Below are 72,089 nucleotides of genomic sequence, written 5' to 3'. Positions count from 1 at the left end.
AAATATGCTGTTTTCACATTCTACACATCAGGATAGATACGAAAGGCACAAATTAGCAGAGAAATTAAAAAATGATGAAGGTAGTAAGATATATCCTACATGACCGACTTTAATCTTTACCTTTTCGATGAGATCACGTGACGCACACCTTCTGTCAAAAATTGATTCCAATTACCACTGAGTTATTCACTTTTCTTATAATTTTCTTATTTCACGTAAAACTATTGGTTGGCAACCTTCTGACAATATATCATATGTCAATAGTTACATATTGAATTGTTACGAATTGTTGTGTATTATAATCTGTTTTGGTATCTATCTTCATAACTATTTAACATATTTTCACGAAATAAAGCTCAAACTGCAGAGCAGGCACATCTTTCATAGAGATCCCAAACCGGCATCCCTAAGGTTGATATCAAGTACCTTATTTTTTACAATTTTTGGTACTACTTTTGTGTTTTTTTTCAAAATAACGCATATTTCACTGCAAACCCCTTCCCTGACACACCACTATGTTGCTTGCATATGACACCCGAAGTTCAAATATGTGTATTTTTACGTAACACAAAGAGAAAATACCCTAATTATAGAAAACGTTTATATTTTCCTGAAAACGAAATATTATCTTGTCTTCTGCAACGGTAAATTTTGCTGCACCCTGTATATATATTTCGATGTCAGAACAAAATATGCTGTTTTCATATTCAACACATCAGGATAGATACGAAAGGCACAAATTAGCAGAAAAATTATAAAATGATGAAGTAAGCAAGATATATAATACATGAAGGACTTTAACCCTTACCTTTTCAATGAGATCACATGACGCGCACCTTCTTTCAAAAATTGATTCGAATTACCACTGAGTTATTCACTTTTCTTATATATTTTTTTTTATTTCACGTAAAACTGTGGGTTAGCAACCTTCTGACAATATATCATATGTCAATATGTACATATTGAATTGTTACGAATTGTTGTGTATTATAATCTGTTTTGATCTATATCTTCCGAACTATTTAACATATTTTCACGAAATAAAGCTCAAACTGCAGTGCAGGCACATCTTTCATAGAGATCTCAAACCGGAATCCCTATGATTGATACCAAGTACCTTATTCTTTACCATTTTTGGTACTACTTTTGTGTTTTTTTTTTCAAAATAACGCATATTTCACTGCACACCCCTTCCCTGACACACCACTATGTTGCTTGCATATGACACCCGAAGTTAAAATATGTGCATTTTTACGTAACACAAAGAGAAAATACCCTAATTATAGAAAACGTTTATATTTTCCTGAAAACGAAATATTATCTTGTCTTCAGCAACGGTTAATTTTGCTGCACCCTGTATATATATTTCGATGTCAGAACAAAATATGCTGTTTTCACATTCTACACATCAGGATAGACACGAAAGGCACAAATTAGCAGAAAAATTAAAAAAATGATGAAGATAGTAAGATATATTCTACATGAACGACTTTAACCCTTACGTTTTCGATGAGATCACGTGACGCACACCTTCTGTCAAAAATTGATTCGAATTACCACTGAGTTATTCACTTTTCTTATAATTTTCTTATTTCACGTAAAACTGTTGGTTGGCAACCTTCTGACAATATATCGTATGTCAATATGTACATATTGAATTGTTACTAATTGTTGCGTATTATAATCTGTTTTGGTCTATATCTTCCGAACTATTTAACATATTTTCACGAAATAAAGCTCAAATTGCAGTGCAGGCACATCTTTCATAGAGATCCCAAACTGGGATCCCTATGGTTGATATCAAGTACCTTATTCTCTACCATTTTTGGTACTACTTTTGTGTTTTTTTCAAAATAACGCATATTTCACTGCACACCCCTTCCCTGACACACCACTATGTTGCTTGCATATGACACCCGAAGTTCAAATATGTGTATTTTTACGTAACACAAAGAGAAAATACGCTAATTATAGAAAACGTTTATATTTTCCTGAAAACGAAATATTATCTTGTCTTCTGCAACGGTTAATTTTGCTGCACCCTGTATATATATTTCGATGTCAGAACGAAATATGCTGTTTTCACATTCTACACATCAGGATAGATACGAAAGGCACAAATTAGCAGAAAAATTATAAAATGATGAAGGTAGTAAGATATATCCTACATGACCGACTTTAATCTTTACCTTTTCGATGAGATCACGTGACGCACACCTTCTGTCAAAAATTGATTCCAATTACCACTGAGTTATTCACTTTTCTTATAATTTTCTTATTTCACGTAAAACTGTTGGTTGGCAACCTTCTGACAATATATCGTATGTCAATATGTACATATTGAATTGTTACTAATTGTTGCGTATTATAATCTGTTTTGGTCTATATCTTCCGAACTATTTAACATATTTTCACGAAATAAAGCTCAAATTGCAGTGCAGGCACATCTTTCATAGACGTCCCAAACTGGGATCCCTATGGTTGATATCAAGTACCTTATTCTCTACCATTTTTGGTACTACTTTTGTGTTTTTTTCAAAATAACGCATATTTCACTGCACACCCCTTCCCTGACACACCACTATGTTGCTTGCATATGACACCCGAATTTCAAATATGTGTATTTTTACGTAACACAAAGAGAAAATACGCTAATTATAGAAAACGTTTATATTTTCCTGAAAACGAAATATTATCTTGTCTTCTGCAACGGTTAATTTTGCTGCACCCTGTATATATATTTCAATGTCAGAACAAAATATGCTGTTTTCACATTCTACACATCAGGATAGATACGAAAGGCACAAATTAGCAGAAAAATTATAAAATGATGAAGGAGGTAAGATATATCCCACATGAACGACTTTAACCCTTACGTTTTCGATGAGAACACGTGACGCACACCTTCTGTCAAAAATTAATTCCAATTACCACTCAGTTATTCACTTTTCTTACAATTTTCTTATTTCACGTAAAACTGTTGGTTGGCAACCTTCTGACAATATATCATATGTCAATATGTACATATTGAATTGTTACTAATTGTTGCGTATTATAATCTGTTTTGGTCTATATCTTCCGAACTATTTAACATATTTTTACGAAATAAAGCTCAAACTGCAGTGCAGGCACATCTTTCATAGAGATCCCAAACCGGGATCCCTATGGTTGATATCAAGTACCTTATTCTTTACCATTTTTGGTACTACTTTTGTGTTTTTTTCAAAATAAAACTGCAAATCCCTTTCCTGACACACCACTATGTTGCTTGCATATGACACCCGAAGTTCAAATATGTGTATTTTTAGGTAACACAAAGAGAAAATACCCTAATTATAGAAAACGTTTACATTTTCCTGAAAACGAAATATTATCTTGTCTTCTGCAACGGTTAATTTTGCTCCACCCTGTATATATATTTCAATGTCAGAACAAAATATGCTGTTTTCACGTTCTACACATCAGGATAGACACGAAAGGCACAAATTAGCAGAAAAATTATAAAATGATCAAGGTAGTAAGATATATTCTACATGAACGACTTTAACCCTTACCTTTTCGATGAGATCACGTGACGCACACCTTCTGTCAAAAATTGATTCGAATTACCACTGAGTTATTCACTTTTCTTATAATTTTCTTATTTCACGTAAAACTGTTGGTTAGCAACCTTCTGACAATATATCATATGTCGATACTTACATATTGAATTGTTACGAATTGTTGTGTATTACAATCTGTTTTGATCTTTATCTTCCGAACTGTTTAACATATTTTCACGAAATAAAGCTCAAACTGCAGTGCAGGCACATCTTTCATAGTGATCCCAAACCGGGATCCCTATGGTTGATATCAAGTACCTTATTCTTTACCATTTTTGGTACTACTTTTGTGTTTTTTTCAAAATAAAACTGCAAATCCCTTTCCTTACACACCACTAGGTTACTTGCATATGACACCCGAAGTGCAAATATGTGTATTTTTACGTAACACAAAGAGAAAATACCCTAATTATAGAAAAAGTTTATATTTTCCTGAAAACGAAATATTATCTTGTCTTCTGCAACGGTTAATTTTGCTGCACCCTGTATATATATTTCGATGTCAGAACAAAATATGCTGTTTTCATATTCAACACATCAGGATAGATACGAAAGGCACAAATTAGCAGAAAAATTATAAAATGATGAAGTAAGCAAGATATATAATACATGAAGGACTTTAACCCTTACCTTTTCAATGAGATCACATGACGCACACCTTCTTTCAAAAATTGATTAAAATTACCGCTGAGTTATTCACTTTTCTTATATATTTTTTTATTTCACGTAAAACTGTCGGTTAGCAACCTTCTGACAATATATCATATGTCAATATGTACATATTGAATTGTTACGAATTGTTGTGTATTATAATCTGTTTTGATCTATATCTTCCGAACTATTTAACATATTTTCACGAAATAAAGCTCAAACTGCAGTGCAGGCACATCTTTCATAGAGATCCCAAACCGGGATCCCTATGGTTGATATCAAGTACCTTATTCTTTACCATTTTTGGTACTACTTTTGTGTTTTTATCAAAATAACGCATATTTCACTGCACACCCCTTCCCTGAAACACCACTATGTTGCTTGCATATGACATCCGAAGTTCAAATATGTGTATTTTTACGTAACACAAAGAGAAAATACCCTAATTATAGAAAACGTTTATATTTTCCTGAAAACGAAATATTATCTTGTCTTCTGCAACGGTTAATTTTGCTGCACCCTGTATATATATTTCGATGTCAGAACGAAATATGCTGTTTTCACATTCTACACATCAGGATAGATACGAAAGGCACAAATTAGCAGAGAAATTAAAAAATGATGAAGGTAGTAAGATATATCCTACATGACCGACTTTAATCTTTACCTTTTCGATGAGATCACGTGACGCACACCTTCTGTCAAAAATTGATTCCAATTACCACTGAGTTATTCACTTTTCTTATAATTTTCTTATTTCACGTAAAACTATTGGTTGGCAACCTTCTGACAATATATCATATGTCAATAGTTACATATTGAATTGTTACGAATTGTTGTGTATTATAATCTGTTTTGGTATCTATCTTCATAACTATTTAACATATTTTCACGAAATAAAGCTCAAACTGCAGAGCAGGCACATCTTTCATAGAGATCCCAAACCGGCATCCCTAAGGTTGATATCAAGTACCTTATTTTTTACAATTTTTGGTACTACTTTTGTGTTTTTTTTTCAAAATAACGCATATTTCACTGCAAACCCCTTCCCTGACACACCACTATGTTGCTTGCATATGACACCCGAAGTTCAAATATGTGTATTTTTACGTAACACAAAGAGAAAATACCCTAATTATAGAAAACGTTTATATTTTCCTGAAAACGAAATATTATCTTGTCTTCTGCAACGGTAAATTTTGCTGCACCCTGTATATATATTTCGATGTCAGAACAAAATATGCTGTTTTCATATTCAACACATCAGGATAGATACGAAAGGCACAAATTAGCAGAAAAATTATAAAATGATGAAGTAAGCAAGATATATAATACATGAAGGACTTTAACCCTTACCTTTTCAATGAGATCACATGACGCGCACCTTCTTTCAAAAATTGATTCGAATTACCACTGAGTTATTCACTTTTCTTATATATTTTTTTTTATTTCACGTAAAACTGTGGGTTAGCAACCTTCTGACAATATATCATATGTCAATATGTACATATTGAATTGTTACGAATTGTTGTGTATTATAATCTGTTTTGATCTATATCTTCCGAACTATTTAACATATTTTCACGAAATAAAGCTCAAACTGCAGTGCAGGCATATCTTTCATAGACACCCCAAACCGGAATCCCTATGATTGATATCAAGTACCTTATTCTTTACCATTTTTGGTACTACTTTTGTGTTTTTTTTTCAAAATAACGCATATTTCACTGCACACCCCTTCCCTGACACACCACTATGTTGCTTGCATATGACACCCGAAGTTAAAATATGTGCATTTTTACGTAACACAAAGAGAAAATACCCTAATTATAGAAAACGTTTATATTTTCCTGAAAACGAAATATTATCTTGTCTTCAGCAACGGTTAATTTTGCTGCACCCTGTATATATATTTCGATGTCAGAACGAAATATGCTGTTTTCACATTCTACACATCAGGATAGATACGAAAGGCACAAATTAGCAGAAAAATTATAAAATGATGAAGGTAGTAAGATATATCCTACATGACCGACTTTAATCTTTACCTTTTCGATGAGATCACGTGACGCACACCTTCTGTCAAAAATTGATTCCAATTACCACTGAGTTATTCACTTTTCTTATAATTTTCTTATTTCACGTAAAACTGTTGGTTGGCAACCTTCTGACAATATATCGTATGTCAATATGTACATATTGAATTGTTACTAATTGTTGCGTATTATAATCTGTTTTGGTCTATATCTTCCGAACTATTTAACATATTTTCACGAAATAAAGCTCAAATTGCAGTGCAGGCACATCTTTCATAGACGTCCCAAACTGGGATCCCTATGGTTGATATCAAGTACCTTATTCTCTACCATTTTTGGTACTACTTTTGTGTTTTTTTCAAAATAACGCATATTTCACTGCACACCCCTTCCCTGACACACCACTATGTTGCTTGCATATGACACCCGAATTTCAAATATGTGTATTTTTACGTAACACAAAGAGAAAATACGCTAATTATAGAAAACGTTTATATTTTCCTGAAAACGAAATATTATCTTGTCTTCTGCAACGGTTAATTTTGCTGCACCCTGTATATATATTTCAATGTCAGAACAAAATATGCTGTTTTCACATTCTACACATCAGGATAGATACGAAAGGCACAAATTAGCAGAAAAATTATAAAATGATGAAGGAGGTAAGATATATCCCACATGAACGACTTTAACCCTTACGTTTTCGATGAGAACACGTGACGCACACCTTCTGTCAAAAATTAATTCCAATTACCACTCAGTTATTCACTTTTCTTACAATTTTCTTATTTCACGTAAAACTGTTGGTTGGCAACCTTCTGACAATATATCATATGTCAATATGTACATATTGAATTGTTACTAATTGTTGCGTATTATAATCTGTTTTGGTCTATATCTTCCGAACTATTTAACATATTTTTACGAAATAAAGCTCAAACTGCAGTGCAGGCACATCTTTCATAGAGATCCCAAACCGGGATCCCTATGGTTGATATCAAGTACCTTATTCTTTACCATTTTTGGTACTACTTTTGTGTTTTTTTCAAAATAAAACTGCAAATCCCTTTCCTGACACACCACTATGTTGCTTGCATATGACACCCGAAGTTCAAATATGTGTATTTTTAGGTAACACAAAGAGAAAATACCCTAATTATAGAAAACGTTTACATTTTCCTGAAAACGAAATATTATCTTGTCTTCTGCAACGGTTAATTTTGCTCCACCCTGTATATATATCTCGATGTCAGAACAAAATATGCTGTTTTCACGTTCTACACATCAGGATAGACACGAAAGGCACAAATTAGCAGAAAAATTATAAAATGATCAAGGTAGTAAGATATATTCTACATGAACGACTTTAACCCTTACCTTTTCGATGAGATCACGTGACGCACACCTTCTGTCAAAAATTGATTCGAATTACCACTGAGTTATTCACTTTTCTTATAATTTTCTTATTTCACGTAAAACTGTTGGTTAGCAACCTTCTGACAATATATCATATGTCGATACTTACATATTGAATTGTTACGAATTGTTGTGTATTACAATCTGTTTTGATCTTTATCTTCCGAACTGTTTAACATATTTTCACGAAATAAAGCTCAAACTGCAGTGTAGGCACATCTTTCATAGTGATCCCAAACCGGGATCCCTATGGTTGATATCAAGTACCTTATTCTTTACCATTTTTGGTACTACTTTTGTGTTTTTTTCAAAATAAAACTGCAAATCCCTTTCCTTACACACCACTAGGTTACTTGCATATGACACCCGAAGTGCAAATATGTGTATTTTTACGTAACACAAAGAGAAAATACCCTAATTATAGAAAAAGTTTATATTTTCCTGAAAACGAAATATTATCTTGTCTTCTGCAACGGTTAATTTTGCTGCACCCTGTATATATATTTCGATGTCAGAACAAAATATGCTGTTTTCATATTCAACACATCAGGATAGATACGAAAGGCACAAATTAGCAGAAAAATTATAAAATGATGAAGTAAGCAAGATATATAATACATGAAGGACTTTAACCCTTACCTTTTCAATGAGATCACATGACGCACACCTTCTTTCAAAAATTGATTAAAATTACCGCTGAGTTATTCACTTTTCTTATATATTTTTTTATTTCACGTAAAACTGTCGGTTAGCAACCTTCTGACAATATATCATATGTCAATATGTACATATTGAATTGTTACGAATTGTTGTGTATTATAATCTGTTTTGATCTATATCTTCCGAACTATTTAACATATTTTCACGAAATAAAGCTCAAACTGCAGTGCAGGCACATCTTTCATAGAGATCCCAAACCGGGATCCCTATGGTTGATATCAAGTACCTTATTCTTTACCATTTTTGGTACTACTTTTGTGTTTTTATCAAAATAACGCATATTTCACTGCACACCCCTTCCCTGAAACACCACTATGTTGCTTGCATATGACATCCGAAGTTCAAATATGTGTATTTTTACGTAACACAAAGAGAAAATACCCTAATTATAGAAAACGTTTATATTTTCCTGAAAACGAAATATTATCTTGTCTTCTGCAACGGTTAATTTTGCTGCACCCTGTATATATATTTCGATGTCAGAACGAAATATGCTGTTTTCACATTCTACACATCAGGATAGATACGAAAGGCACAAATTAGCAGAGAAATTAAAAAATGATGAAGGTAGTAAGATATATCCTACATGACCGACTTTAATCTTTACCTTTTCGATGAGATCACGTGACGCACACCTTCTGTCAAAAATTGATTCCAATTACCACTGAGTTATTCACTTTTCTTATAATTTTCTTATTTCACGTAAAACTATTGGTTGGCAACCTTCTGACAATATATCATATGTCAATAGTTACATATTGAATTGTTACGAATTGTTGTGTATTATAATCTGTTTTGGTATCTATCTTCATAACTATTTAACATATTTTCACGAAATAAAGCTCAAACTGCAGAGCAGGCACATCTTTCATAGAGATCCCAAACCGGCATCCCTAAGGTTGATATCAAGTACCTTATTTTTTACAATTTTTGGTACTACTTTTGTGTTTTTTTTTTCAAAATAACGCATATTTCACTGCAAACCCCTTCCCTGACACACCACTATGTTGCTTGCATATGACACCCGAAGTTCAAATATGTGTATTTTTACGTAACACAAAGAGAAAATACCCTAATTATAGAAAACGTTTATATTTTCCTGAAAACGAAATATTATCTTGTCTTCTGCAACGGTAAATTTTGCTGCACCCTGTATATATATTTCGATGTCAGAACAAAATATGCTGTTTTCATATTCAACACATCAGGATAGATACGAAAGGCACAAATTAGCAGAAAAATTATAAAATGATGAAGTAAGCAAGATATATAATACATGAAGGACTTTAACCCTTACCTTTTCAATGAGATCACATGACGCGCACCTTCTTTCAAAAATTGATTCGAATTACCACTGAGTTATTCACTTTTCTTATATATTTTTTTTTATTTCACGTAAAACTGTGGGTTAGCAACCTTCTGACAATATATCATATGTCAATATGTACATATTGAATTGTTACGAATTGTTGTGTATTATAATCTGTTTTGATCTATATCTTCCGAACTATTTAACATATTTTCACGAAATAAAGCTCAAACTGCAGTGCAGGCATATCTTTCATAGACACCCCAAACCGGAATCCCTATGATTGATATCAAGTACCTTATTCTTTACCATTTTTGGTACTACTTTTGTGTTTTTTTTTTCAAAATAACGCATATTTCACTGCACACCCCTTCCCTGACACACCACTATGTTGCTTGCATATGACACCCGAAGTTAAAATATGTGCATTTTTACGTAACACAAAGAGAAAATACCCTAATTATAGAAAACGTTTATATTTTCCTGAAAACGAAATATTATCTTGTCTTCAGCAACGGTTAATTTTGCTGCACCCTGTATATATATTTCGATGTCAGAACAAAATATGCTGTTTTCACATTCTACACATCAGGATAGACACGAAAGGCACAAATTAGCAGAAAAATTAAAAAAATGATGAAGATAGTAAGATATATTCTACATGAACGACTTTAACCCTTACGTTTTCGATGAGATCACGTGACGCACACCTTCTGTCAAAAATTGATTCGAATTACCACTGAGTTATTCACTTTTCTTATAATTTTCTTATTTCACGTAAAACTGTTGGTTGGCAACCTTCTGACAATATATCGTATGTCAATATGTACATATTGAATTGTTACTAATTGTTGCGCATTATAATCTGTTTTGGTCTATATCTTCCGAACTATTTAACATATTTTCACGAAATAAAGCTCAAATTGCAGTGCAGGCACATCTTTCATAGAGATCCCAAACTGGGATCCCTATGGTTGATATCAAGTACCTTATTCTCTGCCATTTTTGGTACTACTTTTGTGTTTTTTTCAAAATAACGCATATTTCACTGCACACCCCTTCCCTGACACACCACTATGTTGCTTGCATATGACACCCGAAGTTCAAATATGTGTATTTTTACGTAACACAAAGAGAAAATACCCTAATTATAGAAAACGTTTATATTTTCCTGAAAACGAAATATAATCTTGTCTTCTGCAACGGTTAATTTTGCTGCACCCTGTATATATATTTCAATGTCAGAACAAAATATGCTGTTTTCACATTCTACACATCAGGATAGATACGAAAGGCACAAATTAGCAGAAAAATTATAAAATGATGAAGGAGGTAAGATATATCCCACATGAACGACTTTAACCCTTACGTTTTCGATGAGAACACGTGACGCACACCTTCTGTCAAAAATTAATTCCAATTACCACTCAGTTATTCACTTTTCTTACAATTTTCTTATTTCACGTAAAACTGTTGGTTGGCAACCTTCTGACAATATATCATATGTCAATATGTACATATTGAATTGTTACTAATTGTTGCGTATTATAATCTGTTTTGGTCTATATCTTCCGAACTATTTAACATATTTTTACGAAATAAAGCTCAAACTGCAGTGCAGGCACATCTTTCATAGAGATCCCAAACCGGGATCCCTATGGTTGATATCAAGTACCTTATTCTTTACCATTTTTGGTACTACTTTTGTGTTTTTTTCAAAATAAAACTTCAAATCCCTTTCCTGACACACCACTATGTTACTTGCATATGACACCCGAAGTTCAAATATGTGTATTTTTAGGTAACACAAAGAGAAAATACCCTAATTATAGAAAACGTTTACATTTTCCTGAAAACGAAATATTATCTTGTCTTCTGCAATGGTTAATTTTGCTCCACCCTGTATATATATCTCGATGTCAGAACAAAATATGCTGTTTTCACGTTCTACGCATCAGGATAGACACGAAAGGCACAAATTAGCAGAAAAATTATAAAATGATCAAGGTAGTAAGATATATTCTACATGAACGACTTTAACCCTTACCTTTTCGATGAGATCACGTGACGCACACCTTCTGTCAAAAATTGATTCGAATTACCACTGAGTTATTCACTTTTCTTATAATTTTCTTATTTCACGTAAAACTGTTGGTTAGCAACCTTCTGACAATATATCATATGTCGATACTTACATATTGAATTGTTACGAATTGTTGTGTATTACAATCTGTTTTGATCTTTATCTTCCGAACTGTTTAACATATTTTCACGAAATAAAGCTCAAACTGCAGTGCAGGCACATCTTTCATAGTGATCCCAAACCGGGATCCCTATGGTTGATATCAAGTACCTTATTCTTTACCATTTTTGGTACTACTTTTGTGTTTTTTTCAAAATAAAACTGCAAATCCCTTTCCTTACACACCACTATGTTACTTGCATATGACACCCGAAGTTCAATTATGTGTATTTTTACGTAACACAAAGAGAAAAAACCCTAATTATAGAAAAAGTTTATATTTTCCTGAAAACGAAATATTATCTTGTCTTCTGCAACGGTTAATTTTGCTGCACCCTGTATATATATTTCGATGTCAGAACAAAATATGCTGTTTTCATATTCAACACATCAGGATAGATACGAAAGGCACAAATTAGCAGAAAAATTATAAAATGATGAAGTAAGCAAGATATATAATACATGAAGGACTTTAACCCTTACCTTTTCAATGAGATCACATGACGCACACCTTCTTTCAAAAATTGATTCCAAATACCGCTGAGTTATTCACTTTTCTTATATATTTTTTTATTTCACGTAAAACTGTCGGTTAGCAACCTTCTGACAATATATCATATGTCAATATGTACATATTGAATTGTTACGAATTGTTGTGTATTATAATCTGTTTTGATCTATATCTTCCGAACTATTTAACATATTTTCACGAAATAAAGCTCAAACTGCAGTGCAGGCACATCTTTCATAGAGATCCCAAACCGGGATCCCTATGGTTGATATCAAGTACCTTATTCTTTACCATTTTTGGTACTACTTTTGTGTTTTTATCAAAATAAAGCATATTTCACTGCACACCCCTTCCCTGAAACACCACTATGTTGCTTGCATATGACATCCGAAGTTCAAATATGTGTATTTTTACGTAACACAAAGAGAAAATACCCTAATTATAGAAAACGTTTATATTTTCCTGAAAACGAAATATTATCTTGTCTTCTGCAACGGTTAATTTTGCTGCACCCTGTATATATATTTCGATGTCAGAACGAAATATGCTGTTTTCACATTCTTTACATCAGGATAGATACGAAAGGCACAAATTAGCAGAAAAATTATAAAATGATGAAGGTAGTAAGATATATCCTACATGACCGACTTTAATCTTTACCTTTTCGATGAGATCACGTGACGCACACCTTCTGTCAAAAATTGATTCCAATTACCACTGAGTTATTCACTTTTCTTATAATTTTCTTATTTCACGTAAAACTATTGGTTGGCAACCTTCTGACAATATATCATATGTCAATAGTTACATATTGAATTGTTACGAATTGTTGTGTATTATAATCTGTTTTGGTATCTATCTTCATAACTATTTAACATATTTTCACGAAATAAAGCTCAAACTGCAGAGCAGGCACATCTTTCATAGAGATCCCAAACCGCGATCCCTATGGTTGATATCAAGTACCTTATTCTTTACCATTTTTGGTACTACTTTTGTGTTTTTTTCAAAATAAAACTGCAAATCCCTTTCCTGACACACCACTATGTTGCTTGCATATGACACCCGAAGTTCAAATATGTGTATTTTTAGGTAACACAAAGAGAAAATACCCTAATTATAGAAAACGTTTACATTTTCCTGAAAACGAAATATTATCTTGTCTTCTGCAACGGTTAATTTTGCTCCACCCTGTATATATATCTCGATGTCAGAACAAAATATGCTGTTTTCACGTTCTACACATCAGGATAGACACGAAAGGCACAAATTAGCAGAAAAGTTATAAAATGATCAAGGTAGTAAGATATATTCTACATGAACGACTTTAACCCTTACCTTTTCGATGAGATCACGTGACGCACACCTTCTGTCAAAAATTGATTCGAATTACCACTGAGTTATTCACTTTTCTTATAATTTTCTTATTTCACGTAAAACTGTTGGTTAGCAACCTTCTGACAATATATCATATGTCGATACTTACATATTGAATTGTTACGAATTGTTGTGTATTACAATCTGTTTTGATCTTTATCTTCCGAACTGTTTAACATATTTTCACGAAATAAAGCTCAAACTGCAGTGCAGGCACATCTTTCATAGTGATCCCAAACCGGGATCCCTATGGTTGATATCAAGTACCTTATTCTTTACCATTTTTGGTACTACTTTTGTGTTTTTTTCAAAATAAAACTGCAAATCCCTTTCCTTACACACCACTATGTTACTTGCATATGACACCCGAAGTTCAAATATGTGTATTTTTACGTAACACAAAGAGAAAATACCCTAATTATAGAAAAAGTTTATATTTTCCTTAAAACGAAATATTATCTTGTCTTCTGCAACGGTTAATTTTGCTGCACCCTGTATATATATTTCGATGTCAGAACAAAATATGCTGTTTTCATATTCAACACATCAGGATAGATACGAAAGGCACAAATTAGCAGAAAAATTATAAAATGATGAAGTAAGCAAGATATATAATACATGAAGGACTTTAACCCTTACCTTTTCAATGAGATCACATGACGCACACCTTCTTTCAAAAATTGATTCCAATTACCGCTGAGTTATTCACTTTTCTTATATATTTTTTATTTCACGTAAAACTGTCGGTTAGCAACCTTCTGACAATATATCATATGTCAATATGTACATATTGAATTGTTACGAATTGTTGTGTATTATAATCTGTTTTGATCTATATCTTCCGAACTGTTTAACATATTTTCACGAAATAAAGCTCAAACTGCAGTGCAGGCACATCTTTCATAGAGATCCCAAACCGGGATCCCTATGGTTGATATCAAGTACCTTATTCTTTACCATTTTTGGTACTACTTTTGTGTTTTTATCAAAATAAAGCATATTTCACTGCACACCCCTTCCCTGAAACACCACTATGTTGCTTGCATATGACATCCGAAGTTCAAATATGTGTATTTTTACGTAACACAAAGAGAAAATACCCTAATTATAGAAAACGTTTATATTTTCCTGAAAACGAAATATTATCTTGTCTTCTGCAACGGTTAATTTTGCTGCACCCTGTATATATATTTCGATGTCAGAACGAAATATGCTGTTTTCACATTCTACACATCAGGATAGATACGAAAGGCACAAATTAGCAGAAAAATTATAAAATGATGAAGGTAGTAAGATATATCCTACATGACCGACTTTAATCTTTACCTTTTCGATGAGGTCACGTGACGCACACCTTCTGTCAAAAATTGATTCCAATTACCACTGAGTTATTCACTTTTCTTATAATTTTCTTATTTCACGTAAAACTATTGGTTGGCAACCTTCTGACAATATATCATATGTCAATAGTTACATATTGAATTGTTACGAATTGTTGTGTATTATAATCTGTTTTGGTATCTATCTTCATAACTATTTAACATATTTTCACGAAATAAAGCTCAAACTGCAGAGCAGGCACATCTTTCATAGAGATCCCAAACCGGCATCCCTAAGGTTGATATCAAGTACCTTATTTTTTACAATTTTTGGTACTACTTTTGTGTTTTTTTCAAAATAACGCATATTTCACTGCACACCCCTTCCCTGACACACCACTATGTTGCTTGCATATGACACCCGAAGTTCAAATATGTGTATTTTTACGTAACACAAAGAGAAAATACGCTAATTATAGAAAACGTTTATATTTTCCTGAAAACGAAATATTATCTTGTCTTCTGCAACGGTTAATTTTGCTGCACCCTGTATATATATTTCAATGTCAGAACAAAATATGCTGTTTTCACATTCTACACATCAGGATAGATACGAAAGGCACAAATTAGCAGAAAAATTATAAAATGATGAAGGAGGTAAGATATATCCCACATGAACGACTTTAACCCTTACGTTTTCGATGAGAACACGTGACGCACACCTTCTGTCAAAAATTAATTCCAATTACCACTCAGTTATTCACTTTTCTTACAATTTTCTTATTTCACGTAAAACTGTTGGTTGGCAACCTTCTGACAATATATCATATGTCAATATGTACATATTGAATTGTTACCAATTGTTGTGTATTATAATCTGTTTTGGTCTATATCTTCCGAACTATTTAACATATTTTTACGAAATAAAGCTCAAACTGCAGTGCAGGCACATCTTTCATAGAGATCCCAAACCGGGATCCCTATGGTTGATATCAAGTACCTTATTCTTTACCATTTTTGGTACTACTTTTGTGTTTTTTTCAAAATAAAACTGCAAATCCCTTTCCTGACACACCACTATGTTGCTTGCATATGACACCCGAAGTTCAAATATGTGTATTTTTAGGTAACACAAAGAGAAAATACCCTAATTATAGAAAACGTTTACATTTTCCTGAAAACGAAATATTATCTTGTCTTCTGCAACGGTTAATTTTGCTCCACCCTGTATATATATCTCGATGTCAGAACAAAATATGCTGTTTTCACGTTCTACACATCAGGATAGACACGAAAGGCACAAATTAGCAGAAAAGTTATAAAATGATCAAGGTAGTAAGATATATTCTACATGAACGACTTTAACCCTTACCTTTTCGATGAGATCACGTGACGCACACCTTCTGTCAAAAATTGATTCGAATTACCACTGAGTTATTCACTTTTCTTATAATTTTCTTATTTCACGTAAAACTGTTGGTTAGCAACCTTCTGACAATATATCATATGTCGATACTTACATATTGAATTGTTACGAATTGTTGTGTATTACAATCTGTTTTGATCTTTATCTTCCGAACTGTTTAACATATTTTCACGAAATAAAGCTCAAACTGCAGTGCAGGCACATCTTTCATAGTGATCCCAAACCGGGATCCCTATGGTTGATATCAAGTACCTTATTCTTTACCATTTTTGGTACTACTTTTGTGTTTTTTTCAAAATAAACCTGCAAATCCCTTTCCTTACACACCACTATGTTACTTGCATATGACACCCGAAGTTCAAATATGTGTATTTTTACGTAACACAAAGAGAAAATACCCTAATTATAGAAAAAGTTTATATTTTCCTGAAAACGAAATATTATCTTGTCTTCTGCAACGGTTAATTTTGCTGCACCCTGTATATATATTTCGATGTCAGAACAAAATATGCTGTTTTCATATTCAACACATCACGATAGATACGAAAGGCACAAATTAGCAGAAAAATTATAAAATGATGAAGTAAGCAAGATATATAATACATGAAGGACTTTAACCCTTACCTTTTCAATGAGATCACATGACGCACACCTTCTTTCAAAAATTGATTCCAATTACCGCTGAGTTATTCACTTTTCTTATATATTTTTTTATTTCACGTAAAACTGTCGGTTAGCAACCTTCTGACAATATATCATATGTCAATATGTACATATTGAATTGTTACGAATTGTTGTGTATTATAATCTGTTTTGATCTATATCTTCCGAACTATTTAACATATTTTCACGAAATAAAGCACAAACTGCAGTGCAGGCACATCTTTCATAGAGATCCCAAACCGGGATCCCTATGGTTGATATCAAGTACCTTATTCTTTACCATTTTTGGTACTACTTTTGTGTTTTTATCAAAATAACGCATATTTCACTGCACACCCCTTCCCTGAAACACCACTATGTTGCTTGCATATGACATCCGAAGTTCAAATATGTGTATTTTTACGTAACACAAAGAGAAAATACCCTAATTATAGAAAACGTTTATATTTTCCTGAAAACGAAATATTATCTTGTCTTCTGCAACGGTTAATTTTGCTGCACCCTGTATATATATTTCGATGTCAGAACGAAATATTCTGTTTTCACATTCTACACATCAGGATAGATACGAAAGGCACAAATTAGCAGAAAAATTATAAAATGATGAAGGTAGTAAGATATATCCTACATGACCGACTTTAATCTTTACCTTTTCGATGAGATCACGTGACGCACACCTTCTGTCAAAAATTGATTCCAATTACCACTGAGTTATTCACTTTTCTTATAATTTTCTTATTTCACGTAAAACTATTGGTTGGCAACCTTCTGACAATATATCATATGTCAATAGTTACATATTGAATTGTTACGAATTGTTGTGTATTATAATCTGTTTTGGTATCTATCTTCATAACTATTTAACATATTTTCACGAAATAAAGCTCAAACTGCAGAGCAGGCACATCTTTCATAGAGATCCCAAACCGCGATCCCTATGGTTGATATCAAGTACCTTATTCTTTACCATTTTTGGTACTACTTTTGTGTTTTTTTCAAAATAAAACTGCAAATCCCTTTCCTGACACACCACTATGTTGCTTGCATATGACACCCGAAGTTCAAATATGTGTATTTTTAGGTAACACAAAGAGAAAATAACCCTAATTATAGAAAACGTTTACATTTTCCTGAAAACGAAATATTATCTTGTCTTCTGCAACGGTTAATTTTGCTCCACCCTGTATATATATCTCGATGTCAGAACAAAATATGCTGTTTTCACGTTCTACACATCAGGATAGACACGAAAGGCACAAATTAGCAGAAAAGTTATAAAATGATCAAGGTAGTAAGATATATTCTACATGAACGACTTTAACCCTTACCTTTTCGATGAGATCACGTGACGCACACCTTCTGTCAAAAATTGATTCGAATTACCACTGAGTTATTCACTTTTCTTATAATTTTCTTATTTCACGTAAAACTGTTGGTTAGCAACCTTCTGACAATATATCATATGTCGATACTTACATATTGAATTGTTACGAATTGTTGTGTATTACAATCTGTTTTGATCTTTATCTTCCGAACTGTTTAACATATTTTCACGAAATAAAGCTCAAACTGCAGTGCAGGCACATCTTTCATAGTGATCCCAAACCGGGATCCCTATGGTTGATATCAAGTACCTTATTCTTTACCATTTTTGGTACTACTTTTGTGTTTTTTTCAAAATAAAACTGCAAATCCCTTTCCTTACACACCACTATGTTACTTGCATATGACACCCGAAGTTCAAATATGTGTATTTTTACGTAACACAAAGAGAAAATACCCTAATTATAGAAAAAGTTTATATTTTCCTTAAAACGAAATATTATCTTGTCTTCTGCAACGGTTAATTTTGCTGCACCCTGTATATATATTTTCGATGTCAGAACAAAATATGCTGTTTTCATATTCAACACATCAGGATAGATACGAAAGGCACAAATTAGCAGAAAAATTATAAAATGATGAAGTAAGCAAGATATATAATACATGAAGGACTTTAACCCTTACCTTTTCAATGAGATCACATGACGCACACCTTCTTTCAAAAATTGATTCCAATTACCGCTGAGTTATTCACTTTTCTTATATATTTTTTTATTTCACGTAAAACTGTCGGTTAGCAACCTTCTGACAATATATCATATGTCAATATGTACATATTGAATTGTTACGAATTGTTGTGTATTATAATCTGTTTTGATCTATATCTTCCGAACTGTTTAACATATTTTCACGAAATAAAGCTCAAACTGCAGTGCAGGCACATCTTTCATAGAGATCCCAAACCGGGATCCCTATGGTTGATATCAAGTACCTTATTCTTTACCATTTTTGGTACTACTTTTGTGTTTTTATCAAAATAAAGCATATTTCACTGCACACCCCTTCCCTGAAACACCACTATGTTGCTTGCATATGACATCCGAAGTTCAAATATGTGTATTTTTACGTAACACAAAGAGAAAATACCCTAATTATAGAAAACGTTTATATTTTCCTGAAAACGAAATATTATCTTGTCTTCTGCAACGGTTAATTTTGCTGCACCCTGTATATATATTTCGATGTCAGAACGAAATATGCTGTTTTCACATTCTACACATCAGGATAGATACGAAAGGCACAAATTAGCAGAAAAATTATAAAATGATGAAGGTAGTAAGATATATCCTACATGACCGACTTTAATCTTTACCTTTTCGATGAGATCACGTGACGCACACCTTCTGTCAAAAATTGATTCCAATTACCACTGAGTTATTCACTTTTCTTATAATTTTCTTATTTCACGTAAAACTATTGGTTGGCAACCTTCTGACAATATATCATATGTCAATAGTTACATATTGAATTGTTACGAATTGTTGTGTATTATAATCTGTTTTGGTATCTATCTTCATAACTATTTAACATATTTTCACGAAATAAAGCTCAAACTGCAGAGCAGGCACATCTTTCATAGAGATCCCAAACCGGCATCCCTAAGGTTGATATCAAGTACCTTATTTTTTACAATTTTTGGTACTACTTTTGTGTTTTTTTCAAAATAACGCATATTTCACTGCACACCCCTTCCCTGACACACCACTATGTTGCTTGCATATGACACCCGAAGTTCAAATATGTGTATTTTTACGTAACACAAAGAGAAAATACGCTAATTATAGAAAACGTTTATATTTTCCTGAAAACGAAATATTATCTTGTCTTCTGCAACGGTTAATTTTGCTGCACCCTGTATATATATTTCAATGTCAGAACAAAATATGCTGTTTTCACATTCTACACATCAGGATAGATACGAAAGGCACAAATTAGCAGAAAAATTATAAAATGATGAAGGAGGTAAGATATATCCCACATGAACGACTTTAACCCTTACGTTTTCGATGAGAACACGTGACGCACACCTTCTGTCAAAAATTAATTCCAATTACCACTCAGTTATTCACTTTTCTTACAATTTTCTTATTTCACGTAAAACTGTTGGTTGGCAACCTTCTGACAATATATCATATGTCAATATGTACATATTGAATTGTTACCAATTGTTGTGTATTATAATCTGTTTTGGTCTATATCTTCCGAACTATTTAACATATTTTTACGAAATAAAGCTCAAACTGCAGTGCAGGCACATCTTTCATAGAGATCCCAAACCGGGATCCCTATGGTTGATATCAAGTACCTTATTCTTTACCATTTTTGGTACTACTTTTGTGTTTTTTTCAAAATAAAACTGCAAATCCCTTTCCTGACACACCACTATGTTGCTTGCATATGACACCCGAAGTTCAAATATGTGTATTTTTAGGTAACACAAAGAGAAAATACCCTAATTATAGAAAACGTTTACATTTTCCTGAAAACGAAATATTATCTTGTCTTCTGCAACGGTTAATTTTGCTCCACCCTGTATATATATCTCGATGTCAGAACAAAATATGCTGTTTTCACGTTCTACACATCAGGATAGACACGAAAGGCACAAATTAGCAGAAAAGTTATAAAATGATCAAGGTAGTAAGATATATTCTACATGAACGACTTTAACCCTTACCTTTTCGATGAGATCACGTGACGCACACCTTCTGTCAAAAATTGATTCGAATTACCACTGAGTTATTCACTTTTCTTATAATTTTCTTATTTCACGTAAAACTGTTGGTTAGCAACCTTCTGACAATATATCATATGTCGATACTTACATATTGAATTGTTACGAATTGTTGTGTATTACAATCTGTTTTGATCTTTATCTTCCGAACTGTTTAACATATTTTCACGAAATAAAGCTCAAACTGCAGTGCAGGCACATCTTTCATAGTGATCCCAAACCGGGATCCCTATGGTTGATATCAAGTACCTTATTCTTTACCATTTTTGGTACTACTTTTGTGTTTTTTTCAAAATAAACCTGCAAATCCCTTTCCTTACACACCACTATGTTACTTGCATATGACACCCGAAGTTCAAATATGTGTATTTTTACGTAACACAAAGAGAAAATACCCTAATTATAGAAAAAGTTTATATTTTCCTGAAAACGAAATATTATCTTGTCTTCTGCAACGGTTAATTTTGCTGCACCCTGTATATATATTTCGATGTCAGAACAAAATATGCTGTTTTCATATTCAACACATCACGATAGATACGAAAGGCACAAATTAGCAGAAAAATTATAAAATGATGAAGTAAGCAAGATATATAATACATGAAGGACTTTAACCCTTACCTTTTCAATGAGATCACATGACGCACACCTTCTTTCAAAAATTGATTCCAATTACCGCTGAGTTATTCACTTTTCTTATATATTTTTTTATTTCACGTAAAACTGTCGGTTAGCAACCTTCTGACAATATATCATATGTCAATATGTACATATTGAATTGTTACGAATTGTTGTGTATTATAATCTGTTTTGATCTATATCTTCCGAACTATTTAACATATTTTCACGAAATAAAGCACAAACTGCAGTGCAGGCACATCTTTCATAGAGATCCCAAACCGGGATCCCTATGGTTGATATCAAGTACCTTATTCTTTACCATTTTTGGTACTACTTTTGTGTTTTTATCAAAATAACGCATATTTCACTGCACACCCCTTCCCTGAAACACCACTATGTTGCTTGCATATGACATCCGAAGTTCAAATATGTGTATTTTTACGTAACACAAAGAGAAAATACCCTAATTATAGAAAACGTTTATATTTTCCTGAAAACGAAATATTATCTTGTCTTCTGCAACGGTTAATTTTGCTGCACCCTGTATATATATTTCGATGTCAGAACGAAATATTCTGTTTTCACATTCTACACATCAGGATAGATACGAAAGGCACAAATTAGCAGAAAAATTATAAAATGATGAAGGTAGTAAGATATATCCTACATGACCGACTTTAATCTTTACCTTTTCGATGAGATCACGTGACGCACACCTTCTGTCAAAAATTGATTCCAATTACCACTGAGTTATTCACTTTTCTTATAATTTTCTTATTTCACGTAAAACTATTGGTTGGCAACCTTCTGACAATATATCATATGTCAATAGTTACATATTGAATTGTTACGAATTGTTGTGTATTATAATCTGTTTTGGTATCTATCTTCATAACTATTTAACATATTTTCACGAAATAAAGCTCAAACTGCAGAGCAGGCACATCTTTCATAGAGATCCTAAACCGGCATCCCTAAGGTTGATATCAAGTACCTTATTTTTTACAATTTTTGGTACTACTTTTGTGTTTTTTTCAAAATAACGCATATTTCACTGCACACCCCTTCCCTGACACACCACTATGTTGCTTGCATATGACACCCGAAGTTCAAATATGTGTATTTTTACGTAACACAAAGAGAAAATACGCTAATTATAGAAAACGTTTATATTTTCCTGAAAACGAAATATTATCTTGTCTTCTGCAACGGTTAATTTTGCTGCACCCTGTATATATATTTCAATGTCAGAACAAAATATGCTGTTTTCACATTCTACACATCAGGATAGATACGAAAGGCACAAATTAGCAGAAAAATTATAAAATGATGAAGGAGGTAAGATATATCCCACATGAACGACTTTAACCCTTACGTTTTCGATGAGAACACGTGACGCACACCTTCTGTCAAAAATTAATTCCAATTACCACTCAGTTATTCACTTTTCTTACAATTTTCTTATTTCACGTAAAACTGTTGGTTGGCAACCTTCTGACAATATATCATATGTCAATATGTACATATTGAATTGTTACTAATTGTTGCGTATTATAATCTGTTTTGGTCTATATCTTCCGAACTATTTAACATATTTTTACGAAATAAAGCTCAAACTGCAGTGCAGGCACATCTTTCATAGAGATCCCAAACCGGGATCCCTATGGTTGATATCAAGTACCTTATTCTTTACCATTTTTGGTACTACTTTTGTGTTTTTTTCAAAATAAAACTGCAAATCCCTTTCCTGACACACCACTATGTTGCTTGCATATGACACCCGAAGTTCAAATATGTGTATTTTTAGGTAACACAAAGAGAAAATACCCTAATTATAGAAATGTTTACATTTTCCTGAAAACGAAATATTATCTTGTCTTCTGCAACGGTTAATTTTGCTCCACCCTGTATATATATCTCGATGTCAGAACAAAATATGCTGTTTTCACGTTCTACACATCAGGATAGACACGAAAGGCACAAATTAGCAGAAAAATTATAAAATGATCAAGGTAGTAAGATATATTCTACATGAACGACTTTAACCCTTACCTTTTCGATGAGATCACGTGACGCACACCTTCTGTCAAAAATTGATTCGAATTACCACTGAGTTATTCACTTTTCTTATAATTTTCTTATTTCACGTAAAACTGTTGGTTAGCAACCTTCTGACAATATATCATATGTCGATACTTACATATTGAATTGTTACGAATTGTTGTGTATTACAATCTGTTTTGATCTTTATCTTCCGAACTGTTTAACATATTTTCACGAAATAAAGCTCAAACTGCAGTGCAGGCACATCTTTCATAGTGATCCCAAACCGTGATCCCTATGGTTGATATCAAGTACCTTATTCTTTACCATTTTTGGTACTACTTTTGTGTTTTTTTCAAAATAAAACTGCAAATCCCTTTCCTTACACACCACTATGTTACTTGCATATTACACCCGAAGTTCAAATATGTGTATTTTTACGTAACACAAAGAGAAAATACCCTAATTATAGAAAAAGTTTATATTTTCCTGAAAACGAAATATTATCTTTTCTTCTGCAACGGTTAATTTTGCTGCACCCTGTATATATATTTCGATGTCAGAACAAAATATGCTGTTTTTATATTCAACACATCAGGATAGATACGAAAGGCACAAATTAGCAGAAAAATTATAAAATGATGAAGTAAGCAAGATATATAATACATGAAGGACTTTAACCCTTACCTTTTCAATGAGATCACATGACGCACACCTTCTTTCAAAAATTGATTCCAATTACCGCTGAGTTATTCACTTTTCTTATATATTTTTTTATTTCACGTAAAACTGTCGGTTAGCAACCTTCTGACAATATATCATATGTCAATATGTACATATTGAATTGTTACGAATTGTTGTGTATTATAATCTGTTTTGATCTATATCTTCCGAACTATTTAACATATTTTCACGAAATAAAGCTCAAACTGCAGTGCAGGCACATCTTTCATAGAGATCCCAAACCAGGATCCCTATGGTTGATATCAAGTACCTTATTCTTTACCATTTTTGGTACTACTTTTGTGTTTTTATCAAAATAACGCATATTTCACTGCACACCCCTTCCCTGAAACACCACTATGTTGCTTGCATATGACATCCGAAGTTCAAATATGTGTATTTTTACGTAACACAAAGAGAAAATACCCTAATTATAGAAAACGTTTATATTTTCCTGAAAACGAAATATTATCTTGTCTTCTGCAACGGTTAATTTTGCTGCACCCTGTATATATATTTCGATGTCAGAACGAAATATGCTGTTTTCACATTCTACACATCAGGATAGATACGAAAGGCACAAATTAGCAGAAAAATTATAAAATGATGAAGGTAGTAAGATATATCCTACATGACCGACTTTAATCTTTACCTTTTCGATGAGATCACGTGACGCACACCTTCTGTCAAAAATTGATTCCAATTACCACTGAGTTATTCACTTTTCTTATAATTTTCTTATTTCACGTAAAACTATTGGTTGGCAACCTTCTGACAATATATCATATGTCAATAGTTACATATTGAATTGTTACGAATTGTTGTGTATTATAATCTGTTTTGGTATCTATCTTCATAACTATTTAACATATTTTCACGAAATAAAGCTCAAACTGCAGAGCAGGCACATCTTTCATAGAGATCCTAAACCGGCATCCCTAAGGTTGATATCAAGTACCTTATTTTTTACAATTTTTGGTACTACTTTTGTGTTTTTTTCAAAATAACGCATATTTCACTGCACACCCCTTCCCTGACACACCACTATGTTGCTTGCATATGACACCCGAAGTTCAAATATGTGTATTTTTACGTAACACAAAGAGAAAATACGCTAATTATAGAAAACGTTTATATTTTCCTGAAAACGAAATATTATCTTGTCTTCTGCAACGGTTAATTTTGCTGCACCCTGTATATATATTTCAATGTCAGAACAAAATATGCTGTTTTCACATTCTACACATCAGGATAGATACGAAAGGCACAAATTAGCAGAAAAATTATAAAATGATGAAGGAGGTAAGATATATCCCACATGAACGACTTTAACCCTTACGTTTTCGATGAGAACACGTGACGCACACCTTCTGTCAAAAATTAATTCCAATTACCACTCAGTTATTCACTTTTCTTACAATTTTCTTATTTCACGTAAAACTGTTGGTTGGCAACCTTCTGACAATATATCATATGTCAATATGTACATATTGAATTGTTACTAATTGTTGCGTATTATAATCTGTTTTGGTCTATATCTTCCGAACTATTTAACATATTTTTACGAAATAAAGCTCAAACTGCAGTGCAGGCACATCTTTCATAGAGATCCCAAACCGGGATCCCTATGGTTGATATCAAGTACCTTATTCTTTACCATTTTTGGTACTACTTTTGTGTTTTTTTCAAAATAAAACTGCAAATCCCTTTCCTGACACACCACTATGTTGCTTGCATATGACACCCGAAGTTCAAATATGTGTATTTTTAGGTAACACAAAGAGAAAATACCCTAATTATAGAAATGTTTACATTTTCCTGAAAACGAAATATTATCTTGTCTTCTGCAACGGTTAATTTTGCTCCACCCTGTATATATATCTCGATGTCAGAACAAAATATGCTGTTTTCACGTTCTACACATCAGGATAGACACGAAAGGCACAAATTAGCAGAAAAATTATAAAATGATCAAGGTAGTAAGATATATTCTACATGAGCGACTTTAACCCTTACCTTTTCGATGAGATCACGTGACGCACACCTTCTGTCAAAAATTGATTCGAATTACCACTGAGTTATTCACTTTTCTTATAATTTTCTTATTTCACGTAAAACTGTTGGTTAGCAACCTTCTGACAATATATCATATGTCGATACTTACATATTGAATTGTTACGAATTGTTGTGTATTACAATCTGTTTTGATCTTTATCTTCCGAACTGTTTAACATATTTTCACGAAATAAAGCTCAAACTGCAGTGCAGGCACATCTTTCATAGTGATCCCAAACCGGGATCCCTATGGTTGATATCAAGTACCTTATTCTTTACCATTTTTGGTACTACTTTTGTGTTTTTTTCAAAATAAAACTGCAAATCCCTTTCCTTACACACCACTATGTTACTTGCATATGACACCCGAAGTTCAAATATGTGTATTTTTACGTAACACAAAGAGAAAATACCCTAATTATAGAAAAAGTTTATATTTTCCTGAAAACGAAATATTATCTTGTCTTCTGCAACGGTTAATTTTGCTGCACCCTGTATATATATTTCGATGTCAGAACAAAATATGCTGTTTTTATATTCAACACATCAGGATAGATACGAAAGGCACAAATTAGCAGAAAAATTATAAAATGATGAAGTAAGCAAGATATATAATACATGAAGGACTTTAACCCTTACCTTTTCAATGAGATCACATGACGCACACCTTCTTTCAAAAATTGATTCCAATTACCGCTGAGTTATTCACTTTTCTTATATATTTTTTTATTTCACGTAAAACTGTCGGTTAGCAACCTTCTGACAATATATCATATGTCAATATGTACATATTGATTTGTTACGAATTGTTGTGTATTATAATCTGTTTTGATCTATATCTTCCGAACTATTTAACATATTTTCACGAAATAAAGCTCAAACTGCAGTGCAGGCACATCTTTCATAGAGATCCCAAACCAGGATCCCTATGGTTGATATCAAGTACCTTATTCTTTACCATTTTTGGTACTACTTTTGTGTTTTTATCAAAATAACGCATATTTCACTGCACACCCCTTCCCTGAAACACCACTATGTTGCTTGCATATGACATCCGAAGTTCAAATATGTGTATTTTTACGTAACACAAAGAGAAAATACCCTAATTATAGAAAACGTTTATATTTTCCTGAAAACGAAATATTATCTTGTCTTCTGCAACGGTTAATTTTGCTGCACCCTGTATATATATTTCGATGTCAGAACGAAATATGCTGTTTTCACATTCTACACATCAGGATAGATACGAAAGGCACAAATTAGCAGAAAAATTATAAAATGATGAAGGTAGTAAGATATATCCTACATGACCGACTTTAATCTTTACCTTTTCGATGAGATCACGTGACGCACACCTTCTGTCAAAAATTGATTCCAATTACCACTGAGTTATTCACTTTTCTTATAATTTTCTTATTTCACGTAAAACTATTGGTTGGCAACCTTCTGACAATATATCATATGTCAATAGTTACATATTGAATTGTTACGAATTGTTGTGTATTATAATCTGTTTTGGTATCTATCTTCATAACTATTTAACATATTTTCACGAAATAAAGCTCAAACTGCAGAGCAGGCACATCTTTCATAGAGATCCCAAACCGGCATCCCTAATTTTGATATCAAGTACCTTATTTTTTACAATTTTTGGTACTACTTTTGTGTTTTTTTCAAAATAACGCATATTTCACTGCAAACCCCTTCCCTGACACACCACTATGTTGCTTGCATATGACACCCGAAGTTCAAATATGTGTATTTTTACGTAACACAAAGAGAAAATATCCTAATTATAGAAAACGTTTATATTTTCCTGAAACCGAAATATTATCTTGTCTTCTGCAACGGTAAATTTTGCTGCACCCTGTATATATATTTCGATGTCAGAACAAAATATGCTGTTTTCATATTCAACACATCAGGATAGATACGAAAGGCACAAATTAGCAGAAAAATTATAAAATGATGAAGTAAGCAAGATATATAATACATGAAGGACTTTAACCCTTACCTTTTCAATGAGATCACATGACGCGCACCTTCTTTCAAAAATTGATTCGAATTACCACTGAGTTATTCACTTTTCTTATATATTTTTTTTATTTCACGTAAAACTGTGGGTTAGCAAAATTCTGACAATATATCATATGTCAATATGTACATATTGAATTGTTACGAATTGTTGTGTATTATAATCTGTTTTGATCTATATCTTCCGAACTATTTAACATATTTTCACGAAATAAAGCTCAAACTGCAGTGCAGGCATATCTTTCATAGACACCCCAAACCGGAATCCCTATGATTGATATCAAGTACCTTATTCTTTACCATTTTTGGTACTACTTTTGTGTTTTTTTTTCAAAATAACGCATATTTCACTGCACACCCCTTCCCTGACACACCACTATGTTGCTTGCATATGACACCCGAAGTTAAAATATGTGCATTTTTACGTAACACAAAGAGAAAATACCCTAATTATAGAAAACGTTTATATTTTCCTGAAAACGAAATATTATCTTGTCTTCAGCAACGGTTAATTTTGCTGCACCCTGTATATATATTTCGATGTCAGAACAAAATATGCTGTTTTCACATTCTACACATCAGGATAGACACGAAAGGCACAAATTAGCAGAAAAATTAAAAAAATGATGAAGATAGTAAGATATATTCTACATGAACGACTTTAACCCTTACGTTTTCGATGAGATCACGTGACGCACACCTTCTGTCAAAAATTGATTCGAATTACCACTGAGTTATTCACTTTTCTTATAATTTTCTTATTTCACGTAAAACTGTTGGTTGGCAACCTTCTGACAATATATCGTATGTCAATATGTACATATTGAATTGTTACTAATTGTTGCGTATTATAATCTGTTTTGGTCTATATCTTCCGAACTATTTAACATATTTTCACGAAATAAAGCTCAAATTGCAGTGCAGGCACATCTTTCATAGAGATCCCAAACTGGGATCCCTATGGTTGATATCAAGTACCTTATTTTTTACAATTTTTGGTACTACTTTTGTGTTTTTTTCAAAATAACGCATATTTCACTGCACACCCCTTCCCTGACACACCACTATGTTGCTTGCATATGACACCCGAAGTTCAAATATGTGTATTTTTACGTAACACAAAGAGAAAATACGCTAATTATAGAAAACGTTTATATTTTCCTGAAAACGAAATATTATCTTGTCTTCTGCAACGGTTAATTTTGCTGCACCCTGTATATATATTTCAATGTCAGAACAAAATATGCTGTTTTCACATTCTACACATCAGGATAGATACGAAAGGCACAAATTAGCAGAAAAATTATAAAATGATGAAGGAGGTAAGATATATCCCACATGAACGACTTTAACCCTTACGTTTTCGATGAGAACACGTGACGCACACCTTCTGTCAAAAATTAATTCCAATTACCACTCAGTTATTCACTTTTCTTACAATTTTCTTATTTCACGTAAAACTGTTGGTTGGCAACCTTCTGACAATATATCATATGTCAATATGTACATATTGAATTGTTACTAATTGTTGCGTATTATAATCTGTTTTGGTCTATATCTTCCGAACTATTTAACATATTTTTACGAAATAAAGCTCAAACTGCAGTGCAGGCACATCTTTCATAGAGATCCCAAACCGGGATCCCTATGGTTGATATCAAGTACCTTATTCTTTACCATTTTTGGTACTACTTTTGTGTTTTTTTCAAAATAAAACTGCAAATCCCTTTCCTGACACACCACTATGTTGCTTGCATATGACACCTGAAGTTCAAATATGTGTATTTTTAGGTAACACAAAGAGAAAATACCCTAATTATAGAAAACGTTTACATTTTCCTGAAAACGAAATATTATCTTGTCTTCTGCAACGGTTAATTTTGCTCCACCCTGTATATATATCTCGATGTCAGAACAAAATATGCTGTTTTCACGTTCTACACATCAGGATAGACACGAAAGGCACAAATTAGCAGAAAAATTATAAAATGATCAAGGTAGTAAGATATATATTCTACATGAACGACTTTAACCCTTACCTTTTCGATGAGATCACGTGACGCACACCTTCTGTCAAAAATTGATTCGAATTACCACTGAGTTATTCACTTTTCTTATAATTTTCTTATTTCACGTAAAACTGTTGGTTAGCAACCTTCTGACAATATATCATATGTCGATACTTACATATTGAATTGTTACGAATTGTTGTGTATTACAATCTGTTTTGATCTTTATCTTCCGAACTGTTTAACATATTTTCACGAAATAAAGCTCAAACTGCAGTGCAGGCACATCTTTCATAGTGATCCCAAACCGGGATCCCTATGGTTGATATCAAGTACCTTATTCTTTACCATTTTTGGTACTACTATTGTGTTTTTTTCAAAATAAAACTGCAAATCCCTTTCCTTACACACCACTATGTTACTTGCATATGACACCCGAAGTTCAAATATGTGTATTTTTACGTAACACAAAGAGAAAATACCCTAATTATAGAAAAAGTTTATATTTTCCTGAAAACGAAATATTATCTTGTCTTCTGCAACGGTTAATTTTGCTGCACCCTGTATATATATTTCGATGTCAGAACAAAATATGCTGTTTTCATATTCAACACATCAGGATAGATACGAAAGGCACAAATTAGCAGAAAAATTATAAAATGATGAAGTAAGCAAGATATATAATACATGAAGGACTTTAACCCTTACCTTTTCAATGAGATCACATGACGCACACCTTCTTTCAAAAATTGATTCCAATTACCGCTGAGTTATTCACTTTTCTTATATATTTTTTTATTTCACGTAAAACTGTCGGTTAGCAACCTTCTGACAATATATCATATGTCAATATGTACATATTGAATTGTTACGAATTGTTGAGTATTATAATCTGTTTTGATCTATATCTTCCGAACTATTTAACATATTTTCACGAAATAAAGCTCAAACTGCAGTGCAGGCACATCTTTCATAGAGATCCCAAACCAGGATCCCTATGGTTGATATCAAGTACCTTATTCTTTACCATTTTTGGTACTACTTTTGTGTTTTTATCAAAATACCGCATATTTCACTGCACACCCCTTCCCTGAAACACCACTATGTTGCTTGCATATGACATCCGAAGTTCAAATATGTGTATTTTTACGTAACACAAAGAGAAAATACCCTAATTATAGAAAACGTTTATATTTTCCTGAAAACGAAATATTATCTTGTCTTCTGCAACGGTTAATTTTGCTGCACCCTGTATATATATTTCGATGTCAGAACGAAATATGCTGTTTTCACATTCTACACATCAGGATAGATACGAAAGGCACAAATTAGCAGAAAAATTATAAAATGATGAAGGTAGTAAGATATATCCTACATGACCGACTTTAATCTTTACCTTTTCGATGAGATCACGTGACGCACACCTTCTGTCAAAAATTGATTCCAATTACCACTGAGTTATTCACTTTTCTTATAATTTTCTTATTTCACGTAAAACTATTGGTTGGCAACCTTCTGACAATATATCATATGTCAATAGTTACATATTGAATTGTTACGAATTGTTGTGTATTATAATCTGTTTTGGTATCTATCTTCATAACTATTTAACATATTTTCACGAAATAAAGCTCAAACTGCAGAGCAGGCACATCTTTCATAGAGATCCCAAACCGGCATCCCTAAGGTTGATATCAAGTACCTTATTTTTTACAATTTTTGGTACTACTTTTGTGTTTTTTTCAAAATAACGCATATTTCACTGCAAACCCCTTCCCTGACACACCACTATGTTGCTTGCATATGACACCCGAAGTTCAAATATGTGTATTTTTACGTAACACAAAGAGAAAATATCCTAATTATAGAAAACGTTTATATTTTCCTGAAAACGAAATATTATCTTGTCTTCTGCAACGGTAAATTTTGCTGCACCCTGTATATATATTTCGATGTCAGAACAAAATATGCTGTTTTCATATTCAACACATCAGGATAGATACGAAAGGCACAAATTAGCAGAAAAATTATAAAATGATGAAGTAAGCAAGATATATAATACATGAAGGACTTTAACCCTTACCTTTTCAATGAGATCACATGACGCGCACCTTCTTTCAAAAATTGATTCGAATTACCACTGAGTTATTCACTTTTCTTATATATTTTTTTTTATTTCACGTAAAACTGTGGGTTAGCAAAATTCTGACAATATATCATATGTCAATATGTACATATTGAATTGTTACGAATTGTTGTGTATTATAATCTGTTTTGATCTATGTCTTCCGAACTATTTAACATATTTTCACGAAATAAAGCTCAAACTGCAGTGCAGGCATATCTTTCATAGACACCCCAAACCGGAATCCCTATGATTGATATCAAGTACCTTATTCTTTACCATTTTTGGTACTACTTTTGTGTTTTTTTTTTCAAAATAACGCATATTTCACTGCACACCCCTTCCCTGACACACCACTATGTTGCTTGCATATGACACCCGAAGTTAAAATATGTGCATTTTTACGTAACACAAAGAGAAAATACCCTAATTATAGAAAACGTTTATATTTTCCTGAAAACGAAATATTATCTTGTCTTCAGCAACGGTTAATTTTGCTGCACCCTGTATATATATTTCGATGTCAGAACAAAATATGCTGTTTTCACATTCTACACATCAGGATAGACACGAAAGGCACAAATTAGCAGAAAAATTAAAAAAATGATGAAGATATTAAGATATATTCTACATGAACGACTTTAACCCTTACGTTTTCGATGAGATCACGTGACGCACACCTTCTGTCAAAAATTGATTCGAATTACCACTGAGTTATTCACTTTTCTTATAATTTTCTTATTTCACGTAAAACTGTTGGTTGGCAACCTTCTGACAATATATCGTATGTCAATATGTACATATTGAATTGTTACTAATTGTTGCGTATTATAATCTGTTTTGGTCTATATCTTCCGAACTATTTAACATATTTTCACGAAATAAAGCTCAAATTGCAGTGCAGGCACATCTTTCATAGAGATCCCAAACTGGGATCCCTATGGTTGATATCAAGTACCTTATTCTCTACCATTTTTGGTACTACTTTTGTGTTTTTTTCAAAATAACGCATATTTCACTGCACACCCCTTCCCTGACACACCACTATGTTGCTTGCATATGACACCCGAAGTTCAAATATGTGTATTTTTACGTAACACAAAGAGAAAATACGCTAATTATAGAAAACGTTTATATTTTCCTGAAAACGAAATATTATCTTGTCTTCTGCAACGGTTAATTTTGCTGCACCCTGTATATATATTTCAATGTCAGAACAAAATATGCTGTTTTCACATTCTACACATCAGGATAGATACGAAAGGCACAAATTAGCAGAAAAATTATAAAATGATGAAGGAGGTAAGATATATCCCACATGAACGACTTTAACCCTTACGTTTTCGATGAGAACACGTGACGCACACCTTCTGTCAAAAATTAATTCCAATTACCACTCAGTTATTCACTTTTCTTACAATTTTCTTATTTCACGTAAAACTGTTGGTTGGCAACCTTCTGACAATATATCATATGTCAATATGTACATATTGAATTGTTACTAATTGTTGCGTATTATAATCTGTTTTGGTCTATATCTTCCGAACTATTTAACATATTTTTACGAAATAAAGCTCAAACTGCAGTGCAGGCACATCTTTCATAGAGATCCCAAACCGGGATCCCTATGGTTGATATCAAGTACCTTATTCTTTACCATTTTTGGTACTACTTTTGTGTTTTTTTCAAAATAAAACTGCAAATCCCTTTCCTGACACACCACTATGTTGCTTGCATATGACACCCGAAGTTCAAATATGTGTATTTTTAGGTAACACAAAGAGAAAATACCCTAATTATAGAAAACGTTTACATTTTCCTGAAAACGAAATATTATCTTGTCTTCTGCAACGGTTAATTTTGCTCCACCCTGTATATATATCTCGATGTCAGAACAAAATATGCTGTTTTCACGTTCTACACATCAGGATAGACACGAAAGGCACAAATTAGCAGAAAAATTATAAAATGATCAAGGTAGTAAGATATATTCTACATGAACGACTTTAACCCTTACCTTTTCGATGAGATCACGTGACGCACACCTTCTGTCAAAAATTGATTCGAATTACCACTGAGTTATTCACTTTTCTTATAATTTTCTTATTTCACGTAAAACTGTTGGTTAGCAACCTTCTGACAATATATCATATGTCGATACTTACATATTGAATTGTTACGAATTGTTGTGTATTACAATCTGTTTTGATCTTTATCTTCCGAACTGTTTAACATATTTTCACGAAATAAAGCTCAAACTGCAGTGCAGGCACATCTTTCATAGTGATCCCAAACCGGGATCCCTATGGTTGATATCAAGTACCTTATTCTTTACCATTTTTGGTACTACTTTTGTGTTTTTTTCAAAATAAAACTTCAAATCCCTTTCCTTACACACCACTATGTTACTTGCATATGACACCCGAAGTTCAAATATGTGTATTTTTACGTAACACAAAGAGAAAATACCCTAATTATAGAAAAAGTTTATATTTTCCTGAAAACGAAATATTAACTTGTCTTCTGCAACGGTTAATTTTGCTGCACCCTGTATATATATTTCGATGTCAGAACAAAATATGCTGTTTTCATATTCAACACATCAGGATAGATACGAAAGGCACAAATTAGCAGAAAAATTATAAAATGATGAAGTAAGCAAGATATATAATACATGAAGGACTTTAACCCTTACCTTTTCAATGAGATCACATGACGCACACCTTCTTTCAAAAATTGATTCCAATTACCGCTGAGTTATTCACTTTTCTTATATATTGTTTTATTTCACGTAAAACTGTCGGTTAGCAACCTTCTGACAATATATCATATGTCAATATGTACATATTGAATTGTTACGAATTGTTGTGTATTATAATCTGTTTTGATCTATATCTTCCGAACTATTTAACATATTTTCACGAAATAAAGCTCAAACTGCAGTGCAGGCACATCTTTCATAGAGATCCCAAACCAGGATCCCTATGGTTGATATCAAGTACCTTATTCTTTACCATTTTTGGTACTACTTTTGTGTTTTTATCAAAATAACGCATATTTCACTGCACACCCCTTCCCTGAAACACCACTATGTTGCTTGCATATGACATCCGAAGTTCAAATATGTGTATTTTTACGTAACACAAAGAGAAAATACCCTAATTATAGAAAACCTTTATATTTTCCTGAAAACGAAATATTATCTTGTCTTCTGCAACGGTTAATTTTGCTGCACCTTGTATATATATTTCGATGTCAGAACGAAATATGCTGTTTTCACATTCTACACATCAGGATAGATACGAAAGGCACAAATTAGCAGAAAAATTATAAAATGATGAAGATAGTAAGATATATCCTACATGACCGACTTTAATCTTTACCTTTTCGATGAGATCACGTGACGCACACCTTCTGTCAAAAATTGATTCCAATTACCACTGAGTTATTCACTTTTCTTATAATTTTCTTATTTCACGTAAAACTATTGGTTGGCAACCTTCTGACAATATATCATATGTCAATAGTTACATATTGAATTGTTACGAATTGTTGTGTATTATAATCTGTTTTGGTATCTATCTTCATAACTATTTAACATATTTTCACGAAATAAAGCTCAAACTGCAGAGCAGGCACATCTTTCATAGAGATCCCAAACCGGCATCCCTAGGGTTGATATCAAGTACCTTATTTTTTACAATTTTTGGTACTACTTTTGTGTTTTTTTCAAAATAACGCATATTTCACTGCAAACCCCTTCCCTGACACACCACTATGTTGCTTGCATATGACACCCGAAGTTCAAATATGTGTATTTTTACGTAACACAAAGAGAAAATATCCTAATTATAGAAAACGTTTATATTTTCCTGAAAACGAAATATTATCTTGTCTTCTGCAACGGTAAATTTTGCTGCACCCTGTATATATATTTCGATGTCAGAACAAAATATGCTGTTTTCATATTCAACACATCAGGATAGATACGAAAGGCACAAATTAGCAGAAAAATTATAAAATGATGAAGTAAGCAAGATATATAATACATGAAGGACTTTAACCCTTACCTTTTCAATGAGATCACATGACGCGCACCTTCTTTCAAAAATTGATTCGAATTACCACTGAGTTATTCACTTTTCTTATATATTTTTTTTATTTCACGTAAAACTGTGGGTTAGCAAAATTCTGACAATATATCATATGTCAATATGTACATATTGAATTGTTACGAATTGTTGTGTATTATAATCTGTTTTGATCTATATCTTCCGAACTATTTAACATATTTTCACGAAATAAAGCTCAAACTGCAGTGCAGGCATATCTTTCATAGACACCCCAAACCGGAATCCCTATGATTGATATCAAGTACCTTATTCTTTACCATTTTTGGTACTACTTTTGTGTTTTTTTTTCAAAATAACGCATATTTCACTGCACACCCCTTCCCTGACACACCACTATGTTGCTTGCATATGACACCCGAAGTTAAAATATGTGCATTTTTACGTAACACAAAGAGAAAATACCCTAATTATAGAAAACGTTTATATTTTCCTGAAAACGAAATATTATCTTGTCTTCAGCAACGGTTAATTTTGCTGCAGCCTGTATATATATTTCGATGTCAGAACAAAATATGCTGTTTTCACATTCTACACATCAGGATAGACACGAAAGGCACAAATTAGCAGAAAAATTAAAAAAATGATGAAGATAGTAAGATATATTCTACATGAACGACTTTAACCCTTACGTTTTCGATGAGATCACGTGACGCACACCTTCTGTCAAAAATTGATTCGAATTACCACTGAGTTATTCACTTTTCTTATAATTTTCTTATTTCACGTAAAACTGTTGGTTGGCAACCTTCTGACAATATATCGTATGTCAATATGTACATATTGAATTGTTACTAATTGTTGCGTATTATAATCTGTTTTGGTCTATATCTTCCGAACTATTTAACATATTTTCACGAAATAAAGCTCAAATTGCAGTGCAGGCACATCTTTCATAGAGATCCCAAACTGGGATCCCTATGGTTGATATCAAGTACCTTATTCTCTACCATTTTTGGTACTACTTTTGTGTTTTTTTCAAAATAACGCATATTTCACTGCACACCCCTTCCCTGACACACCACTATGTTGCTTGCATATGACACCCGAAGTTCAAATATGTGTATTTTTACGTAACACAAAGAGAAAATACGCTAATTATAGAAAACGTTTATATTTTCCTGAAAACGAAATATTATCTTGTCTTCTGCAACGGTTAATTTTGCTGCACCCTGTATATATATTTCAATGTCAGAACAAAATATGCTGTTTTCACATTCTACACATCAGGATAGATACGAAAGGCACAAATTAGCAGAAAAATTATAAAATGATGAAGGAGGTAAGATATATCCCACATGAACGACTTTAACCCTTACGTTTTCGATGAGAACACGTGACGCACACCTTCTGTCAAAAATTAATTCCAATTACCACTCAGTTATTCACTTTTCTTACAATTTTCTTATTTCACGTAAAACTGTTGGTTGGCAACCTTCTGACAATATATCATATGTCAATATGTACATATTGAATTGTTACTAATTGTTGCGTATTATAATCTGTTTTGGTCTATATCTTCCGAACTATTTAACATATTTTTACGAAATAAAGCTCAAACTGCAGTGCAGGCACATCTTTCATAGAGATCCCAAACCGGGATCCCTATGGTTGATATCAAGTACCTTATTCTTTACCATTTTTGGTACTACTTTTGTGTTTTTTTCAAAATAAAACTGCAAATCCCTTTCCTGACACACCACTATGTTGCTTGCATATGACACCCGAAGTTCAAATATGTGTATTTTTAGGTAACACAAAGAGAAAATACCCTAATTATAGAAAACGTTTACATTTTCCTGAAAACGAAATATTATCTTGTCTTCTGCAACGGTTAATTTTGCTCCACCCTGTATATATATCTCGATGTCAGAACAAAATATGCTGTTTTCACGTTCTACACATCAGGATAGACACGAAAGGCACAAATTAGCAGAAAAATTATAAAATGATGAAGGAGGTAAGATATATCCCACATGAACGACTTTAACCCTTACGTTTTCGATGAGAACACGTGACGCACACCTTCTGTCAAAAATTAATTCCAATTACCACTCAGTTATTCACTTTTCTTACAATTTTCTTATTTCACGTAAAACTGTTGGTTAGCAACCTTCTGACAATATATCATATGTCGATACTTACATATTGAATTGTTACGAATTGTTGTGTATTACAATCTGTTTTGATCTTTATCTTCCGAACTGTTTAACATATTTTCACGAAATAAAGCTCAAACTGCAGTGCAGGCACATCTTTCATAGTGATCCCAAACCGGGATCCCTATGGTTGATATCAAGTACCTTATTCTTTACCATTTTTGGTACTACTTTTGTGTTTTTTTCAAAATAAAACTGCAAATCCCTTTCCTTACACACCACTATGTTACTTGCATATGACACCCGAAGTTCAAATATGTGTATTTTTACGTAACACAAAGAGAAAATACCCTAATTATAGAAAAAGTTTATATTTTCCTGAAAACGAAATATTATCTTGTCTTCTGCAACGGTTAATTTTGCTGCACCCTGTATATATATTTCGATGTCAGAACAAAATATGCTGTTTTCATATTCAACACATCAGGATAGATACGAAAGGCACAAATTAGCAGAAAAATTATAAAATGATGAAGTAAGCAAGATATATAATACATGAAGGACTTTAACCCTTACCTTTTCAATGAGATCACATGACGCACACCTTCTTTCAAAAATTGATTCCAATTACCGCTGAGTTATTCACTTTTCTTATATATTTTTTTATTTCACGTAAAACTGTCGGTTAGCAACCTTCTGACAATATATCATATGTCAATATGTACATATTGAATTGTTACGAATTGTTGTGTATTATAATCTGTTTTGATCTATATCTTCAGAACTATTTAACATATTTTCACGAAATAAAGCACAAACTGCAGTGCAGGCACATCTTTCATAGAGATCCCAAACCGGGATCCCTATGGTTGATATCAAGTACCTTATTCTTTACCATTTTTGGTACTACTTTTGTGTTTTTATCAAAATAACGCATATTTCACTGCACACCCCTTCCCTGAAACACCACTATGTTGCTTGCATATGACATCCGAAGTTCAAATATGTGTATTTTTACGTAACACAAAGAGAAAATACCCTAATTATAGAAAACGTTTATATTTTCCTGAAAACGAAATATTATCTTGTCTTCTGCAACGGTTAATTTTGCTGCACCCTGTATATATATTTCGATGTCAGAACGAAATATGCTGTTTTCACATTCTACACATCAGGATAGATACGAAAGGCACAAATTAGCAGAAAAATTATAAAATGATGAAGGTAGTAAGATATATCCTACATGACCGACTTTAATCTTTACCTTTTCGATGAGATCACGTGACGCACACCTTCTGTCAAAAATTGATTCCAATTACCACTGAGTTATTCACTTTTCTTATAATTTTCTTATTTCACGTAAAACTATTGGTTGGCAACCTTCTGACAATATATCATATGTCAATAGTTACATATTGAATTGTTACGAATTGTTGTGTATTATAATCTGTTTTGGTATCTATCTTCATAACTATTTAACATATTTTCACGAAATAAAGCTCAAACTGCAGAGCAGGCACATCTTTCATAGAGATCCCAAACCGGCATCCCTAAGGTTGATATCAAGTACCTTATTTTTTACAATTTTTGGTACTACTTTTGTGTTTTTTTCAAAATAACGCATATTTCACTGCACACACCTTCCCTGACACACCACTATGTTGCTTGCATATGACACCCGAAGTTCAAATATGTGTATTTTTACGTAACACAAAGAGAAAATACGCTAATTATAGAAAACGTTTATATTTTCCTGAAAACGAAATATTATCTTGTCTTCTGCAACGGTTAATTTTGCTGCACCCTGTATATATATTTCAATGTCAGAACAAAATATGCTGTTTTCACATTCTACACATCAGGATAGATACGAAAGGCACAAATTAGCAGAAAAATTATAAAATGATGAAGGAGGTAAGATATATCCCACATGAACGACTTTAACCCTTACGTTTTCGATGAGAACACGTGACGCACACCTTCTGTCAAAAATTAATTCCAATTACCACTCAGTTATTCACTTTTCTTACAATTTTCTTATTTCACGTAAAACTGTTGGTTGGCAACCTTCTGACAATATATCATATGTCAATATGTACATATTGAATTGTTACTAATTGTTGCGTATTATAATCTGTTTTGGTCTATATCTTCCGAACTATTTAACATATTTTTACGAAATAAAGCTCAAACTGCAGTGCAGGCACATCTTTCATAGAGATCCCAAACCGGGATCCCTATGGTTGATATCAAGTACCTTATTCTTTACCATTTTTGGTACTACTTTTGTGTTTTTTTCAAAATAAAACTGCAAATCCCTTTCCTGACACACCACTATGTTGCTTGCATATGACACCCGAAGTTCAAATATGTGTATTTTTAGGTAACACAAAGAGAAAATACCCTAATTATAGAAATGTTTACATTTTCCTGAAAACGAAATATTATCTTGTCTTCTGCAACGGTTAATTTTGCTCCACCCTGTATATATATCTCGATGTCAGAACAAAATATGCTGTTTTCACGTTCTACACATCAGGATAGACACGAAAGGCACAAATTAGCAGAAAAATTATAAAATGATGAAGTAAGCAAGATATATAATACATGAAGGACTTTAACCCTTACCTTTTCAATGAGATCACATGACGCACACCTTCTTTCAAAAATTGATTCCAATTACCGCTGAGTTATTCACTTTTCTTATATATTTTTTTATTTCACGTAAAACTGTCGGTTAGCAACCTTCTGACAATATATCATATGTCAATATGTACATATTGAATTGTTACGAATTGTTGTGTATTATAATCTGTTTTGATCTATATCTTCCGAACTATTTAACATATTTTCACGAAATAAAGCTCAAACTGCAGTGCAGGCACATCTTTCATAGAGATCCCAAAACCAGGATCCCTATGGTTGATATCAAGTACCTTATTCTTTACCATTTTTGGTACTACTTTTGTGTTTTTATCAAAATAACGCATATTTCACTGCACACCCCTTCCCTGAAACACCACTATGTTGCTTGCATATGACATCCGAAGTTCAAATATGTGTATTTTTACGTAACACAAAGAGAAAATACCCTAATTATAGAAAACGTTTATATTTTCCTGAAAACGAAATATTATCTTGTCTTCTGCAACGGTAAATTTTGCTGCACCCTGTATATATATTTCGATGTCAGAACGAAATATGCTGTTTTCACATTCTACACATCAGGATAGATACGAAAGGCACAAATTAGCAGAAAAATTATAAAATGATGAAGGTAGTAAGATATATGCTACATGACCGACTTTAATCTTTACCTTTTCGATGAGATCACGTGACGCACACCTTCTGTCAAAAATTGATTCCAATTACCACTGAGTTATTCACTTTTCTTATAATTTTCTTATTTCACGTAAAACTATTGGTTGGCAACCTTCTGACAATATATCATATGTCAATAGTTACATATTGAATTGTTACGAATTGTTGTGTATTATAATCTGTTTTGGTATCTATCTTCATAACTATTTAACATATTTTCACGAAATAAAGCTCAAACTGCAGAGCAGGCACATCTTTCATAGAGATCCCAAACCGGCATCCCTAAGGTTGATATCAAGTACCTTATTTTTTACAATTTTTGGTACTACTTTTGTGTTTTTTTCAAAATAACGCATATTTCACTGCAAACCCCTTCCCTGACACACCACTATGTTGCTTGCATATGACACCCGAAGTTCAAATATGTGTATTTTTACGTAACACAAAGAGAAAATATCCTAATTATAGAAAACGTTTATATTTTCCTGAAAACGAAATATTATCTTGTCTTCTGCAACGGTTAATTTTGCTGCACCCTGTATATATATTTCGATGTCAGAACAAAATATGCTGTTTTCATATTCAACACATCAGGATAGATACGAAAGGCACAAATTAGCAGAAAAATTATAAAATGATGAAGTAAGCAAGATATATAATACATGAAGGACTTTAACCCTTACCTTTTCAATGAGATCACATGACGCGCACCTTCTTTCAAAAATTGATTCGAATTACCACTGAGTTATTCACTTTTCTTATATATTTTTTTTATTTCACGTAAAACTGTGGGTTAGCAAAATTCTGACAATATATCATATGTCAATATGTACATATTGAATTGTTACGAATTGTTGTGTATTATAATCTGTTTTGATCTATATCTTCCGAACTATTTAACATATTTTCACGAAATAAAGCTCAAACTGCAGTGCAGGCATATCTTTCATAGACACCCCAAACCGGAATCCCTATGATTGATATCAAGTACCTTATTCTTTACCATTTTTGGTACTACTTTTGTGTTTTTTTTTCAAAATAACGCATATTTCACTGCACACCCCTTCCCTGACACACCACTATGTTGCTTGCATATGACACCCGAAGTTAAAATATGTGCATTTTTACGTAACACAAAGAGAAAATACCCTAATTATAGAAAACGTTTATATTTTCCTGAAAACGAAATATTATCTTGTCTTCAGCAACGGTTAATTTTGCTGCACCCTGTATATATATTTCGATGTCAGAACAAAATATGCTGTTTTCACATTCTACACATCAGGATAGACACGAAAGGCACAAATTAGCAGAAAAATTAAAAAAATGATGAAGATAGTAAGATATATTCTACATGAACGACTTTAACCCTTACGTTTTCGATGAGATCACGTGACGCACACCTTCTGTCAAAAATTGATTCGAATTACCACTGAGTTATTCACTTTTCTTATAATTTTCTTATTTCACGTAAAACTGTTGGTTGGCAACCTTCTGACAATATATCGTATGTCAATATATACATATTGAATTGTTACTAATTGTTGCGTATTATAATCTGTTTTGGTCCATATCTTCCGAACTATTTAACATATTTTCACGAAATAAAGCTCAAATTGCAGTGCAGGCACATCTTTCATAGAGATCCCAAACTGGGATCCCTATGGTTGATATCAAGTACCTTATTCTCTACCATTTTTGGTACTACTTTTGTGTTTTTTTCAAAATAACGCATATTTCACTGCACACCCCTTCCCTGACACACCACTATGTTGCTTGCATATGACACCCGAAGTTCAAATATGTGTATTTTTACGTAACACAAAGAGAAAATACGCTAATTATAGAAAACGTTTATATTTTCCTGAAAACGAAATATTATCTTGTCTTCTGCAACGGTTAATTTTGCTGCACCCTGTATATATATTTCAATGTCAGAACAAAATATGCTGTTTTCACATTCTACACATCAGGATAGATACGAAAGGCACAAATTAGCAGAAAAATTATAAAATGATGAAGGAGGTAAGATATATCCCACATGAACGACTTTAACCCTTACGTTTTCGATGAGAACACGTGACGCACACCTTCTGTCAAAAATTAATTCCAATTACCACTCAGTTATTCACTTTTCTTACAATTTTCTTATTTCACGTAAAACTGTTGGTTGGCAACCTTCTGACAATATATCATATGTCAATATGTACATATTGAATTGTTACTAATTGTTGCGTATTATAATCTGTTTTGGTCTATATCTTCCGAACTATTTAACATATTTTTACGAAATAAAGCTCAAACTGCAGTGCAGGCACATCTTTCATAGAGATCCCAAACCGGGATCCCTATGGTTGATATCAAGTACCTTATTCTTTACCATTTTTGGTACTACTTTTGTGTTTTTTTCAAAATAAAACTGCAAATCCCTTTCCTGACACACCACTATGTTGCTTGCATATGACACCCGAAGTTCAAATATGTGTATTTTTAGGTAACACAAAGAGAAAATAACCTAATTATAGAAAACGTTTACATTTTCCTGAAAACGAAATATTATCTTGTCTTCTGCAACGGTTAATTTTGCTCCACCCTGTATATATATCTCGATGTCAGAACAAAATATGCTGTTTTCACGTTCTACACATGAGGATAGACACGAAAGGCACAAATTAGCAGAAAAATTATAAAATGATGAAGGAGGTAAGATATATCCCACATGAACGACTTTAACCCTTACGTTTTCGATGAGAACACGTGACGCACACCTTCTGTCAAAAATTAATTCCAATTACCACTCAGTTATTCACTTTTCTTACAATTTTCTTATTTCACGTAAAACTGTTGGTTAGCAACCTTCTGACAATATATCATATGTCGATACTTACATATTGAATTGTTACGAATTGTTGTGTATTACAATCTGTTTTGATCTTTATCTTCCGAACTGTTTAACATATTTTCACGAAATAAAGCTCAAACTGCAGTGCAGGCACATCTTTCATAGTGATCCCAAACCGGGATCCCTATGGTTGATATCAAGTACCTTATTCTTTACCATTTTTGGTACTACTTTTGTGTTTTTTTCAAAATAAAACTGCAAATCCCTTTCCTTACACACCACCATGTTACTTGCATATGACACCCGAAGTTCAAATATGTGTATTTTTACGTAACACAAAGAGAAAATACCCTAATTATAGAAAAAGTTTATATTTTCCTGAAAACGAAATATTATCTTGTCTTCTGCAACGGTTAATTTTGCTGCACCCTGTATATATATTTCGATGTCAGAACGAAATATGCTGTTTTCACATTCTACACATCAGGATAGATACGAAAGGCACAAATTAGCAGAAAAATTATAAAATGATGAAGTAAGCAAGATATATAATACATGAAGGACTTTAACCCTTACCTTTTCAATGAGATCACATGACGCACACCTTCTTTCAAAAATTGATTCCAATTACCGCTGAGTTATTCACTTTTCTTATATATTTTTTTATTTCACGTAAAACTGTCGGTTAGCAACCTTCTGACAATATATCATATGTCAATATGTACATATTGAATTGTTACGAATTGTTGTGTATTATAATCTGTTTTGATCTATATCTTCCGAACTATTTAACATATTTTCACGAAATAAAGCTCAAACTGCAGTGCAGGCACATCTTTCATAGAGATCCCAAACCAGGATCCCTATGGTTGATATCAAGTACCTTATTCTTTACCATTTTTGGTACTACTTTTGTGTTTTTATCAAAATAACGCATATTTCACTGCACACCCCTTCCCTGAAACACCACTATGTTGCTTGCATATGACATCCGAAGTTCAAATATGTGTATTTTTACGTAACACAAAGAGAAAATACCCTAATTATAGAAAACGTTTATATTTTCCTGAAAACGAAATATTATCTTGTCTTCTGCAACGGTTAATTTTGCTGCACCCTGTATATATATTTCGATGTCAGAACGAAATATGCTGTTTTCACATTCTACACATCAGGATAGATACGAAAGGCACAAATTAGCAGAAAAATTATAAAATGATGAAGGTAGTAAGATATATCCTACATGACCGACTTTAATCTTTACCTTTTCGATGAGATCACGTGACGCACACCTTCTGTCAAAAATTGATTCCAATTACCACTGAGTTATTCACTTTTCTTATAATTTTCTTATTTCACGTAAAACTATTGGTTGGCAACCTTCTGACAATATATCATATGTCAATAGTTACATATTGAATTGTTACGAATTGTTGTGTATTATAATCTGTTTTGGTATCTATCTTCATAACTATTTAACATATTTTCACGAAATAAAGCTCAAACTGCAGAGCAGGCACATCTTTCATAGAGATCCCAAACCGGCATCCCTAAGGTTGATATCAAGTACCTTATTTTTTACAATTTTTGGTACTACTTTTGTGTTTTTTTCAAAATAACGCATATTTCACTGCAAACCCCTTCCCTGACACACCACTATGTTGCTTGCATATGACACCCGAAGTTCAAATATGTGTATTTTTACGTAACACAAAGAGAAAATATCCTAATTATAGAAAACGTTTATATTTTCCTGAAAACGAAATATTATCTTGTCTTCTGCAACGGTAAATTTTGCTGCACCCTGTATATATATTTCGATGTCAGAACAAAATATGCTGTTTTCATATTCAACACATCAGGATAGATACGAAAGGCACAAATTAGCAGAAAAATTATAAAATGATGAAGTAAGCAAGATATATAATACATGAAGGACTTTAACCCTTACCTTTTCAATGAGATCACATGACGCGCACCTTCTTTCAAAAATTGATTCGAATTACCACTGAGTTATTCACTTTTCTTATATATTTTTTTTATTTCACGTAAAACTGTGGGTTAGCAAAATTCTGACAATATATCATATGTCAATATGTACATATTGAATTGTTACGAATTGTTGTGTATTATAATCTGTTTTGATCTATATCTTCCGAACTATTTAACATATTTTCACGAAATAAAGCTCAAACTGCAGTGCAGGCATATCTTTCATAGACACCCCAAACCGGAATCCCTATGATTGATATCAAGTACCTTATTCTTTACCATTTTTGGTACTACTTTTGTGTTTTTTTTTCAAAATAACGCATATTTCACTGCACACCCCTTCCCTGACACACCACTATGTTGCTTGCATATGACACCCGAAGTTAAAATATGTGCATTTTTACGTAACACAAAGAGAAAATACCCTAATTATAGAAAACGTTTATATTTTCCTGAAAACGAAATATTATCTTGTCTTCAGCAACGGTTAATTTTGCTGCACCCTGTATATATATTTCGATGTCAGAACAAAATATGCTGTTTTCACATTCTACACATCAGGATAGACACGAAAGGCACAAATTAGCAGAAAAATTAAAAAAATGATGAAGATAGTAAGATATATTCTACATGAACGACTTTAACCCTTACGTTTTCGATGAGATCACGTGACGCACACCTTCTGTCAAAAATTGATTCGAATTACCACTGAGTTGTTCACTTTTCTTATAATTTTCTTATTTCACGTAAAACTGTTGGTTGGCAACCTTCTGACAATATATCGTATGTCAATATGTACATATTGAATTGTTACTAATTGTTGCGTATTATAATCTGTTTTGGTCTATATCTTCCGAACTATTTAACATATTTTTACGAAATAAAGCTCAAACTGCAGTGCAGGCACATCTTTCATAGAGATCCCAAACCGGGATCCCTATGGTTGATATCAAGTACCTTATTCTTTACCATTTTTGGTACTACTTTTGTGTTTTTTTCAAAATAAAACTGCAAATCCCTTTCCTGACACACCACTATGTTGCTTGCATATGACACCCGAAGTTCAAATATGTGTATTTTTAGGTAACACAAAGAGAAAATAACCTAATTATAGAAAACGTTTACATTTTCCTGAAAACGAAATATTATCTTGTCTTCTGCAACGGTTAATTTTGCTCCACCCTGTATATATATCTCGATGTCAGAACAAAATATGCTGTTTTCACGTTCTACACATCAGGATAGACACGAAAGGCACAAATTAGCAGAAAAATTATAAAATGATGAAGGAGGTAAGATATATCCCACATGAACGACTTTAACCCTTACGTTTTCGATGAGAACACGTGACGCACACCTTCTGTCAAAAATTAATTCCAATTACCACTCAGTTATTCACTTTTCTTACAATTTTCTTATTTCACGTAAAACTGTTGGTTAGCAACCTTCTGACAATATATCATATGTCGATACTTACATATTGAATTGTTACGAATTGTTGTGTATTACAATCTGTTTTGATCTTTATCTTCCGAACTGTTTAACATATTTTCACGAAATAAAGCTCAAACTGCAGTGCAGGCACATCTTTCATAGTGATCCCAAACCGGGATCCCTATGGTTGATATCAAGTACCTTATTCTTTACCATTTTTGGTACTACTTTTGTGTTTTTTTCAAAATAAAACTGCAAATCCCTTTCCTTACACACCACCATGTTACTTGCATATGACACCCGAAGTTCAAATAGGTGTATTTTTACGTAACACAAAGAGAAAATACCCTAATTATAGAAAAAGTTTATATTTTCCTGAAAACGAAATATTATCTTGTCTTCTGCAACGGTTAATTTTGCTGCACCCTGTATATATATTTCGATGTCAGAACGAAATATGCTGTTTTCACATTCTACACATCAGGATAGATACGAAAGGCACAAATTAGCAGAAAAATTATAAAATGATGAAGTAAGCAAGATATATAATACATGAAGGACTTTAACCCTTACCTTTTCAATGAGATCACATGACGCACACCTTCTTTCAAAAATTGATTCCAATTACCGCTGAGTTATTCACTTTTCTTATATATTTTTTTATTTCACGTAAAACTGTCGGTTAGCAACCTTCTGACAATATATCATATGTCAATATGTACATATTGAATTGTTACGAATTGTTGTGTATTATAATCTGTTTTGATCTATATCTTCCGAACTATTTAACATATTTTCACGAAATAAAGCTCAAACTGCAGTGCAGGCACATCTTTCATAGAGATCCCAAACCAGGATCCCTATGGTTGATATCAAGTACCTTATTCTTTACCATTTTTGGTACTACTTTTGTGTTTTTATCAAAATAACGCATATTTCACTGCACACCCCTTCCCTGAAACACCACTATGTTGCTTGCATATGACATCCGAAGTTCAAATATGTGTATTTTTACGTAACACAAAGAGAAAATACCCTAATTATAGAAAACGTTTATATTTTCCTGAAAACGAAATATTATCTTGTCTTCTGCAACGGTTAATTTTGCTGCACCCTGTATATATATTTCGATGTCAGAACGAAATATGCTGTTTTCACATTCTACACATCAGGATAGATACGAAAGGCACAAATTAGCAGAAAAATTATAAAATGATGAAGGTAGTAAGATATATCCTACATGACCGACTTTAATCTTTACCTTTTCGATGAGATCACGTGACGCACACCTTCTGTCAAAAATTGATTCCAATTACCACTGAGTTATTCACTTTTCTTATAATTTTCTTATTTCACGTAAAACTATTGGTTGGCAACCTTCTGACAATATATCATATGTCAATAGTTACATATTGAATTGTTACGAATTGTTGTGTATTATAATCTGTTTTGGTATCTATCTTCATAACTATTTAACATATTTTCACGAAATAAAGCTCAAACTGCAGAGCAGGCACATCTTTCATAGAGATCCCAAACCGGCATCCCTAAGGTTGATATCAAGTACCTTATTTTTTACAATTTTTGGTACTACTTTTGTGTTTTTTTCAAAATAACGCATATTTCACTGCAAACCCCTTCCCTGACACACCACTATGTTGCTTGCATATGACACCCGAAGTTCAAATATGTGTATTTTTACGTAACACAAAGAGAAAATATCCTAATTATAGAAAACGTTTATATTTTCCTGAAAACGAAATATTATCTTGTCTTCTGCAACGGTAAATTTTGCTGCACCCTGTATATATATTTCGATGTCAGAACAAAATATGCTGTTTTCATATTCAACACATCAGGATAGATACGAAAGGCACAAATTAGCAGAAAAATTATAAAATGATGAAGTAAGCAAGATATATAATACATGAAGGACTTTAACCCTTACCTTTTCAATGAGATCACATGACGCGCACCTTCTTTCAAAAATTGATTCGAATTACCACTGAGTTATTCACTTTTCTTATATATTTTTTTTATTTCACGTAAAACTGTGGGTTAGCAAAATTCTGACAATATATCATATGTCAATATGTACATATTGAATTGTTACGAATTGTTGTGTATTATAATCTGTTTTGATCTATATCTTCCGAACTATTTAACATATTTTCACGAAATAAAGCTCAAACTGCAGTGCAGGCATATCTTTCATAGACACCCCAAACCGGAATCCCTATGATTGATATCAAGTACCTTATTCTTTACCATTTTTGGTACTACTTTTGTGTTTTTTTTTCAAAATAACGCATATTTCACTGCACACCCCTTCCCTGACACACCACTATGTTGCTTGCATATGACACCCGAAGTTAAAATATGTGCATTTTTACGTAACACAAAGAGAAAATACCCTAATTATAGAAAACGTTTATATTTTCCTGAAAACGAAATATTATCTTGTCTTCAGCAACGGTTAATTTTGCTGCACCCTGTATATATATTTCGATGTCAGAACAAAATATGCTGTTTTCACATTCTACACATCAGGATAGACACGAAAGGCACAAATTAGCAGAAAAATTAAAAAAATGATGAAGATAGTAAGATATATTCTACATGAACGACTTTAACCCTTACGTTTTCGATGAGATCACGTGACGCACACCTTCTGTCAAAAATTGATTCGAATTACCACTGAGTTGTTCACTTTTCTTATAATTTTCTTATTTCACGTAAAACTGTTGGTTGGCAACCTTCTGACAATATATCGTATGTCAATATGTACATATTGAATTGTTACTAATTGTTGCGTATTATAATCTGTTTTGGTCTATATCTTCCGAACTATTTAACATATTTTCACGAAATAAAGCTCAAATTGCAGTGCAGGCACATCTTTCATAGAGATCCCAAACTGGGATCCCTATGGTTGATATCAAGTACCTTATTCTCTACCATTTTTGGTACTACTTTTGTGTTTTTTTCAAAATAACGCATATTTCACTGCACACCCCTTCCCTGACACACCACTATGTTGCTTGCATATGACACCCGAAGTTCAAATATGTGTATTTTTACGTAACACAAAGAGAAAATACGCTAATTATAGAAAACGTTTATATTTTCCTGAAAACGAAATATTATCTTGTCTTCTGCAACGGTTAATTTTGCTGCACCCTGTATATATATTTCAATGTCAGAACAAAATATGCTGTTTTCACATTCTACACATCAGGATAGATACGAAAGGCACAAATTAGCAGAAAAATTATAAAATGATGAAGGAGGTAAGATATATCCCACATGAACGACTTTAACCCTTACGTTTTCGATGAGAACACGTGACGCACACCTTCTGTCAAAAATTAATTCCAATTACCACTCAGTTATTCACTTTTCTTACAATTTTCTTATTTCACGTAAAACTGTTGGTTGGCAACCTTCTGACAATATATCATATGTCAATATGTACATATTGAATTGTTACTAATTGTTGCGTATTATAATCTGTTTTGGTCTATATCTTCCGAACTATTTAACATATTTTTACGAAATAAAGCTCAAACTGCAGTGCAGGCACATCTTTCATAGAGATCCCAAACCGGGATCCCTATGGTTGATATCAAGTACCTTATTCTTTACCATTTTTGGTACTACTTTTGTGTTTCTTTCAAAATAAAACTGCAAATCCCTTTCCTGACACACCACTATGTTGCTTGCATATGACACCCGAAGTTCAAATATGTGTATTTTTAGGTAACACAAAGAGAAAATAACCTAATTATAGAAAACGTTTACATTTTCCTGAAAACGAAATATTATCTTGTCTTCTGCAACGGTTAATTTTGCTCCACCCTGTATATATATCTCGATGTCAGAACAAAATATGCTGTTTTCACGTTCTACACATCAGGATAGACACGAAAGGCACAAATTAGCAGAAAAATTATAAAATGATGAAGGAGGTAAGATATATCCCACATGAACGACTTTAACCCTTACGTTTTCGATGAGAACACGTGACGCACACCTTCTGTCAAAAATTAATTCCAATTACCACTCAGTTATTCACTTTTCTTACAATTTTCTTATTTCACGTAAAACTGTTGGTTAGCAACCTTCTGACAATATATCATATGTCGATACTTACATATTGAATTGTTACGAATTGTTGTGTATTACAATCTGTTTTGATCTTTATCTTCCGAACTGTTTAACATATTTTCACGAAATAAAGCTCAAACTGCAGTGCAGGCACATCTTTCATAGTGATCCCAAACCGGGATCCCTATGGTTGATATCAAGTACCTTATTCTTTACCATTTTTGGTACTACTTTTGTGTTTTTTTCAAAATAAAACTGCAAATCCCTTTCCTTACACACCACCATGTTACTTGCATATGACACCCGAAGTTCAAATATGTGTATTTTTACGTAACACAAAGAGAAAATACCCTAATTATAGAAAAAGTTTATATTTTCCTGAAAACGAAATATTATCTTGTCTTCTGCAACGGTTAATTTTGCTGCACCCTGTATATATATTTCGATGTCAGAACGAAATATGCTGTTTTCACATTCTACACATCAGGATAGATACGAAAGGCACAAATTAGCAGAAAAATTATAAAATGATGAAGTAAGCAAGATATATAATACATGAAGGACTTTAACCCTTACCTTTTCAATGAGATCACATGACGCACACCTTCTTTCAAAAATTGATTCCAATTACCGCTGAGTTATTCACTTTTCTTATATATTTTTTTATTTCACGTAAAACTGTCGGTTAGCAACCTTCTGACAATATATCATATGTCAATATGTACATATTGAATTGTTACGAATTGTTGTGTATTATAATCTGTTTTGATCTATATCTTCCGAACTATTTAACATATTTTCACGAAATAAAGCTCAAACTGCAGTGCAGGCACATCTTTCATAGAGATCCCAAACCAGGATCCCTATGGTTGATATCAAGTACCTTATTCTTTACCATTTTTGGTACTACTTTTGTGTTTTTATCAAAATAACGCATATTTCACTGCACACCCCTTCCCTGAAACACCACTATGTTGCTTGCATATGACATCCGAAGTTCAAATATGTGTATTTTTACGTAACACAAAGAGAAAATACCCTAATTATAGAAAACGTTTATATTTTCCTGAAAACGAAATATTATCTTGTCTTCTGCAACGGTTAATTTTGCTGCACCCTGTATATATATTTCGATGTCAGAACGAAATATGCTGTTTTCACATTCTACACATCAGGATAGATACGAAAGGCACAAATTAGCAGAAAAATTATAAAATGATGAAGGTAGTAAGATATATCCTACATGACCGACTTTAATCTTTACCTTTTCGATGAGATCACGTGACGCACACCTTCTGTCAAAAATTGATTCCAATTACCACTGAGTTATTCACTTTTCTTATAATTTTCTTATTTCACGTAAAACTATTGGTTGGCAACCTTCTGACAATATATCATATGTCAATAGTTACATATTGAATTGTTACGAATTGTTGTGTATTATAATCTGTTTTGGTATCTATCTTCATAACTATTTAACATATTTTCACGAAATAAAGCTCAAACTGCAGAGCAGGCACATCTTTCATAGAGATCCCAAACCGGCATCCCTAAGGTTGATATCAAGTACCTTATTTTTTACAATTTTTGGTACTACTTTTGTGTTTTTTTCAAAATAACGCATATTTCACTGCAAACCCCTTCCCTGACACACCACTATGTTGCTTGCATATGACACCCGAAGTTCAAATATGTGTATTTTTACGTAACACAAAGAGAAAATATCCTAATTATAGAAAACGTTTATATTTTCCTGAAAACGAAATATTATCTTGTCTTCTGCAACGGTAAATTTTGCTGCACCCTGTATATATATTTCGATGTCAGAACAAAATATGCTGTTTTCATATTCAACACATCAGGATAGATACGAAAGGCACAAATTAGCAGAAAAATTATAAAATGATGAAGTAAGCAAGATATATAATACATGAAGGACTTTAACCCTTACCTTTTCAATGAGATCACATGACGCGCACCTTCTTTCAAAAATTGATTCGAATTACCACTGAGTTATTCACTTTTCTTATATATTTTTTTATTTCACGTAAAACTGTGGGTTAGCAAAATTCTGACAATATATCATATGTCAATATGTACATATTGAATTGTTACGAATTGTTGTGTATTATAATCTGTTTTGATCTATATCTTCCGAACTATTTAACATATTTTCACGAAATAAAGCTCAAACTGCAGTGCAGGCATATCTTTCATAGACACCCCAAACCGGAATCCCTATGATTGATATCAAGTACCTTATTCTTTACCATTTTTGGTACTACTTTTGTGTTTTTTTTTTCAAAATAACGCATATTTCACTGCACACCCCTTCCCTGACACACCACTATGTTGCTTGCATATGACACCCGAAGTTAAAATATGTGCATTTTTACGTAACACAAAGAGAAAATACCCTAATTATAGAAAACGTTTATATTTTCCTGAAAACGAAATATTATCTTGTCTTCAGCAACGGTTAATTTTGCTGCACCCTGTATATATATTTCGATGTCAGAACAAAATATGCTGTTTTCACATTCTACACATCAGGATAGACACGAAAGGCACAAATTAGCAGAAAAATTAAAAAAATGATGAAGATAGTAAGATATATTCTACATGAACGACTTTAACCCTTACGTTTTCGATGAGATCACGTGACGCACACCTTCTGTCAAAAATTGATTCGAATTACCACTGAGTTATTCACTTTTCTTATAATTTTCTTATTTCACGTAAAACTGTTGGTTGGCAACCTTCTGACAATATATCGTATGTCAATATGTACATATTGAATTGTTACTAATTGTTGCGTATTATAATCTGTTTTGGTCTATATCTTCCGAACTATTTAACATATTTTCACGAAATAAAGCTCAAATTGCAGTGCAGGCACATCTTTCATAGAGATCCCAAACTGGGATCCCTATTGTTGATATCAAGTACCTTATTCTCTACCATTTTTGGTACTACTTTTGTGTTTTTTTCAAAATAACGCATATTTCACTGCACACCCCTTCCCTGACACACCACTATGTTGCTTGCATATGACACCCGAAGTTCAAATATGTGTATTTTTACGTAACACAAAGAGAAAATACGCTAATTATAGAAAACGTTTATATTTTCCTGAAAACGAAATATTATCTTGTCTTCTGCAACGGTTAATTTTGCTGCACCCTGTATATATATTTCAATGTCAGAACAAAATATGCTGTTTTCACATTCTACACATCAGGATAGATACGAAAGGCACAAATTAGCAGAAAAATTATAAAATGATGAAGGAGGTAAGATATATCCCACATGAACGACTTTAACCCTTACGTTTTCGATGAGAACACGTGACGCACACCTTCTGTCAAAAATTAATTCCAATTACCACTCAGTTATTCACTTTTCTTACAATTTTCTTATTTCACGTAAAACTGTTGGTTGGCAACCTTCTGACAATATATCATATGTCAATATGTACATATTGAATTGTTACTAATTGTTGCGTATTATAATCTGTTTTGGTCTATATCTTCCGAACTATTTAACATATTTTTACGAAATAAAGCTCAAAGTGCAGTGCAGGCACATCTTTCATAGAGATCCCAAACCGGAATCCCTATGGTTGATATCAAGTACCTTATTCTTTACCATTTTTGGTACTACTTTTGTGTTTTTTTCAAAATAAAACTGCAAATCCCTTTCCTTACACACCACTATGTTACTTGCATATGACACCCGAAGTTCAAATATGTGTATTTTTACGTAACACAAAGAGAAAATACCCTAATTATAGGAAAAGTTTATATTTTCCTGAAAACGAAATATTATCTTGTCTTCTGCAACGGTTAATTTTGCTGCACCCTGTATATGTATTTCGATGTCAGAACAAAATATGCTGTTTTCATATTCAACACATCAGGATAGATACGAAAGGCACAAATTAGCAGAAAAATTATAAAATGATGAAGTAAGCAAGATATATAATACATGAAGGACTTTAACCCTTACCTTTTCAATGAGATCACATGACGCACACCTTCTTTCAAAAATTGATTCCAATTACCGCTGAGTTATTCACTTTTCTTATATATTTTTTTATTTCACGTAAAACTGTCGGTTAGCAACCTTCTGACAATATATCATATGTCAATATGTACATATTGAATTGTTACGAATTGTTGTGTATTATAATCTGTTTTGATCTATATCTTCCGAACTATTTAACATATTTTCACGAAATAAAGCACAAACTGCAGTGCAGGCACATCTTTCATAGAGATCCCAAACCGGGATCCCTATGGTTGATATCAAGTACCTTATTCTTTACCATTTTTGGTACTACTTTTGTGTTTTTATCAAAATAACGCATATTTCACTGCACACCCCTTCCCTGAAACACCACTATGTTGCTTGCATATGACATCCGAAGTTCAAATATGTGTATTTTTACGTAACACAAAGAGAAAATACCCTAATTATAGAAAACGTTTATATTTTCCTGAAAACGAAATATTATCTTGTCTTCTGCAACGGTTAATTTTGCTGCACCCTGTATATATATTTCGATGTCAGAACGAAATATGCTGTTTTCACATTCTACACATCAGGATAGATACGAAAGGCACAAATTAGCAGAAAAATTATAAAATGATGAAGGTAGTAAGATATATCCTACATGACCGACTTTAATCTTTACCTTTTCGATGAGATCACGTGACGCACACCTTCTGTCAAAAATTGATTCCAATTACCACTGCGTTATTCACTTTTCTTATAATTTTCTTATTTCACGTAAAACTATTGGTTGGCAACCTTCTGACAATATATCATATGTCAATAGTTACATATTGAATTGTTACGAATTGTTGTGTATTATAATCTGTTTTGGTATCTATCTTCATAACTATTTAACATATTTTCACGAAATAAAGCTCAAACTGCAGAGCAGGCACATCTTTCATAGAGATCCCAAACCGGCATCCCTAAGGTTGATATCAAGTACCTTATTTTTTACAATTTTTGGTACTACTTTTGTGTTTTTTTCAAAATAACGCATATTTCACTGCACACCCCTTCCCTGACACACCACTATGTTGCTTGCATATGACACCCGAAGTTCAAATATGTGTATTTTTACGTAACACAAAGAGAAAATACGCTAATTATAGAAAACGTTTATATTTTCCTGAAAACGAAATATTATCTTGTCTTCTGCAACGGTTAATTTTGCTGCACCCTGTATATATATTTCAATGTCAGAACAAAATATGCTGTTTTCACATTCTACACATCAGGATAGATACGAAAGGCACAAATTAGCAGAAAAATTATAAAATGATGAAGGAGGTAAGATATATCCCACATGAACGACTTTAACCCTTACGTTTTCGATGAGAACACGTGACGCACACCTTCTGTCAAAAATTAATTCCAATTACCACTCAGTTATTCACTTTTCTTACAATTTTCTTATTTCACGTAAAACTGTTGGTTGGCAACCTTCTGACAATATATCATATGTCAATATGTACATATTGAATTGTTACTAATTGTTGCGTATTATAATCTGTTTTGGTCTATATCTTCCGAACTATTTAACATATTTTTACGAAATAAAGCTCAAACTGCAGTGCAGGCACATCTTTCATAGAGATCCCAAACCGGGATCCCTATGGTTGATATCAAGTACCTTATTCTTTACCATTTTTGGTACTACTTTTGTGTTTTTTTCAAAATAAAACTGCAAATCCCTTTCCTGACACACCACTATGTTGCTTGCATATGACACCCGAAGTTCAAATATGTGTATTTTTAGGTAACACAAAGAGAAAATACCCTAATTATAGAAATGTTTACATTTTCCTGAAAACGAAATATTATCTTGTCTTCTGCAACGGTTAATTTTGCTCCACCCTGTATATATATCTCGATGTCAGAACAAAATATGCTGTTTTCACGTTCTACACATCAGGATAGACACGAAAGGCACAAATTAGCAGAAAAATTATAAAATGATCAAGGTAGTAAGATATATTCTACATGAACGACTTTAACCCTTAGCTTTTCGATGAGATCACGTGACGCACACCTTCTGTCAAAAATTGATTCGAATTACCACTGAGTTATTCACTTTTCTTATAATTTTCTTATTTCACGTAAAACTGTTGGTTAGCAACCTTCTGACAATATATCATATGTCGATACTTACATATTGAATTGTTACGAATTGTTGTGTATTACAATCTGTTTTGATCTTTATCTTCCGAACTGTTTAACATATTTTCACGAAATAAAGCTCAAACTGCAGTGCAGGCACATCTTTCATAGTGATCCCAAACCGGGATCCCTATGGTTGATATCAAGTACCTTATTCTTTACCATTTTTGGTACTACTTTTGTGTTTTTTTCAAAATAAAACTGCAAATCCCTTTCCTTACACACCACTATGTTACTTGCATATGACACCCGAAGTTCAAATATGTGTATTTTTACGTAACACAAAGAGAAAATACCCTAATTATAGAAAAAGTTTATATTTTCCTGAAAACGAAATATTATCTTGTCTTCTGCAACGGTTAATTTTGCTGCACCCTGTATATATATTTCGATGTCAGAACAAAATATGCTGTTTTCATATTCAACACATCAGGATAGATACGAAAGGCACAAATTAGCAGAAAAATTATAAAATGATGAAGTAAGCAAGATATATAATACATGAAGGACTTTAACCCTTACCTTTTCAATGAGATCACATGACGCACACCTTCTTTCAAAAATTGATTCCAATTACCGCTGAGTTATTCACTTTTCTTATATATTTTTTTATTTCACGTAAAACTGTCGGTTAGCAACCTTCTGACAATATATCATATGTCAATATGTACATATTGAATTGTTACGAATTGTTGTGTATTATAATCTGTTTTGATCTATATCTTCCGAACTATTTAACATATTTTCACGAAATAAAGCTCAAACTGCAGTGCAGGCACATCTTTCATAGAGATCCCAAACCAGGATCCCTATGGTTGATATCAAGTACCTTATTCTTTACCATTTTTGGTACTACTTTTGTGTTTTTATCAAAATAACGCATATTTCACTGCACACCCCTTCCCTGAAACACCACTATGTTGCTTGCATATGACATCCGAAGTTCAAATATGTGTATTTTTACGTAACACAAAGAGAAAATACCCTAATTATAGAAAACGTTTATATTTTCCTGAAAACGAAATATTTTCTTGTCTTCTGCAACGGTTAATTTTGCTGCACCCTGTATATATATTTCGATGTAAGAACGAAATATGCTGTTTTCACATTCTACACATCAGGATAGATACGAAAGGCACAAATTAGCAGAAAAATTATAAAATGATGAAGGTAGTAAGATATATCCTACATGACCGACTTTAATCTTTACCTTTTCGATGAGATCACGTGACGCACACCTTCTGTCAAAAATTGATTCCAATTACCACTGAGTTATTCACTTTTCTTATAATTTTCTTATTTCACGTAAAACTATTGGTTGGCAACCTTCTGACAATATATCATATGTCAATAGTTACATATTGAATTGTTACGAATTGTTGTGTATTATAATCTGTTTTGGTATCTATCTTCATAACTATTTAACATATTTTCACGAAATAAAGCTCAAACTGCAGAGCAGGCACATCTTTCATAGAGATCCCAAACCGGCATCCCTAAGGTTGATATCAAGTACCTTATTTTTTACAATTTTTGGTACTACTTTTGTGTTTTTTTCAAAATAACGCATATTTCACTGCAAACCCCTTCCCTGACACACCACTATGTTGCTTGCATATGACACCCGAAGTTCAAATATGTGTATTTTTACGTAACACAAAGAGAAAATATCCTAATTATAGAAAACGTTTATATTTTCCTGAAAACGAAATATTATCTTGTCTTCTGCAACGGTAAATTTTGCTGCACCCTGTATATATATTTCGATGTCAGAACAAAATATGCTGTTTTCATATTCAACACATCAGGATAGATACGAAAGGCACAAATTAGCAGAAAAATTATAAAATGATGAAGTAAGCAAGATATATAATACATGAAGGACTTTAACCCTTACCTTTTCAATGAGATCACATGACGCGCACCTTCTTTCAAAAATTGATTCGAATTACCACTGAGTTATTCACTTTTCTTATATATTTTTTTTATTTCACGTAAAACTGTGGGTTAGCAAAATTCTGACAATATATCATATGTCAATATGTACATATTGAATTGTTACGAATTGTTGTGTATTATAATCTGTTTTGATCTATATCTTCCGAACTATTTAACATATTTTTACGAAATAAAGCTCAAACTGCAGTGCAGGCATATCTTTCATAGACACCCCAAACCGGAATCCCTATGATTGATATCAAGTACCTTATTCTTTACCATTTTTGGTACTACTTTTGTGTTTTTTTTTTCAAAATAACGCATATTTCACTGCACACCCCTTCCCTGACACACCACTATGTTGCTTGCATATGACACCCGAAGTTAAAATATGTGTATTTTTACGTAACACAAAGAGAAAATACCCTAATTATAGAAAACGTTTATATTTTCCTGAAAACGAAATATTATCTTGTCTTCAGCAACGGCTAATTTTGCTGCACCCTGTATATATATTTCGATGTCAGAACAAAATATGCTGTTTTCACATTCTACACATCAGGATAGACACGAAAGGCACAAATTAGCAGAAAAATTAAAAAAATGATGAAGATAGTAAGATATATTCTACATGAACGACTTTAACCCTTACGTTTTCGATGAGATCACGTGACGCACACCTTCTGTCAAAAATTGATTCGAATTACCACTGAGTTATTCACTTTTCTTATAATTTTCTTATTTCACGTAAAACTGTTGGTTGGCAACCTTCTGACAATATATCGTATGTCAATATGTACATATTGAATTGTTACTAATTGTTGCGTATTATAATCTGTTTTGGTCTATATCTTCCGAACTATTTAACATATTTTCACGAAATAAAGCTCAAATTGCAGTGCAGGCACATCTTTCATAGAGATCCCAAACTGGGATCCCTATGGTTGATATCAAGTACCTTATTCTCTACCATTTTTGGTACTACTTTTGTGTTTTTTTCAAAATAACGCATATTTCACTGCACACCCCTTCCCTGACACACCACTATGTTGCTTGCATATGACACCCGAAGTTCAAATATGTGTATTTTTACGTAACACAAAGAGAAAATACGCTAATTATAGAAAACGTTTATATTTTCCTGAAAACGAAATATTATCTTGTCTTCTGCAACGGTTAATTTTGCTGCACCCTGTATATATATTTCAATGTCAGAACAAAATATGCTGTTTTTACATTCTATACATCAGGATAGATACGAAAGGCACAAATTAGCAGAAAAATTATAAAATGATGAAGGAGGTAAGATATATCCCACATGAACGACTTTAACCCTTACGTTTTCGATGAGAACACGTGACGCACACCTTCTGTCAAAAATTAATTCCAATTACCACTCAGTTATTCACTTTTCTTACAATTTTCTTATTTCACGTAAAACTGTTGGTTGGCAACCTTCTGACAATATATCATATGTCAATATGTACATATTGAATTGTTACTAATTGTTGCGTATTATAATCTGTTTTGGTCTATATCTTCCGAACTATTTAACATATTTTTACGAAATAAAGCTCAAACTGCAGTGCAGGCACATCTTTCATAGAGATCCCAAACCGGGATCCCTATGGTTGATATCAAGTACCTTATTCTTTACCATTTTTGGTACTACTTTTGTGTTTTTTTCAAAATAAAACTGCAAATCCCTTTCCTGACACACCACTATGTTGCTTGCATATGACACCCGAAGTTCAAATATGTGTATTTTTAGGTAACACAAAGAGAAAATACCCTAATTATAGAAATGTTTACATTTTCCTGAAAACGAAATATTATCTTGTCTTCTGCAACGGTTAATTTTGCTCCACCCTGTATATATATCTCGATGTCAGAACAAAATATGCTGTTTTCACGTTCTACACATCAGGATAGACACGAAAGGCACAAATTAGCAGAAAAATTATAAAATGATCAAGGTAGTAAGATATATTCTACATGAACGACTTTAACCCTTACCTTTTCGATGAGATCACGTGACGCACACCTTCTGTCAAAAATTGATTCGAATTACCACTGAGTTATTCACTTTTCTTATAATTTTCTTATTTCACGTAAAACTGTTGGTTAGCAACCTTCTGACAATATATCATATGTCGATACTTACATATTGAATTGTTACGAATTGTTGTGTATTACAATCTGTTTTGATCTTTATCTTCCGAACTGTTTAACATATTTTCACGAAATAAAGCTCAAACTGCAGTGCAGGCACATCTTTCATAGTGATCCCAAACCGGGATCCCTATGGTTGATATCAAGTACCTTATTCTTTACCATTTTTGGTACTACTTTTGTGTTTTTTTCAAAATAAAACTGCAAATCCCTTTCCTTACACACCACTATGTTACTTGCATATGACACCCGAAGTTCAAATATGTGTATTTTTACGTAACACAAAGAGAAAATACCCTAATTATAGAAAAAGTTTATATTTTCCTGAAAACGAAATATTATCTTGTCTTCTGCAACGGTTAATTTTGCTGCACCCTGTATATATATTTCGATGTCAGAACAAAATATGCTGTTTTCATATTCAACACATCAGGATAGATACGAAAGGCACAAATTAGCAGAAAAATTATAAAATGATGAAGTAAGCAAGATATATAATACATGAAGGACTTTAACCCTTACCTTTTCAATGAGATCACATGACGCACACCTTCTTTCAAAAATTGATTCCAATTACCGCTGAGTTATTCACTTTTCTTATATATTTTTTTATTTCACGTAAAACTGTCGGTTAGCAACCTTCTGACAATATATCATATGTCAATATGTACATATTGAATTGTTACGAATTGTTGTGTATTATAATCTGTTTTGGTATCTATCTTCATAACTATTTAACATATTTTCACGAAATAAAGCTCAAACTGCAGAGCAGGCACATCTTTCATAGAGATCCCAAACCGGCATCCCTAAGGTTGATATCAAGTACCTTATTTTTTACAATTTTTGGTACTACTTTTGTGTTTTTTTCAAAATAACGCATATTTCACTGCAAACCCCTTCCCTGACACACCACTATGTTGCTTGCATATGACACCCGAAGTTCAAATATGTGTATTTTTACGTAACACAAAGAGAAAATATCCTAATTATAGAAAACGTTTATATTTTCCTGAAAACGAAATATTATCTTGTCTTCTGCAACGGTAAATTTTGCTGCACCCTGTATATATATTTCGATGTCAGAACAAAATATGCTGTTTTCATATTCAACACATCAGGATAGATACGAAAGGCACAAATTAGCAGAAAAATTATAAAATGATGAAGTAAGCAAGATATATAATACATGAAGGACTTTAACCCTTACCTTTTCAATGAGATCACATGACGCGCACCTTCTTTCAAAAATTGATTCGAATTACCACTGAGTTATTCACTTTTCTTATATATTTTTTTTATTTCACGTAAAACTGTGGGTTAGCAAAATTCTGACAATATATCATATGTCAATATGTACATATTGAATTGTTACGAATTGTTGTGTATTATAATCTGTTTTGATCTATATCTTCCGAACTATTTAACATATTTTTACGAAATAAAGCTCAAACTGCAGTGCAGGCATATCTTTCATAGACACCCCAAACCGGAATCCCTATGATTGATATCAAGTACCTTATTCTTTACCATTTTTGGTACTACTTTTGTGTTTTTTTTTTCAAAATAACGCATATTTCACTGCACACCCCTTCCCTGACACACCACTATGTTGCTTGCATATGACACCCGAAGTTAAAATATGTGTATTTTTACGTAACACAAAGAGAAAATACCCTAATTATAGAAAACGTTTATATTTTCCTGAAAACGAAATATTATCTTGTCTTCAGCAACGGCTAATTTTGCTGCACCCTGTATATATATTTCGATGTCAGAACAAAATATGCTGTTTTCACATTCTACACATCAGGATAGACACGAAAGGCACAAATTAGCAGAAAAATTAAAAAAATGATGAAGATAGTAAGATATATTCTACATGAACGACTTTAACCCTTACGTTTTCGATGAGATCACGTGACGCACACCTTCTGTCAAAAATTGATTCGAATTACCACTGAGTTATTCACTTTTCTTATAATTTTCTTATTTCACGTAAAACTGTTGGTTGGCAACCTTCTGACAATATATCGTATGTCAATATGTACATATTGAATTGTTACTAATTGTTGCGTATTATAATCTGTTTTGGTCTATATCTTCCGAACTATTTAACATATTTTCACGAAATAAAGCTCAAATTGCAGTGCAGGCACATCTTTCATAGAGATCCCAAACTGGGATCCCTATGGTTGATATCAAGTACCTTATTCTCTACCATTTTTGGTACTACTTTTGTGTTTTTTTCAAAATAACGCATATTTCACTGCACACCCCTTCCCTGACACACCACTATGTTGCTTGCATATGACACCCGAAGTTCAAATATGTGTATTTTTACGTAACACAAAGAGAAAATACGCTAATTATAGAAAACGTTTATATTTTCCTGAAAACGAAATATTATCTTGTCTTCTGCAACGGTTAATTTTGCTGCACCCTGTATATATATTTCAATGTCAGAACAAAATATGCTGTTTTCACATTCTACACATCAGGATAGATACGAAAGGCACAAATTAGCAGAAAAATTATAAAATGATGAAGGAGGTAAGATATATCCCACATGAACGACTTTAACCCTTACGTTTTCGATGAGAACACGTGACGCACACCTTCTGTCAAAAATTAATTCCAATTACCACTCAGTTATTCACTTTTCTTACAATTTTCTTATTTCACGTAAAACTGTTGGTTGGCAACCTTCTGACAATATATCATATGTCAATATGTACATATTGAATTGTTACTAATTGTTGCGTATTATAATCTGTTTTGGTCTATATCTTCCGAACTATTTAACATATTTTTACGAAATAAAGCTCAAACTGCAGTGCAGGCACATCTTTCATAGAGATCCCAAACCGGGATCCCTATGGTTGATATCAAGTACCTTATTCTTTACCATTTTTGGTACTACTTTTGTGTTTTTTTCAAAATAAAACTGCAAATCCCTTTCCTGACACACCACTATGTTGCTTGCATATGACACCCGAAGTTCAAATATGTGTATTTTTAGGTAACACAAAGAGAAAATACCCTAATTATAGAAATGTTTACATTTTCCTGAAAACGAAATATTATCTTGTCTTCTGCAACGGTTAATTTTGCTCCACCCTGTATATATATCTCGATGTCAGATCAAAATATGCTGTTTTCACGTTCTACACATCAGGATAGACACGAAAGGCACAAATTAGCAGAAAAATTATAAAATGATCAAGGTAGTAAGATATATTCTACATGAACGACTTTAACCCTTACCTTTTCGATGAGATCACGTGACGCACACCTTCTGTCAAAAATTGATTCGAATTACCACTGAGTTATTCACTTTTCTTATAATTTTCTTATTTCACGTAAAACTGTTGGTTAGCAACCTTCTGACAATATATCATATGTCGATACTTACATATTGAATTGTTACGAATTGTTGTGTATTACAATCTGTTTTGATCTTTATCTTCCGAACTGTTTAACATATTTTCACGAAATAAAGCTCAAACTGCAGTGCAGGCACATCTTTCATAGTGATCCCAAACCGGGATCCCTATGGTTGATATCAAGTACCTTATTCTTTACCATTTTTGGTACTACTTTTGTGTTTTTTTCAAAATAAAACTGCAAATCCCTTTCCTTACACACCACTATGTTACTTGCATATGACACCCGAAGTTCAAATATGTGTATTTTTACGTAACACAAAGAGAAAATACCCTAATTATAGAAAAAGTTTATATTTTCCTGAAAACGAAATATTATCTTGTCTTCTGCAACGGTTAATTTTGCTGCACCCTGTATATATATTTCGATGTCAGAACAAAATATGCTGTTTTCATATTCAACACATCAGGATAGATACGAAAGGCACAAATTAGCAGAAAAATTATAAAATGATGAAGTAAGCAAGATATATAATACATGAAGGACTTTAACCCTTACCTTTTCAATGAGATCACATGACGCACACCTTCTTTCAAAAATTGATTCCAATTACCGCTGAGTTATTCACTTTTCTTATATATTTTTTTATTTCACGTAAAACTGTCGGTTAGCAACCTTCTGACAATATATCATATGTCAATATGTACATATTGAATTGTTACGAATTGTTGTGTATTATAATCTGTTTTGATCTATATCTTCCGAACTATTTAACATATTTTCACGAAATAAAGCTCAAACTGCAGTGCAGGCACATCTTTCATAGAGATCCCAAACAAGGATCCCTATGGTTGATATCAAGTACCTTATTCTTTACCATTTTTGGTACTACTTTTGTGTTTTTATCAAAATAACGCATATTTCACTGCACACCCCTTCCCTGAAACACCACTATGTTGCTTGCATATGACATCCGAAGTTCAAATATGTGTATTTTTACGTAACACAAAGAGAAAATACCCTAATTATAGAAAACGTTTATATTTTCCTGAAAACGAAATATTATCTTGTCTTCTGCAACGGTTAATTTTGCTGCACCCTGTATATATATTTCGATGTCAGAACGAAATATGCTGTTTTCACATTCTACACATCAGGATAGATTCGAAAGGCACAAATTAGCAGAAAAATTATAAAATGATGAAGGTAGTAAGATATATCCTACATGACCGACTTTAATCTTTACCTTTTCGATGAGATCACGTGACGCACACCTTCTGTCAAAAATTGATTCCAATTACCACTGAGTTATTCACTTTTCTTATAATTTTCTTATTTCACGTAAAACTATTGGTTGGCAACCTTCTGACAATATATCATATGTCAATAGTTACATATTGAATTGTTACGAATTGTTGTGTATTATAATCTGTTTTGGTATCTATCTTCATAACTATTTAACATATTTTCACGAAATAAAGCTCAAACTGCAGAGCAGGCACATCTTTCATAGAGATCCCAAACCGGCATCCCTAATTTTGATATCAAGTACCTTATTTTTTACAATTTTTGGTACTACTTTTGTGTTTTTTTCAAAATAACGCATATTTCACTGCAAACCCCTTCCCTGACACACCACTAACTATGTTGCTTGCATATGACACCCGAAGTTCAAATATGTGTATTTTTACGTAACACAAAGAGAAAATATCCTAATATAGAAAACGTTTATATTTTCCTGAAAACGAAATATTATCTTGTCTTCTGCAACGGTAAATTTTGCTGCACCCTGTATATATATTTCGATGTCAGAACAAAATATGCTGTTTTCATATTCAACACATCAGGATAGATACGAAAGGCACAAATTAGCAGAAAATATAAAATGATGAAGTAAGCAAGTATATAATACATGAAGGACTTTAACCCTACCTTTTCAATGAGATCACATGACGCGCACCTTCTTTCAAAAATTGATTCGAATTACCACTGAGTTATTCACTTTTCTTATATATTTTTTTTATTTCACGTAAAACTGTGGGTTAGCAAAATTCTGACAATATATCATATGTCAATATGTACATATTGAATTGTTACGAATTGTTGTGTATTATAATCTGTTTTGATCTATATCTTCCGAACTATTTAACATATTTTCACGAAATAAAGCTCAAACTGCAGAGCAGGCATATCTTTCATAGACACCCCAAACCGGAATCCCTATGATTGATATCAAGTACCTTATTCTTTACCATTTTTGGTACTACTTTTGTGTTTTTTTTTTTCAAAATAACGCATATTTCACTGCACACCCCTTCCCTGACACACACTATGTTGCTTGCATATGACACCCGAAGTTAAAATATGTGCATTTTTACGTAACACAAAGAGAAAATACCCTAATTATAGAAAACGTTTATATTTTCCTGAAAACGAAATATTATCTTGTCTTCAGCAACGGTTAATTTTGCTGCACCCTGTATATATATTTCGATGTCAGAACAAAATATGCTGTTTTCACATTCTACACATCAGGATAGACACGAAAGGCACAAATTAGCAGAAAAATTAAAAAAAATGATGAAGATAGTAAGATATATTCTACATGAACGACTTTAACCCTTACGTTTTCGATGAGATCACGTGACGCACACCTTCTGTCAAAAATTGATTCGAATTACCACTGAGTTATTCACTTTTCTTATAATTTTCTTATTTCACGTAAAACTGTTGGTTGGCAACCTTCTGACAATATATCGTATGTCAATATGTACATATTGAATTGTTACTAATTGTTGCGTATTATAATCTGTTTTGGTCCATATCTTCCGAACTATTTAACATATTTTCACGAAATAAAGCTCAAATTGCAGTGCAGGCACATCTTTCATAGAGATCCCAAACTGGGATCCCTATGGTTGATATCAAGTACCTTATTCTCTACCATTTTGGTACTACTTTTGTGTTTTTTTCAAAAATAACGCATATTTCACTGCACACCCCTTCCCTGACACACCCACTATGTTGCTTGCATATGACACCCGAAGTTCAAATATGTGTATTTTTACGTAACACAAAGAGAAAATACGCTAATTATAGAAAACGTTTATATTTTCCTGAAAACGAAATATTATCTTGTCTTCTGCAACGGTTAATTTTGCTGCACCCTGTATATATATTTCAATGTCAGAACAAAATATGCTGTTTTCACATTCTACACATCAGGATAGATACGAAAGGCACAAATTAGCAGAAAAATTATAAATGATGAAGGAGGTAAGATATATCCCACATGAACGACTTTAACCCTTACGTTTTCGATGAGAACACGTGACGCACACCTTCTGTCAAAAATTAATTCCAATTACCACTCAGTTATTCACTTTTCTTACAATTTTCTTATTTCACGTAAAACTGTTGGTTGGCAACCTTCTGACAATATATCATATGTCAATATGTACATATTGAATTGTTACTAATTGTTGCGTATTATAATCTGTTTTGGTCTATATCTTCCGAACTATTTAACATATTTTACGAAATAAAGCTCAAACTGCAGTGCAGGCACATCTTTCATAGAGATCCCAAACCGGGATCCCTATGGTTGATATCAAGTACCTTATTCTTTACCATTTTTGGTACTACTTTTGTGTTTTTTTCAAAATAAAACTGCAAATCCCTTTCCTGACACACCACTATGTTGCTTGCATATGACACCCGAAGTTCAAATATGTGTATTTTTAGGTAACACAAAGAGAAAATACCCTAATTATAGAAAACGTTTACATTTTCCTGAAAACGAAATATTATCTTGTCTTCTGCAACGGTTAATTTTGCTCCACCCTGTATATATATCTCGATGTCCAGAACAAAATATGCTGTTTTCACGTTCTACACATCAGGATAGACACGAAAGGCACAAATTAGCAGAAAAATTATAAAATGATCAAGGTAGTAAGATATATTCTACATGAACGACTTTAACCCTTACCTTTTCGATGAGATCACGTGACGCACACCTTCTGTCAAAAATTGATTCGAATTACCACTGAGTTATTCACTTTTCTTATAATTTTCTTATTTCACGTAAAACTGTTGGTTAGCAACCTTCTGACAATATATCATATGTCGATACTTACATATTGAATTGTTACGAATTGTTGTGTATTACAATCTGTTTTGATCTTTATCTTCCGAACTGTTTAACATATTTTCACGAAATAAAGCTCAAACTGCAGTGCAGGCACATCTTTCATAGTGATCCCAAACCGGGATCCCTATGGTTGATATCAAGTACCTTATTCTTTACCATTTTTGGTACTACTTTTGTGTTTTTTTCAAAATAAAACTGCAAATCCCTTTCCTTACACACCACTATGTTACTTGCATATGACACCCGAAGTTCAAATATGTGTATTTTTACGTAACACAAAGAGAAAATACCCTAATTATAGAAAAAGTTTATATTTTCCTGAAAACGAAATATTATCTTGTCTTCTGCAACGGTTAATTTTGCTGCACCCTGTATATATATTTCGATGTCAGAACAAAATATGCTGTTTTCATATTCAACACATCAGGATAGATACGAAAGGCACAAATTAGCAGAAAAATTATAAAATGATGAAGTAAGCAAGATATATAATACATGAAGGACTTTAACCCTTACCTTTTCAATGAGATCACATGACGCACACCTTCTTTCAAAAATTGATTCCAATTACCGCTGAGTTATTCACTTTTCTTATATATTTTTTTATTTCACGTAAAACTGTCGGTTAGCAACCTTCTGACAATATATCATATGTCAATATGTACATATTGAATTGTTACGAATTGTTGTGTATTATAATCTGTTTTGGTATCTATCTTCATAACTATTTAACATATTTTCACGAAATAAAGCTCAAACTGCAGAGCAGGCACATCTTTCATAGAGATCCCAAACCGGCATCCCTAAGGTTGATATCAAGTACCTTATTTTTTACAATTTTTGGTACTACTTTTGTGTTTTTTTCAAAATAACGCATATTTCACTGCAAACCCCTTCCCTGACACACCACTATGTTGCTTGCATATGACACCCGAAGTTCAAATATGTGTATTTTTACGTAACACAAAGAGAAAATATCCTAATTATAGAAAACGTTTATATTTTCCTGAAAACGAAATATTATCTTGTCTTCTGCAACGGTAAATTTTGCTGCACCCTGTATATATATTTCGATGTCAGAACAAAATATGCTGTTTTCATATTCAACACATCAGGATAGATACGAAAGGCACAAATTAGCAGAAAAATTATAAAATGATGAAGTAAGCAAGATATATAATACATGAAGGACTTTAACCCTTACCTTTTCAATGAGATCACATGACGCGCACCTTCTTTCAAAAATTGATTCGAATTACCACTGAGTTATTCACTTTTCTTATATATTTTTTTTATTTC

The sequence above is a fragment of the Thermobia domestica genome, chromosome 18 (genome assembly GCF_964235325.1).
Source record: "Thermobia domestica chromosome 18, izTheDome1.hap1.1, whole genome shotgun sequence".
Taxonomy (NCBI): Eukaryota; Metazoa; Arthropoda; class Insecta; order Zygentoma; family Lepismatidae; genus Thermobia; species Thermobia domestica.
This window is presented reverse-complemented; position numbering follows the sequence as displayed.